The sequence below is a fragment of the Tachyglossus aculeatus genome, chromosome 4 (genome assembly GCF_015852505.1).
Source record: "Tachyglossus aculeatus isolate mTacAcu1 chromosome 4, mTacAcu1.pri, whole genome shotgun sequence".
Lineage (NCBI taxonomy): Eukaryota > Metazoa > Chordata > Mammalia > Monotremata > Tachyglossidae > Tachyglossus > Tachyglossus aculeatus.
In genome coordinates this window covers 82,828,566-82,900,654 of record NC_052069.1, presented here as the reverse complement: position 1 = coordinate 82,900,654, position 72,089 = coordinate 82,828,566, and the positions used below count along the sequence as shown (strand labels likewise).

The 72,089-nt window shown below is 46.2% G+C and overlaps 1 protein-coding gene across 2 annotated transcripts; it reads right to left on the bottom strand.

Moving 5' to 3' along the window:
• Positions 1-16,499: 16,499 nt before the first annotated feature.
• YWHAZ (tyrosine 3-monooxygenase/tryptophan 5-monooxygenase activation protein zeta) lies at positions 16,500-53,561 on the bottom strand. 2 transcript variants are annotated; one of them, XM_038745213.1, is made up of 6 exons: positions 53,421-53,561; positions 48,344-48,648; positions 21,546-21,669; positions 20,482-20,645; positions 20,280-20,375; positions 16,500-16,928 (listed from the first exon to the last, which is right to left on the bottom strand). In XM_038745213.1, the coding sequence occupies exons 2-6, from the start codon at positions 48,635-48,637 to the stop codon at positions 16,869-16,871; spliced, it is 738 nt and encodes a 245-aa protein (XP_038601141.1). In that variant the 5' UTR covers positions 48,638-48,648; positions 53,421-53,561; the 3' UTR covers positions 16,500-16,868. The 2 variants fall into 2 exon arrangements, with proteins under 2 accessions (XP_038601141.1, XP_038601142.1); XM_038745214.1 differs by lacking the exon at positions 53,421-53,561 and adding an exon at positions 53,292-53,311.
• Positions 53,562-72,089: the final 18,528 nt, after the last annotated feature.

Genomic DNA, 72,089 nt, shown 5'->3' with positions numbered 1-72,089 from the left:
CTTTGGAGTCAGAGGTCATGGGTTCAAATCCTGACTCCACCAACTGTCAGTTGTGTGACTTTGGGCCAGTCACTTAACTTCTCTGGGCCTCAGTCACCTCATCTGTAAAATGGGGATTAAAGACTGTGAGCCCCCCATCGGACAACCTGATCACCTTGTAACCTCCCCAGTGCTTAGAACAGTTCTTTGCACATAGTAAGTGCTTAACAAATACTATTATTATCATTATTATTATTATTATTATTCTGACAGTATTGACACCTATCTACTTGTTTTGTTGTCTGTCTCCCCCTTCACGACTGTGAGCCCGTTGTTGGGTAGGGGCCGTCTCTGTATGTTGCCAACTTGTACTTCCCAAGCGCTTAGTACAGTGCTCTGCACACAGTAAGAACTCAATAAATACGATTGAATGAATGAATGATTGAATGAATGAATGAATGAATGAATGAATGAATGAATGAAAGAGGGTGGGGAGAGCAAGGATCTCTTCCCCATTTTGCAGATGAGGAGACTGAGGCCCAGAGCAGTTGCGAGTGGACTGTATCCACTGTTTATTGTTGTATTGTACTTTCCCAAGTGCTTTATAAGTGCTCTGCATATAGTAAGCGCTTAAAAAAATACGATTGAATGAATGAATGAATGAAAGCAGGTCAGTGGCAGAGCTGGGATTAGACCTGTAAGACTGTAAACTCATTGTGGGCAGTAGTGTGTCTGTTCAATGATTATATTGTACTCTCCCAAGTGCTTAGTACAGTGCTCTGCCCACAGAAAGTGCTCAATAAATATGATTGAATGAATCTCCCTACCCCACGGTGTTGTCACTAGGCTCTGCTGAGAGGCTTGAAGGAATCCATTATGGTTTGAGTGGCTAGCACTGTTATTACTATTATTCTCATTACTATTATTATTATGGTATTTGTTAAGCGCCTACTATGTGCCAAGCACTGTTCTAAGTGCCGGGGTAGATACAAGGTAATCAGGTTGTCCCACGTGGGGCTCACACCCTTAATCCCCATTTTACAGATGAGGTCACTGAGGCCCAGAGAAGTGAAGTGGCTTGCCCAAGATCACACAGCTGACAAGTGGCGGAGCTGGGATTAGAACCCACGTCCTCTGATTCCCAAGCCCGGGCTCTTTCCACTGAGCCACGCTGCTTCCCTCTGGCACTCACCTCCTCTCACCCCTGCCAGTTACGTTCCAGAATGTGATGATCCAGTAATCAATCAATCAATCAATCGTATTTATTGAGCGCTTACTGTGTGCAGAGCACTGTACTAAGCTCTTGGGAAGTACAAGTTGGCAACATATAGAGACAGTCCCTACCCAACAGTGGGCTCACAGTCCAGTAGACAGGCAGGGGTGCCACACACTGTGAAATACGTTAATTGGCCCATGTTAGCCTGCTCCAGGCAGAGGCAGAACTAGAACTCAGGTCTCTTGATACCCAAAGCAGCACTCTTTTTTTGGATCAACAAGCAAGACCCACCTCATCTTACCCGCTGCCTTCGCAAGCAATTTTTTTTTTTAGCGGTATTTGTTAAGTGCTTACTATGTGTCAGGCACTGTATCAAGACCTGGGACAGACAAGATAATAATAATAATGGCATTTGATAAGCGCTTACTATGTGCAAAGCACTGTTCTAAGCGCTGGGGAGGATACAAGGTGATCAGGTTGTCCCACGGGGGGCTCACTGTCTTCACCCCCATTTTACAGATGAGGTCACTGAGGCCCAGAGAAGTGAAGTGACTTGCCCAAAGTCACACCGCTGACAAGTGGCGGAGCCGGGATTTGAACCCATGACCTCAGACTCCCAAGCCCGGGCTCTTTCCACCGAGCCACGCTGCTTCTCTATCAGGTTGGACACAGCCCATGTCCCACACAGCGCTCCCAGTCTTAATCCCCATTTTACAGATGAGGTGACTGAGGAACAGAGAAGTGAAGTGACTTGCCCACGGTCACATAATAATAATAATAATTTTGGTATTTGTTAAGCGCTTACTATGTGCAAAGCACTGTTCTAAGCGCTGGGGAGGATATACGGTGATCAGGTTGTCCCATGTGGGACTCACAATCTTAAACCCCATTTTACAGATGAGGTAAAGGAGGCACAGAGAAGTTAAGCGACTTGCCCAGAGTCACCCAGCTGACAAGCGGCAGAGCCGGAATTTGAACCCATGACCTCTGACTCCCAAGCCCGGGCTCTTTCCACTGAGCCACGCCGCTTCTCTAGCAGACGACTGGTGGAGATGGGATTAGAACCCAGGTCCTCCGAGTCCTAAGGCCCGTGCTTTTTTCACTCCGCCACACGGCTTCTCAGTTGGTTTTCTCATTTTTTCCTCTTGCAATTTTAATTATTATATACGCATTAATTCACACCTGCTGCCTCCTCCATTACCCTTCAAGATGCTCCAGGGCAGAGACCAGGTCTTTGATTTCTTAAGGGTTTCTCAAGGCCCTACTGAGAGCTCACCTCCTCCAGGAGGCCTTCCCAGATTGAGCCCCTTCCTTCCTCTTCCCCTCGTCCCCCTCTCCATCCCCCCGTCTTACCTCCTTCCCTTCCCCACAGCACCTGCATACATGTATATATGTTTGTACATATTTATTACTCTATTTATTTATTTATTTTACTTGTACATATCTATTCTATTTATTTTGTTATTTTGTTTATTTTGTTCTCTGTCTCCCCCTTTTAGACTGTGAGCCCACTGTTGGGTAGGGACTGTCTCTATATGTTGCCAACTTGTACTTCCCAAGCGCTTAGTACAGTGCTCTGCACATAGTAAGCGCTCAATAAATACGATTGATGATGATGATGAAGGGTGTTCTTCCCCAAGCATCTAGGCCACTGCTTCTTAACTGTGATATTTGTTGAGCGCTTACTATGTGCCAAGCACCGTCCTAAGTGCTGGGGTAGATTCGACATCATCCGATCCCACGTGAAGCTCACAGTCTAAGCAGGAAGGGGACAGGTACTGTATTCCCCTTTTGCAGATGGGGGAACTGAGGCACAGAGAGGTTAAGGGATTTGCTCAAGCTCAAGGGGAGGAGCAGGGATTAGAAGCAGCGTGGCTCAGTGGAAAGAGTCCGGGCTTGGGAGTCAGAGGTCATGGGTTCGAATCCCGCTCCTCCACTTGTCAGTTGTGTGACCTTGGGCAAGACTGTGAGCCCACTGTTGGGTAGGGACTGTCTCTATAGGTTGCCAATTTGTACTTCCCAAGCGCTTAGTACAGTGCTCTGCACATAGTAAGCGCTCAATAAATACAATTGATGATGATGATGATGAAGTCACTTCACTTCTCTGGGCCTCAGTTCCCTCATCTGGAAAATGGGGATGAAGACTGTGAGCCCCACGTGGGACAACCTGATCACCTTGTTTCCTCCCCAGCGCTTAGAACAGTGCTTTGCACATAGTAAGCGCTTATCAAATGCCATCATCATCATCATCAGCAGGGTTCACATCCCAGCTCAGCCAACTGTCAGCTGTGTGGCTCTGGGCAAGTCACTTCCTCTCCGTGCCTCAGTCCCCTCATCTGTAAAATGGGGATGAAGACTGGGAGCCCCACGTGGGACAACCCGATCAACTTGTAACCTCTCCAGCACTTAGAACGGTGCTTTGCACATAGTAAGCACTTAATAAATGCCGATGTTATCATTATTATTATTATATAGAAACTAATGTCACTGATTTCTGCACAATAGAATGCTTTTTTGGGACTTGAAAAGTGTGATTCTGTTAGCTGAGTACAACTGCATCTCCCTTTCACAGGTGAGTGAAGCGCTTAATAAATGCTATTATTATTATTATTATTATTATATAGAAACTAATGTTACTGATTTCTGCACAATAGAATGCTTTTTTGGGACTTGAAAAGTGTGATTTTGTTAGCTGAGTACAGCTGCATCTCCCTTTCACAGGTGAGTGAAATGCTTAATAAATGCTATTATTATTATTATTATTGTTATTATTGTTATTATTATTATTATTATTATCTTGCTTTTTGCAATCCCCCTCCTTCCGGGGCTCTGGCTGGGAGGGAAGGGAGGAGGTGTCTCACTGGCCTAGATGATGAGTTGGTGGGTTAACCAGGATTATAACTTCCCAAGCGCTTAATACAGTGCTCTGCACACAGTAAGCGCTCAATAAATACGATTGAATGAATGAATGAATGATCTTTTCTCACCACCCCCAGCGCTTAATACAGCGCTTGGCACGTAGTAAGCACTCAACAAATACCACAAAGATGATGGTTATTATAAAGCAGTCAGTGGCTTGCCCATTTCATCAGCTCGGGGGAAGGTCCTATGGCCACACATGTGCCAAGGGAGCGGTGTGGCTCAGTGGAAAGAGCTCGGGCTTTGGAGTCAGAGGTCATGGGTTCAAATCCCGGCTCTGCCACTTCTCATCTGTGTGACTTTGGGCAAGTCACTTCACTTCTCTGGGCCTCAGTTACCTCATCTGTAAAATGGGGGTTAAGACTGTGAGCCCTCCATGGGACAACCTGATTACCCTGTATCCTCCCCAGCGCTTAGAACAGTGCTTTGCACATAGTAAGTGCTTAATAAATGCCGTTATTATTATTATTATTTATTATTCATTCAATTTATTGAGTGCTTACTGTGTGCAGAGCACTGTACTAAGCGCTTGGAAAGTACGATTCAGCAACAGAGACAATCTCTACCCAACAATGGGCTCACAGTCTAGACAACAAAACAAAGCAAGTAAACAGGCATCAATAGCATCAACATAAATAAATAGAATTATATATATATACATCATTAATAAAATAAATAGAATAATAAATATGTACATATATACAAGTGCTGTGGGGCGGAGAAGGGGGTAGAGCAGAGGAAGGGAGTCGGGGTCATCGGTCTGAATCTCTACCCTTAGCGAGTCGAGCGATTAGTACAGCGTGACCTTGGGCAAGTCACTTTACTTCTCTGTGCCTCAGTTACCTCATCTGTAAAATGGGGATTGAGGCTGGGAGCCCCATGTGGGACAGGGACTGTGTCCAACCCAATTTGCTTGTACCCATCCCAGTGTTTAGTACAGTGCCTGGCACATAGTAAGCGCTTAACAAATACTATAAGTATTATTATTATTATTATTACAGTGCTCTGCAAAGAGTAAGCAGTAAAAAGATACGATCGATACCCCGTGGTTTAATCAATGCACTTCCAGATTCTTCTCCTATCTTTAGTCATTCGGTGTCAGTCTCATAGTTGGAGTTGACTGGTTCTGTCAAAAAGTGGTCAGTCAATTAAAGGTATTTATTGAGCGCTTACTGTGTGCAGAGCACTGTATTAAGCACTTGGGAGAGTATAATACAACAAGGATTAGCAGGGATTTTTGGTGCTTAGCCTGGGTCTGAAACGGCAGGAATCTCTTCTGGGTAAGAAGCCTATCACTACAAATGAAATTAAGCGCTTAGTACAGTGCTTAGCACACAGTAAGCGCTCAATAAACACCATTGAATGAATTCACCCTTTCCCCATTGGGTCCTCCCTGACCTGAGAAGGCTGGGAATAATAATTGTGGAAGTTATTAAGCACTTACTCTGAGGCAGCATGGTGTAATGATGGCATTTTATTAAGCGCTTACGATGTGCAAAGCACTGTTCTAAGCGCTGGGGAGGTTAAAAGGTGATCAGGTTGTCCCATGGTGGGGGCTCACAGTCTTAATCCCCATTTTACAGATGAGGGAACTGAGGCCCAGAGAAGTGAAGTGACTTGCCCGAAGTCACCCGGCTGACAATTGGCAGAGCCGGGGTTTGAACCCATGACCTCTGACTCCATCATCATCATCATCATCATCATCAATCGTATTTATCGAGCGCTTACTGTGTGCAGAGCACTGTACTAAGCGCTTGGGAAGTACAAGTTGGACTCCAAAGCCCGGTCTCTTTCCACTGAGCCACGCTGCTTCTCTGGGAGATGCCTGGGACTCAGAAAGTCCTGGATTCTAATCCCAGCTCCACCACTTCCTTGCTGTGTGACCTTGGGCAAGTCACTTTGTCTCTGAGCCTCAGTTACCTCATCTGTAAAATGGGGATTGAGACTGTGAGCCCCACGTGGGACAAGGGACAGTGTCCAACCTGATTTGTTTGTACCCACCCCAGCGCTTAGAACAGTGCCTGGCACATAGTGTTTAACAAATACAATAATAATTATTAAATAATAATAAACAATCTTGGTATTTGTTAAGCCCTTACTATGTGCCAAGCACTGTTCTAAGCGCTGGATAGAGACAAGGTAATCAGGTTGCCCCACATGGGGATCACAGTCTTAATCCCCATTTTACAGATGAGGTCACTGAGGCCCAGAGAAGTTGTGATTTACCCAAAGTCACACAGCTGATAAGTGGCGGAGCCGGGATTAGAACCCATGACCTCTGACTCCCAAGCCCGGGCTCTTTCCACTGAGCCACGCTGCTTCTTCTAGACTGTGAGCCCACTGTTGGGTAGGGGACCGTCTCTATATGTTGCCAACTTGTACTTCCCGAGCGCTTAGTACAGTGTTCTGCACACAGTAAGCGCTCAATAAATATGATTGATTCTCCATAATGCTTGCTTATTATTATTACTACTAAGCATTCGGGTGCACACACGCATACCATGTTGGACACAGTCCCTGTCCCACATGGGGCTCACATTCTCAATCCTCATTTTACAGGTGAGGGAACTCAGACCCAAAGAAGGAAAATGACTTACCCAAGGTCACACAGCAGACAACTATTAGGGCCTGGTCTACCTGTCAGGTTCCCTGTTGTAGTGGACTCACCCAAGTGCTTAGTACAGTACTCTGCATGCAGTAAGCACTCAATAAATACCATTGATTAACTAGTAGAAGCACGAAATTCTGGACCAGTGGAAGGCCAAGACCAGGAGGAACCTGAATTGTCCCATTTCCCCCCAGCTTGAAGCGTAATTCCCTGGGAATTTTTTCCAGCAGGATTCATTTGGGATTTTGCAAAAAAAAAAGTAGAAAATCGTGATCCCTCCACCGAGGAGAGCGGAGCCGTTCTCTGCGTTCCCCCGGCGACGGCCCGGAGAGGATCCACTTCTGAGCTTAAAATTAGATCCGAAAACTAGTTCATCTGAGTTGCCAGTGACTCTTACGAGTGAGATGACCTGAGAAATAATATTCTTAGCCAGACGGTGTTCGCTTACCTGGATCCTAGTGAACAATGCATTAGGTGCCAGAAATGCAAGCTACTTTTAAGGCCCTCTGATTTTGGGTGGGAGAAGGGTTATGGGTGGGATGGGAGGAAGTGGGTTTAAGGAGCCGCATGGATGGGAGGCCTGAGAAAAGCCTTTCCAGGGGTTGGAGAAGCATGGCCTAGTGGGTTGAGCATGGGCCTCAGAGTCAGAAGGACTTGGGTTATAACCACCGTCAATCAATCAATCAATCAATCAATCGTATTTATTGAGCGCTTACTATGTGCAGAGCACTGTACTGAGCGCTTGGGAAGTACAAATTGGCAACACATAGAGACAGTCTCTACCCAACAGTGGGCTCACAGTCTAAAAGGGGGAGACAGAGAACAGAACCAAACATACCAACAAAATAAAATAAATAGGATAGAAATGTACAAGTAAAATAAATAAATAAATAAATAGAGTAATAAATATGTACAACCATATATACATATATACAGGTGCTGTGGGGAAGGGAAGGAGGTAAGATGGGGGGATGGAGAGGGGGACGAGGGGGAGAGGAGGGAAGGGGCTCAGTGTGGGAAGGCCTCCTGGAGGAGGTGAGCTCTCAGCAGGGCCTTGAAGGAAGGAAGAGAGCTAGTTTGGCGGAGGGGCAGAGGGAGGGCATTCCAGGTCCGGGGGATGACGTGGGCCGGGGGTCGACGGCGGGACAGGCAAGAACGAGGCACGGTGAGGAGATTAGCGGCAGAGGAGCGGAGTGTGCGGGCTGGGCTGGAGGAGAGAAGGGAGGTGAGGTAGGAGGGGGCGAGGTGATGGACAGCCTTGAAGCCCAGGGTGAGGAGTCATTTTGCTGCGTGACCTTGGGTAAGTCACTTCACTTTTCTATGCCTCAGTTCGCTCATCTGTAAAATTCATTCAGTCATTCCTTCGATCGTATTCATTGAGCGCTTACCGCGTGCAGAGCACTGCACTAGGTGCTTGGGAAGGACAAATCGGCAACATAAAGAGACGGTCCCTACCCAACAACGGGATCCCAGGCTAGGGTGGGGATTAATAATAATAATGACATTTATTAAGTGCTTACTATGTGCAAAGCACCGTTCTAAGCGCTGGGGAGGATACAAGGTGACCAGGTTGTCCAGCGTGGGGCTCACAGTCAATCCCCATTTTACAGATGAGGTAACTGAGGCACAGAGAAGTTGAGTGACTTGCCCAAAGTCACACAGCTGATAAGTGGCGGAGCCGGGATTTGAACCCACGACCTCGGACTCCAAAGCCCAGGCTCTTTCCACTGAGCCACGCTGCTTCGCTGGGAGCCCCACGTGGGACACACTCTGAGACCAATCTGATTAGCTTGTATCTACTCCAGCGCATGGTACAACGCCTGGCACATAGTAAGTGCTTAACGCTGCAGAAAAGAACTGTAGGAGATGGACTGAGCAAATGGGGAAGCCGGAGGAGTTTGCAGTGATCCTGAGGATAGTGATGCTTTGGGGATGGTTGGGGGCGAGGGGGAGAGGGGGCGTGGATATGGGATGTGACCAGGCGAAGGGATTTGCTGAGCTGCGCAGCACACTCCTGACATTAAGGGAAAAAAAACTCTGGAAATATTGAAGTTGGGCTTCCAGGTTTTCCATGTCAAATTCCTGAATGCTGATAAAGTCTCTCGATTTTGGTAAATCTGGGCAAAATTTCACCTACCACAGTATTTCCAGTTCCCAGGGTAGAAAGGAATTACACATCCAGTTCACAAAATAAAAAGGAAACCTACCCTTTCCTCTCTCGCTCTTCCTGTCCGACTTTCATCCCCACCCGTGCATTCTCCCACCAATAACCCAGGGCCCATAAAAGTAGAACTGGAATGGGCCTCTAGAGATCTCAACTAGTCAAGCCACCTGTCTCTAGGTAGGCAAATAGCTAAGTGACCCCAGAGAGATGATTGTCCATTCTTAAATCATCTCCAGGGTGGCTCCATAACCTTCCTTGGCGTCGACTGAGATGGTCTAGTCCTTCACAGCCAACTGAAATTTCTTCTCGCTTTCACATAAACTCATTTCCTCTAATTGAGTGAAAAACCACTCAGCATTCTCTCCATAACGCTTTATATACATCTAAGGGTTGACGCCCCTGAGCCCAAGTGACCCAATTTCCTCTAGTTTTTCCTCGTACATTCTGCTTTACATCCTGTTAATCCTGTTTGTCACACTTCTCTGGACCCTCGTCAGCTTCCCGACTTCCTTTTTAACCAGTGAGGTGGCCAAAACTCAACCCAATAACGGAATGACAATCTGACATGCAGGATAAAGGAGGCGGACTGCTTCCTGATTCTGAAATGCCCCTTTCCTCGATACAATCCATAATTCTATAGGATTCTCGCTGATCCATACTTAGTACTATCAATCAACTGTATGTTCCCCTTTTCCTCTTTCTCCAGCTTGTATCTGGGCTGGTTTCTCATTCCAGTATGCAGTCCTACACTTGTTGCTGTTGGATTTCATCCAGCTTTGTGGAGAAGTATTTTTCCCTGTTTTTCCAAGTCTCAACCCCACCCAAATAACATCCCTGACTTTCCCTTTAGAAACTTGGCATTTGTGAATTCTTCCAAGCCCTTAGTGACCATATTGGCATTTTCTGTTTTAAAACTCATTTATCAGCGGAAATTGTGCATCTGACTCTCCAATGGATTTTCGTCCTGAACCTATCAATTTGGCCTTGTGAAACTTGAATATCTGCGTCGATCTGTTGCCGAATTGTACTTTCCAAGAGCTTAGTACAGTGCTCTGCACACAGTAAGCACTCAATAAATACGACTAAATGAATGAATAAGTCTGTTCTACCCACATGCATCATGAATCTTGGAAACTTTCCTCATCCCTCCTCACTTTCATGTGAGAAACAGTGTGGCTTAGTGGAAAGAGCATGAGCTTGGGTACTTATTTATTACTCTATTTATTTTACTTGTACATATCTATTCTATTTATTTTATTTTGTTAATATGTTTGGTTTTGTTCTCTGTCTCCCCCTTCTAGACTGTGAGCCCACTGTTGGGTAGGGACCGTCTCTATATGTTGCCAACTTGTACTTCCCAAGCGCTTAGTACAGTGCTCTGCACACAGTAAGTGCTCAATACAATTGATTGATTGATTGAGTCAGAAAGCTCTGAGTTCACTTGCCTGCTCTGTGACCATGGGCACGTCAAACAGTGTGGCTTAGTGGAAAGAGCATGAGCTTGGGTACTTATTTATTACACTTGTACGTATCTATTCTATTTATTTTATTTTGTTAATATGTTTTGTTCTCTGTCTCCCCCTTCTAGACTGTGAGCCCACTGTTGGGTAGGGACCGTCTTTTGTATCTACTGTAGTGCTTAGTACAGCGTTTGGCAAATGGTAAGCACTTATTATTCATTCATTCAATGGTACGTTTTACTATCCACTCAGCCACCGTTTTTCCAAATTGAAATGCAAATCTATCCTCACTCTAGAAGCTTAGGCAACCCCCAATTCAGAGACGGTGCTTGGTTTGGTATTTATTTTTATTTATTTATTATTACTATACAATTATATTTATTTATAATTATTTATATATTTATATATAATTAATATATTATTATTATATTTATTACTCTATTTATTTATTTATTTATTTATTTATTTTACTTGTACATTTCTATCCTACTTATTTTATTTTGTTGGTATGTTTGGTTCTGTTCTCTGTCTCCCCCTTTTAGACTGTGAGCCCACTGTTGGGTAGGGACTGTTTCTATGTGATGCCAATTTGTACTTCCCAAGCGCTTAGTACAGTGCTCTGCACATAGTAAGCGCTCAATAAATACGATTGATTGATTGATTGATTTGGTGACCAGTCAAGTTTAACAAAGGCACTTAATTGTCTAATCACGTATGTTAAAAACACTCTTCACTACTCTCAGCATGCCCTCAACTTAGTCTGCCTGCCTTGGACACATTAGAGAAGCAGTGTGGCTCAGTGGAAAGAGCGCGGGCTTGGGAGTCAGAGGTCAGGGGTTCGAATCCCAGCTCCGCCAATTGTCAGCTGTGTGACTTTGGGCAAGTCACTTCTCTGTGCCTCAGTTACCTCATTTGCAGTTGAGCAAACTGAGGCCCAGACAGTGACCTGACCAAAGTCAGAGTAGTCCAGTGGCCAAAACCAGGAATAGGACACCCCCAGTTCCTCCAACTCCCAGGCTCGTGTCCTTTTATTTTGATGACTTGACACCTATCCAAGTTTTGTCTTGTTGTCTGTCTCCCCCTTCTAGACTGTGAGCCCGTTGTTGGGTAGGGACCGTCTCTATATGTTGCCAGGACTTGTACTTTCCAAGTGCTCAGTACAGTGCTCTGCACACAGTAAGCGCTCAATAAATACGATTGAATGAATGAATGAAGTGGGGATTAAGACTGTGAGTCTCACATGGGACAACCTGATCACCTTGTATCCTCCCCAGTGCTAGAACACTTTGCACATAGTAAGCGCTTAACAAATGCCATCATTATTATTCAGTTAAGCAGTGTGGCTAAGTGGAAAGAGTGTGAGCTTGGGAGTCAGAGGTCATGGGTTCGTATTCTGGCTCAGCCACTTTCATTCATTCAATCGTATTTATTGAGCACTTACTGTGCGCAGAGCACTGTACTAAGCGCTTGGGAAGTACAAGTCGGCAACTTGTAGAGGCGGTCCCTACTCGATAACAGGCTCAGTCTAGAAGGGGGAGACAGACAACAAAACACCGTCGATTGGTGTCAAAATTGTCAGCTGTGTGACCTTGGGTAAACCACTTAACTTCCCTGTGCCTCAGTTACCTCAACTGTAAAATGGGGATTAAGACTGTGAGCCCTACATGGGACAACCTGATCACCTTGCATCCCCCCAGTGCTTAGAACAGTGCTTCGCACATTCATTCAATCGTATTTATTGAGTGCTTACTGTGTGCACAGCACTGTACTAAGTGCTTGGGAAGTACAAGTTGGCAACATAGTAAGTGCTTAACAAATGCCATCGTTATTATCGTCAATTTACCAGCCGTGCGTTCCACTTTCATAAAATTGGAGTAACTTTCATGGAGGGCTACAGGGGGAGGGAGGTGGAGATTGGGCTCCTCTGGTTGCCATGAGGGCCCCACAATCCAGCCCCAGGCCTTTTCCAGGACAGTAGCTACCATTAGGGAGCCACAGTTAAAAGCTGATCTCACCCACCCTGCAGGGTTTGCTCCAGGTAAAAGGATATTTTGGAAAGCATTTCTTTCCTTGAGGTAGAAATGTTTCTGATCCAGATCTGGGTCTACACTGGGCTAAACCATTAACAACAAGCACAGTAACATTAATGAAACACCACCACCGCCCCCCACCCCCCGTCCTCAGACAATATCTTTTAAAAATCCCATCGTTGGGCAGGGATTCTGTTGCCAAATTGTACTTTCCAAGCGCTTAGTACAGCGCTCTTCACACAGTAAGCGCTCAATAAATACGATTGAAATGTTACACGATCCCCATAAATCGGTCGGCTTAATGGGCAGAGAACATTTCAGGCTTTCCCAGTGTCATCTACTTCCCACCCCTGCCCCTCTGGAGTGGCAGGAGGACCCAGGCCGCTGTTGCCAATCGGACGGATCCCAGCCCATTAGGAGAGCTCTCAAATATCCTGGCTGTCCAGGCTGAAACAAATGGCTTGAAGTGATCCTGGAATATTACATTGAGTTCCGTCTTCGGTTGGATTGAAGATTAACCAGGAAACCATTATACTGATCCCGTGTCCGTTCGTGAATTTTACCCTTCATAAGCAAGCTGGGCCGCTTGATTCTGAGCTACACAGCTGTCCTCCTGATCTCAATTGTCTTTGTCTCATCGCTGCCTTTTGGCCCTCACGTCCAACCGACAGTTAAATCTTGGCCGTTCTTCCTACAGAGCACTGACTGAATCTACCCCTCTCCCCATTCCCAACAGCTCCCCTGGTTCCAGTTCCATCGTGGGTTTTTAAGCTACTGAAAAATCAGCCTCTTGCCTCTCCTTCCTTCAGTCCGACTCCACACCGACGCATGAACCATTTTCCTGGCGGAAACCCCTTAATCCTTGGATTCGCCCCTCACCTCAGCACTCTCTATCTTCAAAGCCCTCCCAAAACCCCACCTATTTCAGGAACTTTTCCCTGACTGAATTTACAATTACTCCCTCCTCCCCAAAACCAACTTCAGTTCTTCTCTAATTTATTCCTCCCTTTAGCACTCCTGTACACATGGTTAACAACTTTATTTTCTTAAGGGTATGTTCAATTGTTTCATTCTGACGTCTAACTGCTTCAAGCTTCATCCTTGTTCTCCCTGCTTTCACTATCTGCAAATCATTCTGTTAATCCTCATCCCCCATTAAGTCTGGGAAGGGCATGGAATGTACGTCTCAACTCTTCTACTTTGCCAAGGCCTTAGAAAGGGGCTGAGCGCTCAATAAATGCCACTGTATATTGACTCCATAAAACCAAGAGTCAAGACCTTTCAAAATTGTCTGACAAATAATGAAAAAACCATGGTGCATAACAGAAGCAGTGAGGCCAAATACACATGGCGGGGACTCAGGGCCTGGGTTCTAATCACAGTTCCATCACATGTCTGCTGTGTGACCTTGGGCAAATCACTTACCTTCTCAGGGCCTCAGTTCCCTCATCTGTAAAATGGGGATTAAGAGTGTGAGCCCCATGTGAGACAAGGACTGAGTCCAACCTGATCAACTTGTACCCCTACCTCAGTAATTACAACAGTGCTTGGCACATTCAAAGCGCTTAAAATATACCATAATAATTTATTATTGTTTAGCACATAATTTAATTTTACAGTTGCAAGATCATGTTCTTCAGGGCTGGAGAAAAGGAAGGGCAGTCTCTCTGCTACTTAAGACTGAATTATGTCCACCTTAAGAAAGCCATGATTGATTAATTAATATTTAGCTCCAACTAATCTGAAATTTTTCCTGCTATGGGCTTTCTACTCTAGGCAATGTGGCACAGTTGAAATGACACCAAACTCTTTGAATTACTATTTTTAATGGCATCTAAGTACTTTGTGCCAGTCAATCGTATCTATTGAGCGCTTACTGTGTGCAGAGCACTGTACTAAGCACTTGGGTATATATGAGATAATCAGTTTGGACAGAGTCCGTGTCCCACATGGGGCTGCCAGTCTTAATCCTTATTTTACAGATGAGGTAACTGAGGCACGGACGTGAAGAGACTGGTCCAAGGTCACACAGCAGACAAGTGGCAGAGCTGGGATTAGAACCCAGGCCCTCTGGCTCTTTTTTCCACCAGGCCTCGCTGCTTCTTTAGAGTTGGAAACTTCCCCAATATTTGGGATGAATGAAGCCTATTCAATCGGATCAAGAGTTCTACCCTACCTTAACTTCTCCCTCTCCTGGGTTCGAGGATGAACCAAGCAGATGGGGAATGCAGAGGGAAGACATTCGTTGTTCCACAGAGAAGCCATCTCCGCCAGGGCACCTATTCTGCTTGCACACAAAGTCAGATTAGAATCAACTGGAATAAAAATCGCTCTCAGGAGTTAATTCACTGCTGCCCAAGAAGGGACAGCAACACAGAAGAAAAGCAGCAGCAAGACTTACCCATGCCCGTCACCCATCATAATTAATGTTTATTTGAGCACTTACAGAATACTAGGCGCTACACAACAGAACATTCCAAACACACTGTCCCTGCCCTTGAAGAGCTTACATTCTTTAAAAGAAAAGCAACACATAGCTGGATTATCCTTCCATCTGTGGGTTCTTTCCAACAATAAGGCAAGGGAAACTTGAAAGCAGACAGGGGCACTTGAGAGTTTTAGCTTAGTTCTGTCATCATTTGGTGAAGGCATAGAAGGGAAGAATTCCTAAAAGCAGGCGATGCCAACCGTCGGAGGACGGAGATGAATCTCATTCCTTCTCTCACCGACTCGGATTTCCTCTAAGAAATAGGAGTTAATGGGAGTTGGGAATGAGGAGAGGGTAGTAATTTATTGAAATCGGCGCAGGTGGGATGCTTCTCCAACTCTCAGCAAGTTGAAGCAGGACACATCGGGGAACGGGAGTAGGGAAAGGGGGGGATGGCAGGAAGGGGGCGGTGAAAGATAAGGCAATGGGAGGAATATGGGATCAAAATGTAGGTGGGTGGTACAGAATTATGAATGGCAGTACGGCAATCAAGAGATTGATCTCGGAACCGAATCTGGAAATGCAAGCTACCGGTAGTTAAAATGCTGCCCGGGGCCTTAGGCTGACACGTAGCGGCTTGCTTTAAACGCTCCCCCCGTCCCCCGCCGTCCCCTCCCCAAACAAAACCAAAGAACTAGAAGATACCACATGGCAAAAATGATTCAGGAGTGCTTAACTTTATTCACGGGAGGGGAAAAAATACGGCTGACAGCCTGAATAACCATCTAAATATTAAGCAGACAGGTATTATTTGGAACGATATGGTACTTCTGCTTCTTGGAAAACTTGATTAAAGGTTCATATTAGCCAAGTGGGCATATCTTTTTTTTTTTTTGTAACACGTTTACTTTAGAGAAGATTCAGAACTTACAAGACTGATTTACATGAAAAGCTGTAGAGAAAGTAGTTGAAAAGTCCATTCATAAAACTTTTATTCCACTTACATCAACTTAATACATATGTTCTTAACAATTATGCTTGGATTGTTCATGAAAATTTCCTAAGACATTAAACAAAGCTAGCCATCATCTCAAGTTATTTCCCTGTTAACTATTTTTACAGCACATGCATGTTAGGCAAGTATCAAAAAAAATCACAAAAGCAAAAAACCTAAAAAAAAAAAAGTTAAATACATGGGTTTTTTGTTTTACTGCTGTGCTTGATATACAGGGTGAAGTTATCGATACCAAGCATTTCATTTTTACTGCATTTTTACTTGTACATTTGTTCTTAGGTTGCCTAAAACCATTTAAATACAAATAAAATGAGTGTAGCAAAAATAAGGAAAGCCAACAGCAGGGAACTTTACAAAGAATGGAATGTGAACCGTTTTCTGCCCTTCTCCCGAGTAAATCGACCAGGTTCAAACTCTGCCCGAAGGAACGCTTTCGCAGCCGCGGTTCTAAAGGTGTCCACGCTGAGATTGTATATGCCGCAGATACGCATGGCTTGACTCGTCGCCCCATGAGCCGTACCTGCTTCTACCACAGCCACGACTGCTCCAACCCTAAAGTACCCACAATAACTACACCTGTGGCTGGAACCAATTAATCCCTTCTCCACTTTCTCCCCAAGCCCCCCCTCCCTCCCCCCCCCGCCCCGCCCCCACATCCCCTAGCCCCCCCCCCCCGCCCCCAACCCCACCCAGGCAGACCAATATGTGCGTCGGCAGGTCTCTTTTGCTCAGATATGGAAACTGACACTGGCCTTGTCAAGCCACAATGTACCAAAAGTACTACGCCGCACTTGTAAAACTTGTATAAAAATTCCACATCCCCATATTGGCCACCTCAGATGAAAACAGATAACTCCCCCCAATGTTAACTGGCTCTACTCCCCTAAATATTAAACATAAAACCACATGGGAAATATAGAAATCCAAATAGAAGTAACATAAAACCTGTCATAAAATCGTAAACAAAAACTATTTGTGGGACAGCATGAATGACGAATGGTCTACTGTGTAAATTTTTAGAATGAGGCAGACAAAAGTGGGAAGGCTGGTTAATTCTCCCCTCCTTCTCCTGCTTCGGCTTCATCTCCTTGGGTGTCCGATGTCCACAACTGATGAAGAGAAAAACAGATTTTCGCACGTGTGAAACACGAGAAACCAAAATGGTGCTGGTTGTAACATTCAGGTTTTCTGATCTGGTGCCACGGAGGAAGTGGGGTGGGGAGTGTGTGTGTGTGGGTGACATTTTGCAGTCAACTGCACAAGGGTCACGATTAAAATCTGGTCTGAAGCATTACCAACCCTTACAGCCCAGCTAATGCGTCAAGATTTTGCACGCTAAGTCGGCGGACGGGGTTTGGCCGCCGGAGAAAGGAGAGGGAGGTGGCAGGCTGAGACTTGCTCTAAGAGAGTTTTTATTCGAACGCCTTCCTCGGCCACTGAGATACCTCCCAAACCCCAGGCGAAGAACAACGGAGATTGGTGTCGGCAGATTGTGTCAGCGGGCGGGGAGCGTGAGTAGAGTGACCAGAATACACACTGGAAGTCAGCCTGACGGGTAGGACGAACTAAATGTGGTTTCCACAGAAAGCCAGTGGAAGACGACCTATTCTTCACGACTAAAGGGGACCCTCCGTATCACAGACCACCAGCATGAGAGTCCGATTTTAACCAGGCCCGCTCCCAAAATAGAGCTTTTAGACTGTGAGCCCACTGTTGGGTAGGGACTGTCTCTATATGTTGCCAATTTGTACTTCCCAAGCGCTTAGTACAGTGCTCTGCACACAGTAAGCGCTCAATAAATATGATTGATGATGATGATAGAGCTAACACTGCAGTTCACCTTAGCATAAGCAGACTTCAGGTGTTTTGGGGGAATGTGTACGGAAACGGCAGTGTCATTTCCAAATACGGAGGACAAAAGTTGATCTACAAATTCGGCTTCCAATTGTGGACGCAACAAAATGTTGATTGCTACTCATTAGTGAGTCCTTCCCACTCGCCACCACTCTTGATGTGACGTCTGGTAAGCCAGAGATGATAATAATAATAATGGCATTTATTAAGCGCTTACTATGTGCACCGTTCTAAGCGCTGGGAAGGTAACAAGGTGATGAGGTTGTCCCACGGGGGGTTCACAGTCTTCATCCCCATTTTACAGATGGGGGAACTGAGGTCCAGAGAAGTGAAGTGACTTGCCCAAAGTTACACAGCTGACAAGCGGTGGAGCCGGGATTTGAACCCAAGACATCTGACTCCAAAGCCCGGGCTCTTTCCACTGAGCCACGCTGCTTCTCTAGAGATGAGTACAGAGGCAGCTGGGCTACAGAGCAGCCTCTTGTGTGGGCTGGAGACTAGAGAAATGATTAAAAAGACAAAAAGTTGAGAGGGATTGTGAACGGGGAGCTGGGGAGGGAAGTCAGCCACACCAATTCCAAAGCTGGTGCTCCCAGATTTCCAGCTGTGGGGGTGAACCCACTGCTTTTGAATTCACAGGGCTTTTAGTGGGATCCTTAACTTCACTCACCCCCACCCCCCAGGGCTGAATAAATGTTTGTACATATTTATTACTCTATTTATTTATTTATTTTACTTGTGCATATCTATTCTATTTTGTTAGTATGTTTGGTTTTGTTCTCTGTCTCCCCCTTTTAGACTGTGAGCCCGCTGCTGGGTAAGGACTGTCTCTATATGTTGCCAATTTGTAATTCCTAGGTGCTTAGTACAGTGCTCTGCACATAGTAAGCACTCAATAAATACGATTGATGATGATGAGGGCTGAAGCAGCTCAGCTGAGCTTCGAGAGACCCAGAACCAGAACACCTTCAGAGGCTGCTTGCTGGGTCTTGCATTCTCTGCATCCTTTCCTACCCCTTCCCCAAGCTCTACCACCTCTTTAATTCCCTTTCCTCCACCCTCCCTAGTTGGCCAAACCAAGTTTGGCCTGGTGACCACCTTGGCTTTTTTGAATCACACGTCACTTCTAGCACGTGGGAATCAATGGACTAAATCACCCGCTAACCAATCAAACAAATAAAACTGTCAAAGTGCCATACACAATGTTATGTTCAAAGGAAACCTTGAACATTACTGAATTCAAACCTTTCCATAAATAGGCACGACAGGCCCCCGATCCACTCGTTCCATATTTTGCTTAAAGGGGTACTAGTGGCTAACAGATTGTGTCTGTTTCCTCACCGTCTTGATGAGACCACGGGCTAGAAAACTGAAAAATCTCCCTTTGAATATACAATCAGTGCTGCTCAAATGAGATAGTCCATGCAACATTAATGCAAACTACTTTTAAATAAGGGGGTGAAAAAAGAATCACCCACCATCTCTCTCTCGACCTCTGTAAATAAAGAAAAATTAAGGGCAATGCTTAGTTTTGAGGGAAGTGCCGATCTACTGAAAAAAGTCAGGAACAACACCTGGGCTGAGAAGGCAGAAGTTCTTTTAGTGAGATGTTAAAGGTGCCAGCGACAAAAAATGGGAATTGTTGCATTTCAAATATTGGCGTAGTCCGCTGTGAAATAAGGACCATTAGAAATTGTTCTCTTCTGGGAAAGAAACCATACATTTTAGCACCTCACTAAAACGAAGGCCTCACACATTGGTGTCAAAAAGTCAAAAACCAGGAAACCAATCTGACAAACTAGCTGACTTTGATGGCCAACTAAAGGATCACTTTAAGGGTGTGGGGACTGCAGTAAACCCTGTTCCAAGGATAATTAAAGAGGAATGTCCTCCCGCCCCTCCCCACCCCCAAAACACACACTTTTAAGGCTAAAACTAGAAGGGGTTCATGTAGCATAGTACATTCCAATCAAAACACCTTTATGGGGAAGTGGGCTAACATGCCAGTTTTACACCTAAAAGAGAGCGATTTTAGCTACCATTAACAGCTCAGTCATTCGAGTGGCACTCTTGTTCTTGGGGTAAGAAGAAATTCTTCCACCCTGAAAAAGCCGAAACAATTCTATTCCAAAGGAACAGATAATTTTATACTGTGCCAAGAGATTTTCAAGAGCGTGCATTTATTACCCACGACGGGTACACAGAAACCAATGACAATTTCCTAACTCGTGACAGCACCCCTTTAATCCTATAAATATTGCAGCTTCTATTTGCTGGGTCTTCACATTTCGCAACACGAAGCAAACGGTGGGGTTTCAAAAACTGAAAATGAGGACATTGGGAAAAAATTCACTAGATCACTTGGATAAATTTGGAATCTGAGCGCTAGGTATTCAATAAACTTGCTTCTCTTCATAATTAGATCATAGCTATACCTTCCAAGACTTCGGCTCATCTGGATGAATCACATTAGGGGTAAAACCAAACTACTGCTAGTTAATTGCTCTTATTTATTTTAGTCATAAATCTTGAAGAAGTAAAAGTGCATTTCTTCCCTTTTTTAAATACCTTGATTAATAAAACAAGTTTAATGGTACTGTACTTACTGTCAAGTTGTCTCTCAGTAATTGCATTATTAGTGTGCTGTCTTTGTATGACTCTTCGCTTAATGTATCAAGTTCAGCAATGGCTTCATCAAAAGCCTGTGATTTAAAAAAGATATATATATTTTATGGCTTAAATTGAGAAAAGGTCACACACACATATACACACACAAACACAAAAAAAACCCCCAATAAACCAACTTACAGTCTTTGCAAGGGAGCAAGCTTTCTCTGGGGAGTTCAGAATCTCATAATAGAACACGGAGAAGTTAAGGGCCAGACCCAATCTGATGGGATGTGTTGGTTGCATCTCCTTTTTGCTGATTTCAAAAGCTTCTTGATATGCCTGTTGTGACTGGTCCACTATCCCTGGGGAAAGAATGCAATTTCACAAATATGTATTGCCTCGACTTTCAGAAGGCCCAAAAATAATTTTGGTATACTTGCAAATATTTCAACATTATTCCTCAATCCTATTGTGTAAAGTTTATCAAGTGGCAGAAAATAACTTTTGCCCCCATTGTCGGCGGGTGAGGCTCTCACGTGGGCCCAAGCATCTATAGAAATCTAACATCTGTAAAAGGAGAAGTGGCATTTAATTGACGATTAAAAACACCCCGGGCTTTAAAATATCACTAAGCCCGAAGAGTTAAAAATGACTAAAAGGGAGGTCTTTGGCTTCCGGGAGATTGCACTAAGCTGGTGGTCAGGTTTCCAAGGGAAAAATCAGGCAAGCATCTCCAGTATCTGCTAATTCTGTTTAGACTTGCCGATCTTCAATTTATTCATCTCTGTCCCAACCTGCAGATGTGTGCTGACAAACGTGACCACCAAAAATTCCAGTTAACATTACACATTATTACCGTTTGGCTCTTCCTGCAAATTCCACTGCTTCGTCAGAAGCTGTGATCAGTTAGATTTTAAGCAGGCCATCTACTGAAGAGGACCCAACATGTCAAAATAGACAATGGTAACAAAAGAATCACTAGGAAAAAAGAATCTTTTTACCCCGTGCTCCAAACTCAATGTTAGTTGTCGATGAAAGAAATTACCCTTGAGGTGTAAGTTCACTTCCTTCACCACCAAAATGACTATGTTTTAGAAGATCGCTTTCTATTTTTTCTTTGAACACAAAGACCATAAAAAGTCTTGAGTCCTTGGGTTTCAAAGACCTGACCCAAATCGTTTTTGAACTTTAATAGTTACCGTGGAAGGGGTCATCCTACGTTAGCCGCACCAACCCCCTTAGACCCACTTGCAAAGACATACCTTTCTTGTCATCTCCAGCCGCGACCTCGGCCAAGTAACGGTAGTAGTCGCCTTTCATTTTCAAGTAGAAGACTTTGCTTTCTGCTTGTGAGGCAATGGGAATCAAGAACTTTTCCAATAGAGACTTGGGAAGAAAAGAAGAAGCATGAAAATTAAAATTGAAAAAGAAAATAAAAACCTAAACGTTTCCAAGGAAATCGGTTAGTGTGTAGAAGGCACTTAGCTAAGTAGGAAAATAGAGGATAAGCAGTCAAGGATATCTGCCTCTACTACACCAAACTACTCCGAACAATCCTAACCATCAACTTGTGTGAGATGAATTAGGCTAGTTAACCCATGGAATGCTGCTTCACGGTCAATGAATGAACTGGCATTCATGCAGCCTGTGGGCAAATGAATATGTTTCAATAAGGGTTACAGGACAGCCCCGTAAGTATCTCGATGATTTGGAGCAAATGTCATCCCGAGTTAACCTGTATCCGAGAAGCGTGTTTCATTTACGACCAGCCTTTGCCCTTCAAATCTTAATGAATAATCCTGACCACTCCTTTCTAACTTGTCTCACGACAACCTAATATTTGTTCTCCAAAAGGCGGCCAGATTCAACTTCCCCTTTGCGAATCTTCAGGACTACTCGAGGCATTGACATGGAAGGAAGGACAAATTACCCTTGACATGCTCTGACTTAAATTCTTTGCAGAGCAAAAAGATTAAACATTACTCCAGCCAGGTTTTTCCTTTACAGGCTGCAGCAAGGCTAGGAGAAGTAGCATGGCTCAGTAGAAAGAGCCCGGGCTTGGGAGTCAGAGGATGTGGGTTCTAATCCCGGTTATGCCACTTGTCTGCTGGGTGACCCTGGACAAGCCGCTTCACTTCTCTGTGCCTCAGTTACCTCACCTGTACAATGGGAGTAAGACTGAGCCCCACGTGGGACAACCCGATTACCCTGTATCTACCCCAGGGCTTAGAATAGTACTTGGCACATAGTAAGCGCTTAACAAATACCATTGTTATTATTAAAACTAAAACTGAAGAACTCGCTGCCCTCACCATCTGACTGTATTACACAATTCAGCACAAAATAATCCGGGAGAAAAAAGCTTGCTTATGAATTACAGACGCCTCTTTCCAATTTTCCCAAGGAGATTTCCCTTTCCCCTGCATTCAACAGCCATTTAGCATACCTAACCCTTTCCTCGCTCCTCCCATATACTTTTCTTCACAACTTCTTTTCTCTAAGAACACTAACTCCCAACACCATCTCCTAAGACTCAAGGTAACCTACACACATTTTGGAAAGAAAACTCTTCTCGTAAGGATTCCAAACAATGCCAGTAACGGCCTTTCCATTCCAGAATTAAACACCCGTCCTTCCAAATGACTAATTTAAAACTTCATTATAATGGACTGCTATTTATTAAGAAGCACAACCGGGGTGGTCTCAGAGGACAAAGATTTTTAGACTCAAAAAAGGCAGCAGTGGCATTATAAGGCATTACGGCTACAGCCTGAGCTAGAACAAGACCCGTGAATTAACTTTAGGCTGAGACTCTGGACGCCAAGGGCAGAAGATTGAAAAGTCAAGTCGTAACTGTCAATAATGAACCATTATCAATTCTGGTCAAGGGCTGAACAAATGGAACAAGGGCCCAGGCCGGGACTTTCCCCTTTCCCCCAACCCTGCCCCAATCCTTTCTCAACATTGGGTCACACATGAGAGTCAATAAGGAAGATGGGCTGCAGTAAGTAAACCCTTTCAGCACTTAATAGTGCTGAAATAATAATGATGGTATTTGTTAAGCGCTTACTATGTGCCAGGCACTGCTTTAAGTACTCTCCCACCCTCAGCCCCACAGAATATTTGCTTGTACCCACCCCAGTGTCCAGGACAGTTCCCGGCCCATGGTAAGCACTTAAATACCACAATTACTATTACGTTCATACCCAAATGTAGTCGGTCAATCATATTTATTGAGCGCTTTCTGTCTGCACAGCCCTGTACTAGGTGCTTGGGAAAGTACAATATTAACAGGCACATGCTCTGTCTACACGAGCTTACAGTCTAGAGTCTATTGTTTTAATGTCTGTCTCCCTCTCTAGACTGTAAGCTCCTTGTGGGCAGGAACACGTCTAGCACCTCTGTTGTACTGTACTCTCCCAAGGGCTTAGTACAGTGCACTGCACATAGTAAGCACTCAATAAGAGCACTCAATAAATACCATTGACTGAATTGATCCGTGGAACTCATTCTCCCCAAGCTAAGGCATGCTCATTAGAAACTACCCAAGTCTCACTCCCAAGCCTGCTTTCTTTTCAGGGCTTGAGAAAGAATGCTGTCCCATTATTTCTGAACACTGGTTACACGGGTCCTGTCTCTTTTGGCTACCTGTAGCTAGTGATTATCAGCCCCGGAGACTGCCCCTGGGGCCTGAAGAACGATAGAGGGACGAATGGCAGTACTTTGGTTTGGAAGAGTCTATAACCTGCACAATGGGAACGGATGACATGGTTCCCTTTAAAGTCTATTTCTGAGGGGGGCCGCCTCACTTGTCTAGATGACCGTCCATCCACAAGACCACTATCCTCTTCTCCCACTCCTCTCGATGTCGCCCCGATTTGCTCCCTTTATTCACCCTCCCACCCAGCCCCACAGCACTTATGTACATTGCTATGATTTTACTTATTTATATTAATGTTTCTCTCCCACTCTAGACGGTAAGTTTGCTGTGAAGGAGGGAATGCGGCTGTTTGTTGTATTGTAATAATAATGATGGTATTTATTAAGTGCTTACTATGTGCTTTAAGCACTCTCTCACGCGGTCAGTACAGTGCTCTGCGAACAGTAAGTGCTCAATAAAACTGAATGAATGTGAATGAATGCTTAACCCAAAGGTCTCCTCCCCAGCATATGTGGGCCTCCTCCACAAGACTGATAACTTTCCAGGGGTAGGACAGGCAGTAAGTAAAATAAACTGGCTGCCTTGTACCTTAAAAGTGGATGAGCAAATTTAAGAGATGAATGAATATATCTGTATTTAGGGTGTGCAGAATTCCTGTCTTTACATTCAAGAGTTGACAGAGAAGAAATCTAATACTAAAAGATCTAACCAAGGAAAGGAAATAACTTTTCTACTAAGCACTTGGGAGGGTACAATACAATAGAGTCAGTAGACACATTCCCTGCCCTCAAGGAGCTGACAGTACCGAGAGGGAGAAAGACATGAACATAAATGAATTACAGATATGAACATAAGTGCCGTGCAGGTTCAAGTGCAAAGGTGACGCAGAAGGGAGGGTTGAGGAAGAGAGAAGCAGTGTGGCCGAGTGGAAAGAGCCGGGGCCTAGGTTCTAGTCCCAGGTACTCCACTTGTCTGCTGTGTGACCTTGGAAATTTCACTTACACTTCTCTGTGCCTCAGTTACCTCATCTGTAAAATGGGGATTAAGACTGTGAGAGATATATGGGATGGGGCCAGTATCCACCCTGATTATCCTGTCTCTATCCCAGAGCTTAGTACAGTCCCTGGCACGTAGTAAATGCTCAAACACCAGCTTTTTAACAAAAGAAAAAAACAGGGAGGGCTTAATTGGGGAAGGCTTCTTGGAGGAGATGTGGTTTTAATAAGGCTTTGAAGATGGGGGAGTGGTGATCTGTTGGATATGGTGGGGGAGGAGTCCCACGTCAGACAGGGAGAGGATGTGGCCAGGGGGCTGGCAACGAGACAGACGAAATCGAGACACAGCGAATATGTTGTTGAAGGAGTGAAGCGTGTGAGCTGGGCTATAAATCAGTGAGGAATAGGAAGCAGTGTACTGAATCTTTTTTTTTTTTTTTTTAAGAAAAATCATCTGGGTGGCTGAGTTGAATACATGGACAGGGGTGGGGAGAGAGAGAGGAAGGAGGGAAGTCCGCATGGATGCTGATGCAGAACTTAAGTAGGGACGATAGCGATATTGTAATGGTACAACCGACAGGATTTGGTGACAGACTGCATATGTGGGAAGAATGAGAGATTCATTCATTCAATCATATTTACTGAGCGCTTACTGTGTGCAGAGCACTGTACTAAGCGCCTGGGAAGTACAAGTTGGCAACATACAGAGATGGTCCCCACCCAACAACAGGCTCACAGTCTAGAAGGAGGAGACAGACAACAAAACATGTGGACAGGTGTCAAGTCATCAGAATAAATAGAAGTAAAGCTAGAAGCACATCATTGACAAAATAAATAGAATAGTAATGGTTGGGAGTTTCTGCTTGATGGAGAGGTAATTAGGCAACCATTGGAGGTTTTTGACAAGCAGGGGAGACATGTCCAGAAAGATGTTGTAGAAAATTGGTCCAGGCAGTGGAGTGAAGAGGGGAAAAGGGGACAGACCCTCTCGTGTTCTGCACGAGCCCCACAGTGCCAGTCCGGCGCTGCAGCTGGCTGAGTGCTGCGGCTCTGAGCCCCTCACCCCCTTTCTGGTCCCCTCCCCTGCACGTCCCATCTTGGTCCCTCCTGCTCTCCCTTTCCAGTGCTGCTCCCACAGGCCCCCCTCCACACCCCACCTTGAGCTTCCAGAAACCTGGGCCCCGGGCGAGATCCCAGTTCAGCTCGACGCTCCGCCACTTCCTCAGGCCGGGGCTGAGGTGATTCTGCGGGGTTCGGTGGAATCACCTGCTGCCCCACTTCCTCCCTGCCCTCCCTCCTTCCAGCCTCTCAGCCTCTAACCACACTTTAGCTTACTGAATTGCCTGGCTCACCCTTTGAAAGTGGGGAAAAGGGGTTAATGGCCCAGCAGTTACCGTGTACTCGGGGCTGAAGACCAGTACATGCAAGCCAATTTCAAGACTCTTAAGGCTCTGGAGTCTTCACTTTGGTCTGTCCCTTTCTTTCTGGAAAGCAGGTGCTGTCCAGGGGAAAGAGCCTGCGTCTGGGGGGCAGGGGAACCGAAGTTCGAATCCCTGCTCTGCTACTCGCCTGCTGTGTGATCTTAGGCAAGTCACTTCACTTCGCTAGGTCGGCCTCAATTTCTTCATCCGCACAATGGGGATTGCAGGCCTGTTCTCCCTCCCCTTTAGAATAATAATAATAACGATGGCATTTATTAAGCACTTACTATGTGCAAAGCACTGTTCCATGCACTGGCTACAAGGCGATCAGGTAGAGATGAGTCGAGCCATCCAGACGCCAATCTGCTCATCTCCACCACCCTTAAAAGATCCAGTCATTCAGACCATTTCCTGCTCCCCTTGGCATAACCAGATCCTTTAGTATCAAATGCAAAAATCTACGGTGACTCTTACAGTTTGGTGGTGAGAAAAACTTCAGGTTTTGAACCCCAGTGGATCTAGTTATCATAACCATCAAAGATGAAGAGAAATGGTACATTTCAGGAAATCGGCTAGTTGGAAGAATTGGCTTTTTCCATTTGTCCTCTGAAGCCTGACATCACACTTCGCCTACTCTTCACTGGGGTCTGAAAACGAAATACATACATCCTCTGCCCCCTGCTCTATTCGTATCTTAACCCCTTCCGCTAAGGAGCGGCAGGCATGGGAAGGCCTCTCATTCACGAAACAGGTGGGACTTGTAAAAATGTGACCTTTGAATAGGGACGTGGAGGGAGATGGAAACGCCTTATCACACCATCGATATAAGGCTCAGAATCTGCACCCAAAGTAATTGGAACCCTGTCAAAGGCACATACAGATTCCAATTCAAGGAAGACTCAATCATGGCATTTCCTAAGCACTTACTGTACTAAGCGCTTTGAGAATATAATAATACAGAGCTGACACATATGTTCCTGGCCCACAGTGAGCTTTCGGTCTAGAGGGGAGAGAAGAAAAATTAAGACTGTGAACCATGGACCGTGTTCAACTTGATTAACTTGCATCTATCCCAGGATGGAGTAAAAGTGCCTGGCACATAAGTGCTTAAATTCATTCATTCAATCGTATTTATTGAGCGCTTACTGTGTGCACAGCACTACACTAAGCGCTTGAATACCATTAAACCACCCACCCGCCCCCAGCCCAAAACTACACTAGATGAGAGTTTGAAGTCATTTGGGTAAAAAAAGGAATGTCAGTAAGTTAACTGCATCCCTTTTGGAGTTGTTGTTCAACAAGACCTCACTATGCCTCGGCAAGCCTCGGCATCATTTCAAGATACCAAAATAGCAGCTCAATTCTTGGGGTTCAAAAGTCTTGGATCATTTTTCAAGATCTTTTAGCTGTCATTAAAGGTGACCCTAATGGAGAGAGCTCAAAGGTGTGCAGGTATTCAGAAGGACTTAGGTCTGCTACAAGGTGCTTTAAGCAAAAAGCTGTTGCTCAACCAAGTTGGACAAAAATCAAAGAAAACTGAAAAACCACCGATAAGGTTCACAATCCCTGCCCCACCACTTGCCCGCCTTGAGAAAGTCACTACACTTCCCTGTGCCTCAATTCTCTCATCTGGAAAATGGGGATTCAATATCTATCCTCCTCCTACTTAGACTATGGACCCCATGTGAGACCTGATATCGTGTACCTACCCCAGCACTTTGTACAGTGCCCAACACACAGTAAGCGCTTAAATGCCATCATTATTAAGAAGCAAACCAGGAACCATGAAGTAAGTCGGGAGACTGAATAGCCTCCAACAAAGACTGCCAACACAAGGTCTGAGATCAACTGAGGAGCTCAAACCCGTTAATCCAAATGATGTCTCACGGGTCAGTGTAAAGAATACTGATAATGTAGTTACAATAAGCTTAAAGTTGGTCCTCCAGAATCTCATGGCAGTTTTTTGGGGGGTTGGGAGGGGTGTCACAAAAGTTACTAAGAAGCAGAGATCTCTACTGCTCCTAGGCAACAGCAGCTTCCTTAAGGTTTTGGGTTGTTTTTTTTTTTTTTAATGGTACTTGTTAAGCACTTACTATGTGTCAAATACTGTTTTAAGTGCTGGAGTAGATACAAGTTAGGTTGGACACAGTCACTGTCCCGCATTGGGCTCAAAGTCTATGCAGGAGGGAGAACTAAAGGACAGAAGTGACTTGGCTAAGGTCATACAGCAACCACTTGGCAGGGCTGAACCTAGAATACAGGCTTTTGATTCCCAGGCCTGTGCTCTTTCCACTAGGCCGTGCTGCTTCTCCATTTCAATTCTTTGGGATGTCCTGCTTGAAAACGTGGTACTGTGCAGAACTAATTCTAAACACAGATTCAAACGGGTGTGCCCCAACACCCCAAACACCTTCACAACTCGCTGGCGTACTCAAGGATTTTTAAGCTCCAGCCTAGCTGTCTCGTCCCACCTCCGTAGGTAATTCAGTTCACTCCCCTCGCCCTGGCCTCTTTTTAGCCGTCCTTATGTGCTGAACTTTGCTCTTCCTCTGTGGTAATTCTTTGGTTCTCTCTTAACATCGACCACAACAGCAGCCGTTCCCGCCCCATCTCCACTTCCCATTCACACACTTGCAGCCCTGGCTTCCTGAAAGAGTGGAATGGGATGAAGGGAAGGGAGGAGAGGCAATGGCTTGGGATGGGACTGGTACAACCGGCTTTTGGGGGTGGGGGGGGTGGGCTGCTGTTCAGGTTAGAATTCAAGGTTACAAATCAAGGAGCAGCACAGAGTGGGAGGGGGCCAGGAGGGCCTTTGAGGAAAAGGCTTGGTCAGGCAGCTCAGAGAAAGACACTGAGCAGTTGGGTAATTAATCAGACAGTCCATAAGTCAAATTTGAGCGCTGAGTACTGAACTAAGTGCTTGGGAGGGTAATAATAATAATAACGTGGTATTTGCTAAGTGCTTATTATGGGCCAGGCACTGTACTAAGTGCTGGGGTAACAAAGCAAATCGGGTTGGACACGGTCCCTGGTCCCATATGGGGCTCATAGTCTCATTCCCTATTTTACAGATGAGTTAATTGGGGCACAGAGAAGTGAAGTGACTTGCCCAAGGTCACAGCAGCCAAGCAGCAGAGCCGGGATTCGAATCTGTGACCTTCTGACTCTCTAGCCCGTACCCTATCCACTAGCCCACACTGCTCTATAAGACCTGGTGGACAGATTCCCTGCCCACAATAAGGGAACTGAATCTCTTCTTGTTTTTAGGTGTTAATATCTTCAAAAAAAATTCTTTTCAGTTTAAAATTCTAATGTGAAGAATTAAGTTTTAAACCGTTAAGATTAGACAATCTTAGTGGCGTTTACTATAGAGCATAATGGAATTTCATGCGGTTTTTCGACGCTGTGGAATGGTTCTTGATTTATTACACACAAGCCTTGGGGAAAGTGCATCCCATGCAACAGACAGGTTATTTTTTTTTTCTAATGTGGCCATAGCAACAGGGTGCACTTCTAACAACAGTGATAGTTAAGCACTTACTATTTGCCAAGCACTGTATTAGACCCAAGATCATCTGGAGTCAGAGTCCCTGTCCCACATGAGGCTCACGGGTTTAAAGAACAGGCATTAACTCTTTAATCTACAGATGAGAAAATTGAGGTCTTCCGGAGAAGTTACATGACTTGCCCAAGGTCACAAAGCTGGCAAGTGGCAGAGCCGGTGCTCTTTCCACTGGGCCACATTGTTTTCTTAAAAGCGTTCACAGTATTCTCACGGCATCCCGAAGACGCAGGGAGAGGCAGGCATTCTCACTTCCACTTTATGGATAAGGACACTGAGGCAATGAAAGGTGCAGTGATTTGCCCAACACTGCACAATAGGCCCATAATGGAGCTCAAATTAGAACTCACGATTCCTAACCCCCTTGGGCTCCCTTCCCCTTCCCTGCAACCATCCAGGTGCTCAAGTGGAGGCCCCGCTTCCAGGACAGCGGTGGTTCTCCGGGGAATGCTACTGGGCACTTTGTCAGAGTCCCCCTAGGAAAGAGGCTTCTAAATTTATGCATCCTCAATTATCAATCTAACATTATTTTGCTTGCTTTGTGTTACCCCTCTAGAAAAAAAATAAAAAGCCTGAGGTACAAAGTCACCAACTCAATTCTTTTTCCTGAGTGTTTCTTCTTTGCCTGGCTCATACACTTGTTAACCTAGGAGGCCAGTGGCCACTTCGGTAATTCCCAGAAATATGGTACTAGGTAATGTAGTTTTGACGTTATCAGCCAACTGTAAAACTATTTTTGATTCCGGTACTTAGTTCATTCAGAGGCCACCTTCTTATTGTTGAGAAAACACGGCTGTCCGCCGTGAGGTAGTAACACTAATAGGGAGACTTGGAGACCATTTCCTTCCCAGGGGGCTGGAGAACCATGAAGGGTAGTCAGTCTCTTCTCCTCATCAGGCACAGAAGAAGAGGGGGCAGATTTTAAGTCGGCATGAAAAATACAGTTCCTTGGTTAGGTCTCCACAAAGCACATTTACTGGTCAGTAGCCATAGAGGGGGCAGAGGGCAGGGATAGTCTAACTGGTAGCCAGGTTCAAAGAGCTTTTTCGCTGAGGAAAATGGGTGAGGAAGGGAGGAGTCCGATGCAATGGGTGAGACCCGTCCGGTGTTTTGTTTTCCTGCCATTTCAGTAGACTCATCTTCCCTCTGATTTGCTTCCGAGCACCCTGAGCCATGTCATCCTCCCAGGCAACTCTAGCACTTATCGCTTTATAGGTCCACTTGATTCAACCTCCTTTATAACTATTTTATGGTTATCTCCCCCATTACATGTAAGCAGCATGGCCTTGGTGGAAAGGGTCCAGTCCAGGGTGTCAGAAGACCTGGTTTCCAATCCTGGCTCTGCTACCTGTCTTGATGTGTGCCTTTGGACCAGTCACGTAACTTCTCTGTGATTTAGTTACCTCCTCTGTAAAACGGGGATTAAAGCTGTGAGCCCTTGTGGGACATGGACTGTGCCACCTGATTATCTTCTATCTACCCCAATGCTCAATAGCATCTGGTATATAGTGCTTAAATGCCATTAAAAAAAAAATGTAAGCACCTAATAGGCAGGGAATGTGTCACCTGGTTATTCTATACTTCCCTTTGGCCTAGTGTACCGCACACCAAGTGTGTGCTCAGATAATGCTTTTTGATGACAGTAGACTGTTTATTTCAGTCCACCTGGCCAGAAAAGCATGTGGACGCAGGCCAACAGAACCCTTCACTCCTGCACACGTTTGCATTTATTTAGGTACCTACCCGAAAACGCATACTCCCTTCTTCCTTCACATTTACAAGTGCTGTGCTCCCGGCATCAGGACAAGGCTAGAGCTCCAGATGCACTGCCCTGTATCTATGAAACTGACTTTTTGGCCTCATACACAATATGAGATCATTATTCAAATGAGAACCCATTGCTCCTTCATTATGAGGCAATTTGGTCTCTTCAAAATGCCTGACTTGTGTGTCAAACATTTTTTTCTTTAACATTGCTTCAGCCCATTCTCTCTTGGTTCAATACGGAGGTTTTTGGCTTCTTACTGCCAAGGTATTATTTACACAAGGACTAACTGGAGTTTTCTGTTCTTCATACCGGTCTGTTTAGAACAGCAAGTTGGGCAGGGCTGGGTACCATTTCACCTCCATTCAGAGAATCGACTGTCACTAATCAGCTGTTCCCAGATAATTCCTCAGCCCTTTAAATTACCCTCACCGGTAGCCAGAAGATGACATTTTGGAAATCAGGAGAGATGTTGCGGTTCTCGTGACGAAATGGGTCTAAATAGCGGATCAGAAGGTAAAAAGGGTATTCTTTGTAGTTGGGTCTAGTCATTCCACAAAGTGAAGATGACCGGAATTCTGGTACGTTCCATGGGGTGGGGGTACACAAGACTAATCCTCTACTGCGCCCACCAATCAATCAATCAATCGTATTTATTGAGCGCTTACTGTGTGCAGAGCACTGTACTAAGGCCACCACCTTAGCGGTGGCCGGGACCCTGGCTGTCATCGTCCCTAGCGAAAAATCCCACAGAACATGGCTCTGGCCCAAGTCATCAGAGCAGCAGCAGCATAACAGGAGTAGACTGCATTGCTGCCATCGCCACTGCAGCGACTCTGGGCTTGGGGGAGTGGGCGGAGGAGACTGGAGAAGGTCAAAAGCAGGTGGAATAGGGAGAAGCTTTCTGCAGTCACCTACTTATGTTTGTGTTCGGTTGGGGGAACAGCGATGACAACAATCCTATCTGGCTCCTCCTGCCCTATTTTCCTTCTTTTCTACTGGCTGAGGGGAACTGTGGAATACAGTTAGCTTCACTGCTCTATTAAGAACATCATGTTCTCTGGTCTGAGAGCGTGTCTAGCACGAGGTGGTAACATTGTGTTCTTTCAGGACACAGAGACTGATAAGGGGTTGACATTTTTTCCACCCACAGCGTTCCGTCCAACCTTTCAAAGGTTCAATTTTAGTCTGAGCTGGAGTCCCTGGCCGTCTCCCCTTCCAGACTGTGAGCCCGCTGTTGGGTAGGGACCGTCTCTGTTGCCAACTTGTACTTCCCAAGCGCTTAGTACAGTGCTCTGCACACAGAGAGCACTCAATAAATACGATTGAAGAATGAATGACTCTACCAACTCTTCTTCCTCATTAAAGCTGGGGAATCTCAGGAAACAGCAAGCCTTCTCCAAGTCAGGCTTTTCTACTATACACTAAACACACCCTCTCATCGGGACTGAGTTCTATATTCTGTCATACTAATTAATAATCATCACGGGATTTGTTAAGCACTGTTCTAAATGCTTTATCAGGTCCCACATAGGGCTCACCGTCTAACTAGGAGGGAGATTGGGCATCGAATCCCCACTGTACAGTTCAGGAAACAGGCACAGATAAGTGACTTGTCCAAGGTCACACAGCAAACAAGTGGCAGAGCTGAGACTAGAACCCAGGTCCTCTGAATCGCAGGCCCGTGCTCTTTCTACTAGGCGAGGCCGCTTCCCATCATCGCACCTGTTTAGATATACGGCACAATCAGCTGGTCCCTGAACAGACATTTGTATGCAGAGATTATTTTTTTCATTTGTATGAGAAGCAGCGTGGCTCTGTGGAAACAGCCCGGGCTTTGGAGTCAGAGGTCATGGGTTCAAATCCTGGCTGTGTGACTTTGGGTAAGTCACTTCACTTCTCTGTGCCTCCGTTACCTCACTTGTAAAATGGGGATTAAGACTGGGAGCACCCCATGGGACAACCTGATCACCTTGTAACCTCCCCAGAGCTTAGAACAGTGCTCCGCACATAGTAAGCGCTTAATAAATGCCGTTATTATTATTTGTAGTTTTGAGGACATTGGGGCGAGGGCTTCCCATCACTACTATGGTTTAACAGAGTTGTCTACTGCAGTAGGAAAAGCATATTGCACAAACAATTTGAAGAACTACATGCAGCAGAAGTAAATTTACCTTCAACTACTCCACGGGTACAGAACTTATTTACTATTCTATTTCTTTTGTTGATATATTTTGTTTTGTTGTCTGTCTCCCCCTTTTAGACTGCGAGCCCACTGTTGGGTAGGGACCGTCTCTACATGTTGCCAACTTGGACTTCAAGCGCTTAGTACAGTGCTCTGCACACAGTAACTGCTCAATAAATATGATTGAATGAATGAACTTGCATGCCTTGCAGATTGGAGACTTTCTCCAATTTAAACCTGTGATAAAACCTTGATTGATAAATGAAGGAATGAACTTGCATGCCTTGCGGATGGGAGACTTTCTCCAATTTAAACCAGTGATAAAGCCTTGATTGGTTGACAGCATTTACCAACTCAGCCGAAGTGAGGCTATCGTCAGGCTATCATCATTCCACTTCTCTCAGACAGGAGAAGTTGTTCCCACCTCCGGTCTCCAGGAATAGTATATGAGCAAATGGTTGGCAGAGTGCCGCGGAGACTTGCAAGGGCCAAAATCCTAAGCAGTGGCAAAGACACTCCCCAACGTCTGAACTAAGCCTTAAGTGTGTGAGCACTAAAGACCAGGTGGCACCCATTCCCACCTCGAGAAAGAGCAGGCTTTTGCGGGAGGGGAGGAGGGCACCCTTCTGTTCTCAGAGTGGCACGGCTGCAAGTTTCTAGGAAGGAAGGGAGGCTGGAATCGGGGCACACACTAGCCTGAGCCCACCCCAATGCCATTCTATGTCTTGGCTTTATTCACTCATTCAATCGTATTTACCGAGCGCTTACTGTGTGCAAGGCACTGTACTAAGCGCTTGGGGACAGTACAGTATAACAATAGACATTCCTGCCCCCAATGAGCTCACAGTCTAGAGGGGGGCAGACGGACTTTAATATAAATATATTATAGATAATAATAATACTTTTGGTATTTGTTCTAAGCGCTGGGGTAGATACAAGGTAATCAGGTTGTCCCATGTGGGGCTCACAGTCTTCATCCCCATTATACAAATGAGGTACCTGAGGCGCGGGGAAGTGAAGTGACTTGCCCAAAGTCACACAGCTGACAAGCGGCGGAGCCGGGATTGGAACCCATGACCTCTGACTCCCAAGCCCGGGCTCTTTCCACTGAAACACGCTGCTTCTCACATGGGATGGGAGGGAGGATGAAAGAAGCAGCAGCAAGCGTGGCGCAGAAGGGAGTGGGAGAAGAGGAGAGGAAGGCTTAGTCAGGAAAGACTTCTTGGAGGAGATGTGGCTTCAATATGGCTTTGAAGACGGGGAGGGCGATTATCTGTCTGATCCGAGGAGAGAGGGCATTCCAGGCCAGAGGTAGGATGTGGGCGAGAGTGCGTGGGCTGAAGCTAGCCATCCCGTCACCAAGGGTAGGAAAGAGAATAGCGACAGGAGAAAAGGGGTTCAAACGGCAACTGATTTCTGAGGCTTAAAGGGGATGGAGAGCTTTCACAGTCTTGAAATGATCTCTCTTCCATTCAAGGAGGCTAGATTACTGTTGTTCTTATGTTAGTTAACTTTGAAGAGAGATTAAAAAAAAAAAAAAAAGCAAGCAGCCACAAGAATCTTAGTCATGCTCCAGAATTCACCAGCCCACAAAGTGTTCATTATCCCCACCCAGAAGCCACCATTTCCTACTGCCACCCGTAATACTGTTTGTTGCAAAAACTCAGAAGTCTCATGACCAAAGAAAAAAAAAAAGAGGAAAAAAAAAAGAGGGTGCACATCAGCCTGCTTGATCTCCAAATTTTCCTTCCCATCCTTCAAACTTAGAGCGCAACAGGTTGAAAGGGCGCAACACACTCAAGAGGTTTGTTTAGAACTGATCGCCTTCAAACAGACGGAACCACTTTTTCAGTCAGCGGTGATAGGCATACATGTGTTTTCGTCTTCCCAAGCTTCTTGTGGTTCATCAGTGTAGATCAATTCATGGATTGTTCCAAAGGAGATGTCCAAAGAAGAGTTAGGAATGTTAACTGGTCAGTTTGTCAAGGATGAATGATGACCAATATAACCGTTCCTCCAGATACCCTTTGGTGCCAGTGGTCAGGCAGGATACAGGGCTGGATGGACAACAGAGCTGACCTAGCACGACAACTCTAAAGACTTGTTCCCAATCTCCCACCCTCCCAGCTCTTACCCCACCCTCCAATGTTTAGGTCTTCTGGCTTTTGAAGGAACCCCAAAACCATCCTCTGGGGAAGAAAAATTCTTAGTATCTAAGTTTTAGGACAATGAGTTAAGAGACCGAACAGCAGCTTCTCACCATTAATCTAGTGAAATGTGCAAGCGCGCACACACATACCCACCAAAAAAAATAAAAATCACATGGAGTCATTGTTTGCCTAGATTCATATTGTCTGAATTATACATGCACTGGTATGGAACTCAAAGAGCTCTCCTTTTGCACCCAACCTCCAAGGGTTTAATTTGAGTTCAGACATCTGCTTTCCCCTCCCGATGAGCCAGTTTCTATTTTCAGTCCCTCGGCCCAGAAACTGGGGCTGCCGAGGAATGGAGGGGGAGCCTAGCCCCCTTCTCTGACTGAACCTGCTGGATGCTCAAAGGGGGTGCCACTGTGGAAAGCGTTCCTAGGTATGCCTCTGATGGGAGGGAACCACAAGCACAAACTACCTAACAGCAGGAGACCTACCTAGAGTATCGATCAACCCAGTTCTCGTCTCCAAGAAGGAGGTAATCTAAAATCCCCTCCTTCCTCCACCAGCTGACCTCTGCCCAGCCTGAAGGGGCCCAGGAAACGACTGGGACTTGTCTCCAGTTTAGGGTAGAATCACGGAGCTCAACTAGGTCAGTCAGCATTTAGCTTTCCTTTGTGGGAGTCATTTGAACAGGGGCCACCTTCCATATATGAGGATGAGGTCGGGAGAAAACAACTGGGCCTGAGGTCCATCCTTGGAGGATGGAGATTAGAGAGGGAGAATCACAGAAACAAGAGGAAGGAAAGATGCTAATAATGTGAGCAGCAGGGAACAAGTACAGGGGAGAAACTCATGGAAGGAGTCATTTGGGGGGAGACAAGGAAAGGGAAAAGCACACGAAAAGGAGAGTTGGATGGGAAGAGGGAAAGAGCAGCACCAAGGACATGATAAAAGGGGAGAAGCTGTTTATAAATTGGGATTGGGATGACAGTGGAAGTCATGAGGAATTTTCAGGTGAATCTTGGTCATTGGAAATTCACACAAACCACATGGAAGGCACAGATTCACAATGTGAATGTTCTAATTAAAGGAGTCCATCAAAGGAAATCGGGCCTGTTTAGGACAAGAAACCATTTTCCACTGGGAAAGTGCTTTGAAGAGGTCAGCTGACTTTTCAAAGACGGTGCACGCTGTCCAACGCAAGTTCCAAAATTGAGATGGTTCTAAAGCCACCGATATTTCAATGAAGCAACCTTGGTTGGAGATTTTTAGTACTTCCAGCTGACAGACAAGGATACCGGAAACCAACGGGAGAACTGACAGCATTTTACCTCAGTCGACTGTATTTATTTACTGAATGAGTGACTGCTACTCTGGAAAAGTATTGGCCAGGGCCGTGCGACTAACAAATGAATCTTCTCTCCAATCCCCCAGTTACTCTGGCTCCACCCCACACTAAGGGTGACGGGGCAGTCACTCTACAGTAGAATATACACTCTACCTGTATATATATTTGTAAATATTTATTACTCTATTTATTTATTTTACTTTTACATATCTATTCTATTTATTTTATTTTGTTAGTATGTTTAGTTTTGTTCTCTGTCTCCCCCTTTTAGACTGTGAGCCCACTGTTGGGTAGGGACTGTCTCTATATGCTGCCAACTTGTACTTCCCAAGCCCTTAGTACAGTGCTCTGCACACAGTAAGCGCTCAATAAATACGATTGATTGATTGATTGATTGATAGAAGCTAGAGACCTGCTCAAAGTACAGGGCACTCAAACACGGTCTCCCTGAGAGAAAACACAAAGACTCCTTATTTGGCCCCACCCGAGGGTAGAGGGAGCAAAGCTGTGGGCGGGACAAGGAGTCCAACTTCTTGGAAGGATGATCCAAGCACATATTTCCAGCCATGACTGCCACATTGGCCTCCTGTCTCTTCCCATTCCACACTCCGCTCTGCTGGGATCGTTTTTCTGAAAAGCCGTTTAGGCCGTATCGCCCTACTCAAAAACCTCCTCCCGTTGCCCATAAACCTCCACACCAAACTCCTTGCAGTCGACTCTCCCTCGCTACAACTGATCTACTACGGTCCAATCCACACAATCTTCTAACCCCAACCTACTCTCGGTACCTCCACCTCATCTATCCCACCACTCATCGATCCCTTCCCCACATCCTTCCTCCCTCCTTCATCACAGCTGACGATCCACCGCTCTCCCCGCCTTCAAAACCTTCCTAACAATCACATCTCTTCTAAGAGGCCTTAAGTCCTCATTTCCCCACTTGTCTTCCGCTCTGCTTCACCTACAATATTGGCTGCATACTTCCCCCACCCTTAAGCACTCTGATACTCACTTCAGCCCCACAGCACTTACAATCTATATAAAATGTCTCCTATCCTTACGTTAACTTGATGTCTGTCTCCTCCTGTGGCCGGAGATTGTGTCTACCAACCCCACTGCATCATACCTTCCCAGGCACTTAGTATAATACTCTGCACATATTATGCCTTCAGTAAATACCACTGCCTTTTCTTTCCCCCACCCCAGGTGTGGGCACTGAATATAGTATCTGTGCAGGGACTCTAAGTGCAATCAAGCAATGGTATTTGAATGCTATGTGCAGAACACTGTACTAAGCCCATGGGAGACTATAATGCAATAGAATTGGTCATCTTGACCACCGAGGGGGAAGTAGACATTTAAATGTTTCAGACAGGAAAGAGGGCAGAACATAAGGATATGTACCTAAGTACTCTGGGGTTGGGGAAGTGCTTATAAGGGGTAAGCTCAAAGGTGACTGAAGAGGGGGTGAATAGGCTGGGGAAATGAGATGTTATTCAAAGAAGGCCTCTCGGACCTAAACGCCCCTTCGGTTAAGGACCAGATACCATGTCAAAAGAATAACTTTAAATTCTATTTCTGAAGAATAAGTTGTTGGTCAACTGCTAAAAGTTTCACTCCTGAAATGTTAAATTTGTTTAGAAAACCAGTAAAGGCAGGTACATTAGGGTTTAAAAAAGAACAAAAAAAACCCCCCAAAACATTTGTCAACTGTTTTTCTTATGTGCCATGGCAGTCTCCATTTTTCAGTATCCAAACCGTGTGACTAAATTCATTACAGGCAGGGAAAGTGTCTGCTCATTGTTGTTCTGTATTCTCCCAAGCGCTTAGTCCAGTGCTAAGCACATAGTAAGAGCCCAATAAATGATTGATTGATGCCCCAAGACAAATTCGGCTAAAGTAGAACAGATTACGAAAATTCTGTTCTGGGGAGGACTTTAAAATTGGGTTAAGTCCCTGGCAGGGGCGGTGTTTATTCCTGGGCCTCCACAAATGAGTACGTATTTATATCCATTTTAAAATGGAATCAGTTAAGTTGGAGGGATTTTTAAAAAGCTACTTTCTTGGTGAGAAAGGCTTCTTCATGTGGAAACTGGAAGAGAACATGCTGCGGGTCTGCTCGCTCTGCTCCGAACACTGGAGGCCCAACTAAAACATCTGGCCTTCCAACAGTTCCTAGGTTATTCTTGGGCTACCCAGGTACCCTACACTGGCATTTTAAAAATAGTTAAGACCTTTGAATTGGATCCTGGTTTGGACTGGCAACCAACCAAAATGTAGAAGCAGAATATTCAGGAATGACAGCAGTCCCCATTCACACTCTCCCCACCCCAAATAATTTACTCTGCCAGATAGTTTTACAAGCAGCCCATAACTCACTTGAGAATTAGTATGCCATTTTAGCTAAATGGCTCTGGAAAAATCCTTCATGGAAGGAAGTGGGGCCAGGGGGAGAAGAGGTGAAGAACAGGGGTGGAAATGATTTTTAGCACAGTGCTCTGCACATAGTAAGCGCTCAATAAATACGATTGAATGAATGAATGAATATTTAGTGGAAAGAGCATGAAGACCTGCCTGCTCTACAACCTTGGGCAAGTCACTTAACTTCCTTCTGTGCCAATTTCATCTCCAAACTGGGGATTCAAAACCTCTTCTTCTTCCTCACACTATGAGCTCCATGTGGGATCCGACTGTCTTGCATTTATCTCAGCGCTTAGTACAGTGCTTGACAAAGTATTTATAGACCACAAGACCACTTTTAGTCTATACTGAGTTTCAAATGCTCATCTTTTCAAAACTCTCCTCTTTTTCAGTTAAATGCTTTTAAGTCCTAGCCTACGGTTTTGATTTCTTTCCCCCTCAGTAAAGCCCCTTCTGAAAAAATAAGTTACAAATGAACGGTTCATAATGGATTATTCAAATGCTTTAAAGATATAGATAAAAAAACAGGCCAACACATTTATTAAGACCGGTTTCAGTAAACACACTTTCAATTTTAGTTAATGGGTGCAACCTTCTTCATCAAGTAGTGTACCAAAACAAAAACAAAAAATAACTTCTTTGTAGACTCATTGGCTTCTGATCCCAGCTAACAGAATGCCCAACTTTAACTCAAGCCTCCATAGATGTAAATTGGTGATCCTTATGTCTTCTTGTTCTATGAACCACAGTTCTCAAAATATGAATGGTACACTTCAGCGCAATTTCATCTTTACAACTTTTAATCCTTTGTACTTGCTCAAAATAGCCAATTTTACTAACTAAATGAACTGAAGACAGGGAAAGCAAGATGAAGTGGAACCTTCAACCAGAACATAGCAAACACTTCTGTTTTCTCAACTGCAAGTCGGCTAAGGCTACAAAAAGCGGTGAACATCTGGAAACGTGCTTTACTAAAAATTAGGTTAAATGCTGAATAAGGTGTACAAGGAGGTTTTTAGGCTCAGAATCTTGGGTGGGTGGGGGGGGGACGAATGAATGATACTCCATGGATTAAGACTGTGAGCCCCACGTGGGACAACCTGATCACCTTGTATCCCCCCAGCGCTTAGAACAGTGCTTTGCACATAGTAAGCGCTTAATACCATTATTATTATTATTATTATTATTACAGCTTGGATGGGGGAGGGGAGATGACGACTCAACATGCAACCATCCTTCCTTCCTCGACAGCAGTGCCCATTTTGTGAACTCTACCTTGATTTCTTCAAGGTCTGTTATGGAGTCCCTATGGCATGTGGTAGGTAACATATCATAATGACTGATTTGACCAAGTATTCTGATCTTTCCTTTGATCCTTTTATAAATTACAGGATTGAAAGGGATTTTGCCGAGTCATCTAGTCTGCTCTTTGTGGACCGTGCTACTTGGCTGAGCTAAATACTATGGGCATGATAGCCTTCAGAAACCTTCCCCAGAAAATTCTAAATCTGTATTAAAAACATTTAATAACGTTAAGATGGTTTTAATACTAGACTCGAGTCTTCGCACCCAAGTCTTCAAGCGCTTAGACGGGGCTTTGTACAACATGGGCGCTCAATAAATACGACTAAATGAACACGCAAATGCTCAGATAATTGAGGCTTGAAAACATTTCGATGACCCGAATGATCTACCTTGGTAGTATAAAAACCAATTGTACCTTTTAAACCTTGTGCGCATTACATCGTACTAAGTACTTGGAGGAGTTAAGAGTAGGTCGACAGGATGCACAAACCAGCCGAACGCAGTCTTCCGTAGCCTTCTCCGCATGCCCAATGCTGTGGGTATCTACCTGTTAGTAAGGTATGCTCTTTGGGAGAGTGATGAATGTACAATACCTGGCACCATCTGTCAAATCCAAGCTGGGTCACCTACACCTTGCTCTCTGACAGATCATTCCGCATAGGATTACCAATACTGAGCTGTATGTTGTTCAGAACAGGAAAAAAAGAAAACCTGCCAACTCCCTCGTTGTCTGGGTTAGAGCAAGAAGTAGTCAAGGCTTTAGCAGGATGGACCGACACGAAGTTGGCGGTGGCCCAGGTGGCGGTTCCAGGGATATCCCAACAATTCAAGTGTTGCTGCCAGGCAGCTGCAATAATAATGCCTCTTCAAGTATTCAGCCCAGGTTCACTTCTGGTCCATTAGTATTATGGGGCTCGTTTAAGCCCTTTAAGACACAAGTCTACCCCCTGTCCCACACAGGCTCCGTCTAAGGAGGAGGGAGAAAGGTCTTGAGTCCCCACTTTATAGCTGAGGAAACCAGGGGGGAGCCAGGCCCATACGCCCCACCCCACCACTAGGCCACACTGCTTCCTGTGGTCCATCTTGGACATTAGTCTGAGGCTCCAATTCAGTGGAGATGATTTGAACACAGGGTTTCAAGCTCAGACAGGTGTCTGGATGGGCGCCTTGCCACTTCAAACCTTTCTTCGCTCCCACCTCCCATCCTAGTTCATATGAATGAAGCCGTCCTGCTACACCAGCCTCACTTTTTTTTTAATGGCATTTGTTATGCGCTTACTAAGTGCCAAGATGTTTTACATTTGGGAGTGGATTCAAGTTAACAGGTAGGACACAGTCCCTGTCCCCCAACTGGGGCTCACCACCTCGCTTCTCTCTCTACCCTCAAACTGCTCTGCTGATCTGGGCTAGACTAGCAGTGGGACAGTTCCTTTCTCTCCCCCTCATCTCCCTCTCCATCCCCCCACATCTTACCTCCTTCCCTTCCCCACAGCACCTGTATATACGTATATATGTTTGTACATATTTGTTACTCTATTTATTTATTTTACTTGTACATATCTATTCTATTTATTTTATTTTGTTAGTATGTTTGGTTTTGTTCTCTGTCTCCCCCTTTTAGCCTGTGAGCCCACTGTTGGGTAGGGACTGTCTCTATATGTTGCCAACTTGTACTTCCCAAGCGCTTAGTACAGTGCTCTGCACACAGTAAGCGCTCAATAAATACGATTGATGATGATGATGATGATGATGATGGTAGATGAGAAACCCGAGTCGGAAGATAAGGGCCAGCGTGACAGATGGGCACGGATGGTCTTTTAATATTAGTCATATCGATAATCCTTTCTGTAGCGTGGATCATTGAGACCCCACTGTCCGGATGCAGCATTTGGTTTTTAGAAGCCAGCATCCTAAATCCCGCAGCATCAGTAGAGCTAGTGCAACTAAATATTTTCAGGACCTCTAGATGACCTCTCCCCCCGAGGAAACCTTCAACTTGCGGGATATGACAGACTAGTTCAGAAACGGCAGAAATTCCTCTCTAAGCGAAGAGATCAGAAACTGACCGAGGTCCACTGTCAGGTCAGGACACTTTCTAATGAAGCAGGTGGGGACCGATTCCCCAACTGGTTACCATTCAGGGCTTCCACAGGCAAACCATTTGATTTTCATCTGAGTGATTCATACCACGTCAAGTCTTACAAACCACCACCAGTCTCTCGGTTCTGCACTATCTTCTGGCACTAGGCCAAAATTGGGTAGCAAAGATTTACCCCTCCATCAGTAGAGTTAAGCATTTTTACAATGGAGAGACTCTTTCGACAGGCGGGTGCCAAAAAAAACACTGCATAACACGAGCTGAAGAAGTAGCGGCTTGTCGGGCTGTCCATTCTTTTGGGAAAGGTAAAAGCTTGGTTCTCTTAAAATTTCAGTGTAGAACAAGTTAGCCCATGAGAAGTAACCTCAATAAATCAAAGGCTATAAAAACTAGGTAACTAATTGTAACTGCTAGAAAATGGTGCTTGTCAAGTTGGAACTGTGCATTCCATGAGACGAACTGAAGATTTGTAACATCGTTCTTGAGTCCAAACCCCAGAAAACCTGTCTCGGTCCATCAGGATAGCGATCCTGCACTACCTTGGCTACAAGGCCGCCCGGCCACCCTCGGCTCTCTCCAGAAATGTCCGGAGATCAGGTGCCTTTTATCCACACGCCTCCCCTCTTAAACCCCAAAGTGCCTGGAGTTTCAAGAGCAGGCTGGTCGGGATACCTTTACATTGCCCGGCAGGCCGGAGTGCTTCACTGGTTTATACCCAGGCCAAGAAGTGTCCTCCCTAAAGAAATCTTTGTTTGTTGCCTCGTCTAGAGGGAAGCATGCAAGTTAACAGCTTTAATTGCTTGGCAACAAAGAGGAAAATTAAGCCTTGTACTTCATCATTATGAACGCTCACTGCCGTCACCGGTTCCTCGAATATTTTGAAAATAATATGTCTGCTTCCAAGAGTAGCGCCAATTATCCTTTCCTAGCATCCAAATCCAAAAAGGATTATCAGTGCATATTTAGGTGTCCTCTGCCAGTTCTTCCCCAGCTCTTGGGAGTAACCCTAATCTCATTGTGATTACAAACCCCAAACCAACAAAAAGGCATTGGGTCAAGATATTTACATCCTGCCTATTTTCAAAACTTTCTGAAGTCACTCTTAGTAGCTCCACAATTGAATCGGCCAACTGTCCTTCTGGAATAACATTTTTCAAGACTCCAAAAACTAAGCTCAATGAAAAAAAAAAAAAAACAACATACCGAACACGCCCCGCCCCACCAGCAAACAAAAAAAATCGGCTTGAAAGAAAAGAACAAGTGTCATAAGTTCTAGCATTTTCTCATTATTGTAAAAGCTGCTAACCTACATGCCAAGAAGTCCGTTAATTTAGAACTCCTCTCCAGGCTAACCACCGCCAGCATCATATGCCATAACTGTTAGTTATCAAAGAAAGGGAAAAGAGCGGCCCTTCTTAGAAGGGCAGCGGGGTCTGTGTGTTCAGTACCGGCCAGGTGCGGCAGGTCAGTGTACCCTGTAATGGCAACTTATTTTGAGACTAATTTCAGGCCTAGCAGAAGAAAGACAAAGAAAGACAGTGCAATTACCACTTGCTTTAGGCCACACTAAAGAAGCTATTAGGTATTTAGGCTGGGGGGCGCAAGGAAGAAGGCAGGATGGAAGAGTTGTGAAAAAAGAAGCTTGCTTGCACATGCTAAGACATCAAATCGAAGAGCCCTAGGGCTCTTCGGTCAGGGTACCAGCGAATCCTGAGCCAAAATCCCCAGGTCGTACTGCTCTCCTACTCTCCCCTAGAGCCGCTGCCAGACAGGGATGGGCTACGAGTCCAGAGCGCTCATTCTGCCAAGCTGACAAGAACAGGGACCACCTTTCTCAGAGGCACACTTCCATTCATCAGCTGACATTCATTAATTCATTCAATTGTATTTATTGAGCACTTACTGTGTGCAGAGCACCGTACTAAGCGCTTGGGAAGTACAAGCTGGTAACATACAGAGACGGTCCCTACCCAACAACGGGCCCCGGACCCCAGCTTTCTACCCATCCGGAGACTCCTGTGTTGAAAACCGGGAGCTAAGGCTTTCGGTGGCAAACGTCCGCGCTTGACGTATGTGAGAATCAGAGCTCAACCTCACTCCCAGGACAGCGGAGCTCAAATATCCCATGTCTGAGATAGAAGTGGCTGTTATGATGCTGTTGGGCTGGAAATCTACACCTATCCAAAGAGATGGGGGGGGGGGGGGGAAATAATCTGTAATCATAATAAAAGACAATACTGCAGAGGCAAGTGCCATGAAAAGCTTGCCTTTGCTTTACGTAAAGCTTCAGCAAAGAGCTCGACAGATGAAATGCATAACACTTGGGCAAAAAGTAGTCAAAATAATACCTAATTAAAAATACTTTCAGACTTAAGCATAGTAGAAAGGGTAAGACAATTTTGGTAAATTACCTTTTTGTCATTACAAGTGGAAAAGCATAAAGAGAGACAGTGGCAAGAGAATGCCCGTCAAGTCCTGTCAAGGCCTTCCCACATATTCTCCTTATAAAAAGGCAAGAGGGAAAGCTTCACCCGCTGCACAATCACATCTAGAATTCCAGAAAATGGAATTCAGGGAATGGCTTGGCAGCTGCCCCAAATCCTTCGCATTCAATTCCTCCCTTCCGCCCCCTCCCTCCCCTCCACTCCAGAGTAACTGAGGAACTGGGAAGCTCCTTCCTAGCTGTCCTTTGGCAATACAGTTACTGGCCTAGAAATATCCCTATGTTAATACCCAAAGGGGAAGGAAAGTTCAAGTCCCAGACCTTTCACATATTCCAAAAGGTCAAGAAGTCTCCTCTCCAAAATTTCACCAACTGAGTCCAATTCTCCCAGTGCCTCTATGTCTTCTCTCCAGTAGTAAACCAGTCCAGGAAAGGAGCATTAACTCTTTCAGATCACTAGGGGCCATTTAGTACCTGTCCTTTAAACACTTGCCCCATGAACGCCCAAAATCCTAAACAATTCCCTTGGTGGGCGGGAAGTTCCCGCCCCTTGTCCCTTTCAAAGTTTATTTCTCACAACCAGGGTAGAGCCTGAAGCCCTGGGAGAGCTTAACTCACTAGCAGTTACCCTTATCCTGTTCGAGAAATGACCAGGTGACCTATCTGAAAACACGGAATGCCGTGCTCCCTTAAAGAAAAAAAACGAAACCCGTGAAAATTTCCCTATGATTCTTTCCAACTCAGTTTAACCCGGTAACAATGCAGTCGAGAGTGGCAAGAACAAATTCCGTGAATACGTTGGAAGAGTCTTACCTAGTAATTACAACCACTGAAGAGAGAGTAGTTGGGAAACACCCAACTGAAGGCTGGGGTATATGAAGTCAATTCAATAAGGTGCACAGTAAATACAATACTAGCTGGTAGATGCTATAGCTGAAATGCAACCTTTACAGATAGGATCTTAAAACGTAACTATTTACTGCCATATTAAAACGTTTCAAGTATCCCCAATGCACGAGAACTGCATTTTGTTCAAAAACCTCAAGTTCATGTATAACGAGAATAAGCAGGGTTAGCTTCCCCTGCTTAGACTTTAAAGTGTCAATTCTCAAAATGAAGGTAGGCGTATGATTTAAATGGAGAGGGGGAAAGGAGAGAGGGAGAGGGAGAGGGAGAGGGAGAGGGAGAGGGAGAGGGAGAGGGAGAGGGAGAGGGAGAGGGAGAGTGAGAGGGAGAGAGATAGAGAGAGAAATCCAGCACTTTTTGGTGCTGTTGCAGCACATTATAATCACTTTGGTTAAAAAGATCAATAAGAAAACAATTTGAGAAAATATTTCAAAGCCATCTATGATTAATAAAAAAAACCAAGATAGAAATCTGAGGCTTAAAAATCGTGGGGGTAAAAAAAAAAACAAAAAAACAACACACCCAACAAGCCTTGCTTACTCATGCCTCTCATCTTCCATGATTTAGACAAACAGCCCCATTCCATCATACAAAGCAATTCTACAGGAAAGCATATCAGTGCTCTCTCTGCACGCATAAGTGCTCAGTTAAGTACCGGACTGATTACTGGGGGGTGGCCACCACTTCCCCCACCCGCGTGCATCGGAGAGGTGTTAAGAACAGATACAGGAGGATTCCCTTGTAAAGTTTAAAATCCCAGAGAGCCAGTAGGGAGCTGGATTCCTGGGAAATGAAACAGCCTTACTATGTTTTGGTTCCTCACCCTCCAGTCTATTCTTAGAAAAAGAGATTCGAGTTTGGAAATTCTTCTGGCTGAGCTGTTCCATAACCTTGATCACGGCCGTCAGCGACCCAAGTTCCACCACTCAAAGGCGGGCGGCACACGGAGAAGCCAGTGCCTCTTCCTGCAGACAGTTTTCTGCCTGGCTGACTCATTACATTAACATTACATCAGCTAATCCAGGGAGGGGTATGGTGGCCATAAGACTCATGTTACAAGGCTTTTACATAAAGCACAATACAAAATGAAGATTCCAGTACACTCAAAAAAAAAAAAAAAATTGAGTCTATAGCCCGTTGCTGAGGTTCAATTATGAATTATGACTAATGCAGTTGCAAGCAATTTAGTTTCCAGGCTATTATCAGGCTTAACTTCAGGTTCAAACTGTTGGACACGAAATGTATTTTCTTTTAAAAAGAACATCTGCACCCAAAAAAAGAAAGCCAGCCAACCTATTTTAGTCAAGGAGCAGTTCTCTCTTCTACGACGCTCTTTCCTGCCCACCCTCCAAAATTATTTACAAAATTAAGGTACGAAGATACATCACCTAATACTATCAGACTTTAAAAAAAAAAATAGCATTTGTTAAGCATTTACCCTGTGCCAGGCACTATACTGAATGCTTGGGGGCACCTTCGAGATGGTCAAGTGGGACAAGTTCCCCGTCCCACAAGGAGCTCAGTCTCCAAACCCCGTTTTACAGATGAGATAAGGCACCGGGAAATTAAGCGACTGGTCCAAGGTCACCCAACAGGCATCGACAACTCAGGCCCGTGCTCTTTCCCCGAGACCACGCTGCAACTTCTCGACTTGAATTTGCACGGTTATCGGGTTTTTTTCTCACGTGAGAGCAGAAAAAGGTTAGTTTAGAAGCTGACAACCCTTAAGGGGACCCCCCCCCCCCCCCCCCATTCAGTGAAGCTGGATCGAAATATACACGATTTATTGAGTCTCACCAGTACATCATTGCAGATATCTCTTAGCTCGGTCTCAATCTTCTCCCTGTATTCTCGAGCCATCTGCTGTTTTTTCTCAGCACCTTCCGTCTTCTGCTCAATACTTGAGACGACCCTCCAAGATGACCTACGGGCTCCTACGACATTTTTGTAAGCGACGGAGAGAAGATTCCTCTCCTCGTTGGACAATTCAGCTCCTTGCTCGGTCACAGACTTCATGCAGCCTGCCATATCATCGTATCTCTCAGCTTGCTCGGCCAGCTTGGCCTTCTGCACCAGCTCATTTTTATCCATGGCTGAGTTTTCTGAAGAGGAAAAAGACAAAAAACAAAAAACAAAAAACAAAAAAACAGAAAACAAACATCACACACATTTCTATTACAAAACTCCAGGAATGAACCCAACATTGAGGGCATCATTTAAGGTTCAGCGATTCCCAAGAAAATTAACGCGACAAGTGGGGGGGGGGGGGGGGGAGTCATCTTACCCGTAATCGACACTATTTATCTGTTCGATCTAGAAAAAAACCCCACGCAAGCATAAACTGGCCGTGTAGATTTCTCATTTCAGAGCTGAAATGTTTTCTTACCGACTTTCTCCAAACTCTGAATTCCAGTTTTAACAGACCGGTGAACCAAAAGGCCGGAGCTCCGCCACCACCACTCCCAAAAACTAAGGGGAGTGACCGCTCCGGTACTCGGGATGACCCGCGAGCCATTTCTGACTACCTTTTCCTCCGCTAACGCTCCTGTCACATGTTCTTCTTTTTTTTAAATCTCCCACTCGAATTCAAGCCACCTTCCCGTTTTTAGGCTCCTTTCGGTTTGATTTCCCCCGGAGCTTTCACGGCCATTAGGTTTTGGCAACGGTCGAGGCCGTTGGATGACCGGCCGGCCCGGTCACCCAGGGGCCCGGGCCCTGGATTCGAGTCCGTTCTCGCCACGCGCTCGCCCAAGCCCCTGTCGTTTGGCCTTCCTGCGGGAGCCTGGGCACTAGGCCCCCCGGCCTGACCCGCCTTCCAGTGTGAGGAGGGCTGTGGCTGTCCCCGGAGAAGCGATGGGCCGGTGTCACCTGTGCCCTTGGGCAGCGCTGGGCCCAAATCTGAGTCTGTGCCCAAATCTGCGTCTGTGCCCGTCATTTGGGGGGCACTGGGGCAACACGACAAGGCACTGTGGACTGCCCATTTTGGCCCCATCTCTGCAGGTGCCCACGCCCCTCTGCCCTCTCCCCCTTCTAGACTGTGAGCATCTCCCCCTCCCCCTTCCTTACCTCCTTCCCCTCCCCACCGCACCTGTATATATATGTTTGTTTGTATTTATTACTCTATTTACTTATTTTGCTTGTACATATTTACTACTCTATTTTATTTTGTTAATATGTTTTGTTGCCTGTCTCCCCCTTCTAGACTGTGAGCCCGCTGTTGGGTAGGGACCGGCTCTAGATGTTGCCAACTTGTCCTTCCCAAGCGCTTAGTCCAGTGCGCTCTGCACACAGTAAGCGCTCAATAAATATGACTGAATGAATGAAACGTTGTCAACTTGTCCTTCCCAAGCGCTTAGTCCAGTGCTCCGCACACAGTAAGCGCTCAATAAATACGATTGAATGAATGAAATGTTGTCAACTTTTCCTTCCCAGGCACTTAGTCCAGTGCTCTGCACACAGTAAGCGCTCAATAAATACGATTGAACGAATGAAATGTTGCCAACTTGTCCTTCCCAGGCGCCTAGTGCACACAGTAAGTGCTCAATAAATACGACTGAATGAATGAAACGTTGTCAACTTGTCCTTCCCAAGCGCTTAGTCCAGTGCTCCGCACACAGTAAGCGCTCAATAAATACGACTGAATGAATGAAATGTTGCCAACTTGTCCTTCCCAGGCACTTAGTCCAGTGCTCTGCACACAGTAAGTGCTCAATAAATACGACTGAATGAATGAAATGTTGCCAACTTGTCCTTCCCAGGCGCCTAGTGCACACAGTAAGTGCTCAATAAATATGATTGAATGAATGAAACGTTGCCAACTTGCCCTTCCCAAGCGCTTAGTCCAGTGCTCCGCACACAGTAAGCGCTCAATAAATACGACTGAACGAATGAAACGTTGCCAACTTGTCCTTTCCAGGCGCCTAGTCCGGTGCTCTGCACACAGTAAGCGCTCAATAAATACGACTGAATGAAACGTTGCCAACTTGCCCTTCCTAAGCGCTTAGTCCGGTGCTCCCCACACAGTAAGCTTTCAATAATGAATGAAAGGTTGCCACCTTGTCCTTCTCGAGCGCCTAGTCCGGTGCTCCGCACACCGTAGGCGCTCAATAAATAGGACTGGATGAATGAAACGTTGCCAACTTGCCCTTCCCCAGCGCTTAGTCCAGTGCTCCGCACACAGTAAGCGCTCCATAAATACGACTGAATGAATAAAGCGTTGCCAACTTGCCCTTCCTAAGCGCTTAGTCCAGTGCGCTCTGCACACAGTAAGCGCTCAATAAATACGACTGAACGAATGAAACGTTGCCAACTTGTCCTTCCCAGGCGCCTAGTCCGGTGCTCCGCACACAGTAAGCGCTCAATAAATACGATTGAATGAATGAAACGTTGCCAACTTGTCCTTCCCAAGCGCTTAGTCCGCTGCTCCGCACACAGTAAGCGCTCCATAAATAGGACTGAATGAATGAAAGGTTGCCACCTTGTCCTTCTCGAGCGCCTAGTCCGGTGCTCCGCACACCGTAGGCGCTCCATAAATAGGACTGGATGAATGAAACGTTGCCAACTGGCCCTTCCCCAGCGCTTAGTCCAGTGCGCTCTGCACACCGTAAGCGCTCAATAAATAACGACTGAACGACTGAAACGCTGCCAACTTGTCCTCCCCCGGCGCCGTGCGGGCGGTAAGCGCTCAATAAGTAGGCCTGACTGAACGAAGGTCCCCGCTCCCTCCCTGAGGCCTCCATTTTGTGGGGTCCGGGCCCGGCCCCACCTCCCCCAAGGCCGCGGCCATCGACCCACTCGGGGCCTAGTGCTTGACGAGGCCCCCGCGCGCCACGCGCCGAGGCCTTTCCTCGCAACAGGACGGGGGGGGGGGTTTATTTAAAATGTCGCCTTTATTTAAAACCAAAAGAAAAAAAGACGAAAAAAACGAAAAAAAACGAAAAAAGAGGGGGTGGGCGGTGGGTCTGTGAGGGGTGAGGCGAGGTGGGCCCGACGGGAAGCGGGGGCGGGTAAAATGGGGCTGCGGGCGGGGGCGGGCGGGGGGGGGGGGGAGGAGGAGGAGGAAGGAGGAGGAGGAAGGGGAGGAGGAGGAGGAAGGGGAGGAGGAGGAAGAGGGCGGCGAAGAGGTCTGTCTGTCATGGCGGCCGTGGGTCACCGGGCCCCGCCCGTGTCGTCCCCCCCCCCCCCCCCAACAGGCCCGGGAAGGGCGCCCCCCGCAGGACGCACGCGGACCCGCCCCGGCGCGGCCTGGAGAGCGCGCCCCCTGCAGGGCGCACGCGGACCCGCCCCGGCCCCCGCCCGCGCCTACTTTATTTTGTTAGCATGTTCGGTTTTGTTCTCCGCCTCCCCCTTTTAGACGGTGAGCCCGCTGTTGGGTACGGACCGCCTCTATAGGTTGCCAATTTGGACTTCCCAAGCGCTTAGTACAGTGCTCTGCACATAGTAAGCGCTCAATAAATACGATTGATTGATTGATTGATTGACTGTCTCGATAGGTTGCCACTTTGGACTTCCCAAGCGCTTAGCGCAGTGCTCCGCGCATAGTGAGCGCTCGATAAATATGATTGATGATGATGGTGATGAACGGGCGGGAGGGCGCCCCCCGCAGGGCGGACGCGGACCCGCCCCGGCCCCACCCACGCTGAGCGGGCGGGAGGGCGCCCCCCGCAGGGCGGACGCGGCCCCAGCCCACGCCCAGCGGGCGGCCTGGAGAGAGCGCCCCCTGCAGGGCGGACGCGGACCCGCCCCGGCCCACGCTGAACGAGCGGGAGGGCGCCCCCCGCAGGGCGGACGCGGACCCAGCCCACGCCTAGCGGGCGGCCCGGAGAGAGCGCCCCCTGCAGGGCGGACGCGGACCCGCCCCGGCCCACGCTGCACGGGCGGGAGGGCGCCCCCCGCAGGGCGGACGCGGCCCCAGCCCACGCCTAGCGGGCGGCCTGGAGAGAGCGCCCCCTGCAGGGCGGACCAGGCCCCAGCCCACGCTGAACGGGCGGGAGGGCGCCCCCCGCAGGGCGGACGCGGACCCGCCCAGGCCCCAGCCCACGCTTAACGGACGGCCTGGGGGGGGCGCCCCCCTCGTCAATCAATCAATCCTATTTATGGAGCGCTTACTATACGCAGAGCACTGTACTAAGCGCTTGGGAAGGACAAGTTGGTAACATCTAGATACGGGCCCGACCCAACGGCGGGCTCACAGAAGGGAGGGACGCGGTTAGCTGGCGGCCTAGAGAGAGCGCCCCCCGCAGGGCGGACGCGGACCCGCCCAGGCCCCAGCCCACGCTGAACGGGCGGGAGGGCGCCCCCTGCAGGGCGGACGCGGACCCGCCCAGGCCCCACCCCACGCCTAACGGGCGGGCGGGCCCGGGGAGAGCGCCCCCCGCAGGGCGGACGCGGATCGGGCCCCCGCCCGGGCCTAACGGGAGTTCCGGAGAGGGCGCCCCCCGCAGGGCGGACCCGCTCCGACCGCAGCCCGGGCCTAACGGGCGGGCGGGCCCGGGGAGAGCGCCCCCCAAAGGACAGACGCGGACCCACCCCTCCTACCTGCGCTCCCCGCCCCGCCCCTCTTCCCCCGCAGCCCACCGGGGCGGGGGGCAGCATTCACAGCCCGAGCCACCGCCCGCCGAGCCCCACCCTCCTCCTCCTCCTCCCGCGCCGCATGACCGCGCGGCCGGGCGGAGGCCCCCCCACCGCCGCCGCCAACCGGGCGGGGAGGAGGACGGACGGAGAAAAAGAGGGGAGGGGGACCCACCTGCGCGGCGGAATAATCCGGTCCGGCGAGGGCGGGGGACCCGCGGGGTATTTTCGCTCCTTTTGCGGAAAGGAGAGGGGCTGGAGGGCCGAACCGGTCCCGAAATGAGAGGGTGGGCTTCCCCCTTACCTTACGGACGGAGGGCCGGCCGGACGAAAGGAAGGACGAGAGGCCGGGGAGCGGGCGTCGGCGCCGGGGCTGAACCTCTCTGTCGGTGGCTCTGTCCGCTCACAGGCTCCAGCCGCTCCGCAGGCACGGGGTTTCCTCCAATCACCAGCCCCGGCAGCAGGGGCACCACACGCGCGGTGACGTCAAACGCTGCTATGGCAACCGCTGATTGGTGCCCAGCGCAACGGCCGCGGCGGGGCGCGTGCGCGAGAGCGCGCGCGCCCCCCCCCCCACCCTCCCCCCGGAACGGCCGCCTTTCCCCCAGGCCCGCTCTGCGCCTGCGCGGCCCGCACCACCCGATGTCGTCACTCCCCCCCCCCGTCGTGCGCCTGCGCGCACTGTTCCCACTGGAAGACGGACGGATTTTAGCGATATCCGGGTTCTTTTTTCATTCATTCATTCGTTCCCTCGTATTTATTGAGCGCCTACTGCGTGCGGAGCACTGGACTAAGCGCTTGGGAAGGACAAGTTGGCAACATACAGAGACGGTCCCTCCCCAACATTCATTCATCCATTCAATCGTATTGATGGAGCGCTTACTGCGTGCAGAGCACTGTACTAAGCGCTTGGGAAGTACAGGTTAGCAACATAGAGACAGTCCCTACCCAACAGCGGGCCCATTCATTCATTCAATCGTATTTATTGAGCGCTTACAGCGTGCAGAGCACTGTACTAAGCGCTTGGGAAGTACAGGTTAGCAACATAGAGACGGTCCCTACCCAACAGCGGGCCCATTCATTCATTCAATCGTATTTATTGAGCGCTTACTGTGTGCAGAGCACTGGACTAAGCGCTTGGGAAGTACAAGTTGGCAACATCTAGAGCCGGTCCCTACCCAACAGCGGGCTCACAGTCTAGAAGGGGGAGACAGAACAAAACAAAACATAATAAAATAAAATAATCAGTCGTATTTATTGAGCGATTACTGCGTGCAGAGCACTGGACTAAGTGCTTGGGAAGTACAGGTTGGCAACATATAGGGATGGTCCCTACCCAACAGCGGACTCACAGTCTAGAAGAGGGAGACAGAGAACAAAACAACATATTAACGAAATAAAATAATCAATCAATCGTATTTATTGAGCGCTTACTGCGTGCAGAGCACTGGACTAAGCGCTTGGAAAGTACGGGTTGGCAACATCTAGAGACGGGCCCTACCCAACAGCGGGCTCACAGTCTAGAAGGGGGAGACAGAGAACAAAACAAAACATTAACAAAATAAAATAATCAATCAATCGTATTTATTTAGCGCTTACTGTGTGCACAGCATTGGACTAAGTGCTTGGGAAGGACAAGCTGGCAACATGTAGAGACAGTCTCTACCCAACAGCGCGCTCACAGTCTAGAAGCGGGAGACAGAGGACAAAACAAACCATATTAACAAAGTAAAATAAGTAGAATAAATATGTACAAATAAAATAGAGTAATAAATCTGTACAAACATATATACATATATACAGGTGCTGTGGGGAAGGGAAGGAGGTAAGGCGGGAGGGATGGAGAGGCCGAGGACACAATCCTTCTCCTTTCGTTGCTGTTAATACTATTCTCCTGCCTTCCTTCACTGCTGTTAATAATTCATTCGATCGTATTTATTGAGCACTTATTCATTCATTCAATCGTATTTGAGCGCTTACTCATTCAATCAATCGTATTTATTGAGCGCTTACTGCGTGCAGAGCACTGTACTAAGCACTTGGGAAGTACAAGTTGGCAACATACAGAGACGGTCCGTACCCAACAGTGGGCTCACAGGCTAGAAGGGGCTCACAGTCTAGAAGAATTCAATCGTATTTATTGAGCGCTTACTCATTCATTCATTCGTATTTATTGAGCGCTTACTGTGTGCAGAGCGCTGGACTAAGCGCTTGTCGGCAACGTCTAGAGACGGTCCCTACCCAACAGAGGGCTCCCAGTCTAGAAGGGGGAGACAGACCACAAAACATATTAACAAAATAAAATAAATGGAATAAATAGGTACAAGTAAAATAAATAAATAGAGTAATAAATAAGTACAAGCATGTCTACGTATAGAGACGGTCCCTACCCAACAGTGGGCTCACAGTCTAGAAGGGGGAGACGGACCACAAAGCAAAACATATTAACAAAATAAAATAGAATAAATATGTACAAGTAAAATAGAGTAATAAATATGTACAAACATGTATACATAAACCCTTTAGGATTCGTTGTGCGTCTGTAATAATTATTATTATGGAATTTGTTAAGCGCTAACTATGTGCCAAGTACTGTTCTAAGCGCTGAGGGAAGATACAAGGTGATCGTGGCTCAGTGGAAAGAGCCCGGGCTTTGGAGTCAGAGGTCATGGGTTCAAATCCCGGCTCCACCACTTGTCAGCTGTGTGACTCTGGGCAAGTCACTTAACTTCTCTGGGCCTCGGGGAACTCATCTGTAAAATGGGGATTAAAACTGTGAGACCCCCGGGGGACAACCTGATCACCCTGTAACCTCCCCAGCGCTTACACCAGTGCTTTGCACATAGTAAGCGCTTAACAAATACCAACATCATTATTATTATTATTATGTGCCAAGCACTGTTCTAAGCACTGGGGGAAGATACAAGGTGATCATGGCTCAGTGGAAAGAGCCCTGGCTATGAAGTCAGAGGTCATGGGTTCAAATAACTCTCAGCTGTGTGACTTTGGGCAAGTCACAACTTCTCTGGGCCTCAGGGACCTCATCTGTAAAACGGGGATTAAAACTGTGAGGCCCCCCCCCCCCGTGGGACAACCTGATCACCTTGTAACCTCCCCAGCGCTTAGAACAGTGCTTTGCACATAGTAAGCGCTTAACAATTACCATCATTATTGTTATCAGGTTGTCCCCCTTGGGGCTCACAGTCTTCAAACCCATTTAAAAAAAATAAATAAATGTTGGTATTTGTTCATTCATTCAATCGTATTTATTGAGCACTTACTGTGTGCTGAGCACTGTACTAAGCGCTTGGGAAGTGGAAGCAGCGTGGCTCGGTGGAAAGAGCCTGGGCTTTGGAGTCAGAGTTCATGGGTTCGAATCCCCACTCTGCCAATTGTCAGCTGTGTGACTTTGGGCAAGTCACAACTTCTCTGGGCCTCAGTTGCCTCATCTGTAAAATGGGGATTAAGACTGTGAGCCCCATGTGGGACAATCTGATCACCTTGTAACCTCCCCAGTGCTTAGAACAGTGCTTTGCACATAGTAAGTGCTTAATAAATGTCATCATCATCATTATTATTATTATTACCGGGGAGCGGGAGTGGGTGAGGGGAGGATGACGAGTGGAATCGAAGGGGAAGGGGCATCTACTTATTCTCTGTCGTGGTCTGTCTCCCCTTTCCAGGCTCACAGGCTAGAGGGACCATCTCTGGTGCCGATTTGTGCTTCCCAAGCGCTTAGTCCATAGGAAACGCTCAATAAATACCATTGAATGAATGAATTGGTACTTCCCAAGCGCATAGCCCACGGTAAGCGCTCACTAAATACGACTGACTGAATGAACTGGTACTTCCCAAGCACTTAGCCCACAGTAAGCGTGGCTCAGTGGAAAAAGCCCGGGCTTTGGAGTCAGAGTTCAAGGGTTCGAATCCCGACTCTGCCAACTGTCAGCTGTGTGACTTTGGGCAAGTCACTTCACTTCTCTGTGCCTCAGTTACCTCATCTGTAAAATGGGGATGAAGATTGTGAGCCCCACGGGGGACAACCTGATCACCTCGTAACCTCCCCAGTGCTTAGAACAGTGCTTTGCACATAGTAAGCGCTTAATAAATGCCATTAAAAAAAAAAAAGTAAGCTCTCATTAAATATGACTGACTGAATGAATTGGTACTTCCCAAGCGCTTAGTCCATAGTAAGCGCTCACTAAATACGACTGAATGAATGGATTGGTACTTCCCAAGCGCTTAGCCCACAGTAAGCTCTCATTAAATACGACTGACTGAATGAATTGGTACTTTCCAAGCGCTTAGCCCACAGTGAGCACTCACTAAATCCAATTTGTACTTCCCAAGCGCTTAGTACAGTGCTCTGCACATAGTAAGCGCTCAATAAATACGATTGATTGATTGATTGAATGAATGGATTGGTACTTCCCAAGCGCTTAGCCCACAGGAAGTGTTCATTAAATACGAGTGACTGAATGATTTGGTACTTCCTAAGCGCTTAGCCCACAGTAAGTGTTCACTAAATACAGCTGAATGAATGGATTGGTACTTCCCAAGCTCTTAGCCCACAGTGAGCACTCACTAAATACGACTGAATGAATGGATTGGTACTTCCTAAGTGCTTAACCCACAGTAAGCGCTCACTAAAGACGGCTGAATGAATCGGCACTTCCCAAGCGCTTAGCCCACAGTAAGCGCTCACTAAATACGGCTGAATGAATGGATTGGTACTTCCCAAGCGCTTAACTCACAGTAAGCGCTCACTAAAGATGGCTGAATGAATCGGCACTTCCCAAGCGCTTAGCCCACAGTAAGTGCTCACTAAATACGGCTGAATGAATGAATTGGTACTTCCCAAGCGCTTAGCCCACGGTAAGCGCTCACTAAATATGACTGAATGAATGAATTGGTACTTCCCAAGCACTTACTCCACAGTAAGCGCTCACTAAATACAACTGAATGAATTGGTACTACCCAAGCGCTTACTCCACAGTAAGCGCTCACTAAATACAACTGAATGAATTGGTACTACCCAAGCACTTAGCCCACAGTAAGCACTCACTAAATACGGCTGAATGAATGAATTGGTACTACCCAAGCACTTAGCCCACAGTAAGCACTCACTAAATACAGCTGAATGAATTGGTACTTTCCAAGCGCTTAGCCCACAGTAAGCTCTCATTAAATACAACTGACTGAATGAATTGGTACTTCCCAAGCACTTACTCCACAGTAAGCGCTCACTAAATACGACTGAATGAATGAATTGGTATTTCTCAAGCGCTTAGCCCACAGTAAGCACTCACTAAATACGACTGAATGAATGAATTGGTACTTCCCAAGCGCTTAGCCAACAGTAAGTGTTCACTACATACAACCGAATGAATGGATTGGTACTTCCCAAGCACTTAGCCCACAGTATGCTCTCATTAAATACAACTGAATGAATTGGTACTTCCCAAGCGCTTAGCCCACAGTGAGCCCTCACTAAATATGACTGAATGAATGAATTGGTACTTCCCAAGCGCATAGCCCACAGTGAGCCCTCACTAAGTACAGCTGAATGAATGAATTGGTACTTCCCAAGCGCTTAGCCCACAGTGAGCACTCACTAAATACGACTGACTGAATGAATGGGTACTTCCCAAGCGCTTAGCCCACAGTACTGAGGGCTAGAAAGCTGCCCTCTGGTCGCCCATCTTGGGCAGGGCCTAACTTCCGGTTCCCCGCCCGCCCTCGCGCTTACCTGCTCAGCCGGGGGAAAGCCGCCTTCCTGCCCTTTTAAGGCTCGGAAAGGAGCAGGCCGGGGGGGGAGGGGCGCCGAGGGGGTTTGATTGACAGGCAGACGGCCCAATGGGGAGGCCGGATCGGGACGGAGGGCGGGCCCGGGCCTCAGGGCTCTGAGGCGATGGAGCCCGCGGCCCGGCGGGGAGGGGAAGGGCGAGAGGGGTTTTAACGGGAAAGGAGCCAAACTTTGGCGGAAAAACGGTGGCGAGCAACACTTTAGAAAGAGGATTCATTCGGGGAATCAAGCAATCAATCGTATTTACTGAGCGCTTACTGTGTGCAGAGCACTGGACTAAGCGCTTGGGAAGGACAAATTGGCGACATATAGAGACAGTCCCTACCCAACAGTGGGCTCACAGTCTGAAAGGGGGAGACAAAACCAAACATACTAACAAAATAAAATAAATAGAATAGATATATACAAGCAAAATAAATAAATAAATAGAGTAATAAATATGTACAAACACATATACATAACAAACATATATATATATATATATATATATATATATATATGTCCCTACCCAACAGCGGGCTCACAGTCTAGAAAGACAGACACTCAAATCAATTATGGATACGGACATAAGAGCTGCGGGGCTGAGGGTGGAGGGACTCCATCCCTCATCTAATCACCTCACATTTAATAATAATAATAATGATGGTATTTGTTAAGCGCTTACTATGCACAAAGCACTGTTCTAAGCGCTGGGGAGCTTACAAGGTGATCAAGGTTGTCCCTCGGGGGGCTCACAGTTTTAATCCCCATTTTACAGATGAGGTAACTGAGGCACAGAGAAGTGAAGTTCATTCATTCAATCATTTATTGAGCGCCTACTGTCTGCAGAGCACTGTGCTAAATGCTTAGAAAGTACAATTCAGCAATAGAGACAGTCCCTGCCCACAACGGGCTTACAGTCTGGGGGGGGGGAGACACATCAAAGCAAGTAAACACGCAGCAATATAAATCAATCAATCAATCAATCATATTTGTTGAGCGCTTACTGTGTGCAGAACACTGTACTAAGCACTTGGGAAGTACAATTCAGCAATAGAGACAATCCCTGCCCAGAACGGGCTTACAGTCTAGAAGGGGGGGAGACAGACATCAAAGCAAGTAAACATGCATCAATATAAATCAATCAATCAATCAATCATATTTATTGAGCACTTACTGTGTGCAGAGCACTGTACTATGACTTGCCCAAAGTCACACAGCTGACAGTTGGCGGAGCCGGGATTTAGAACCCATGACCTCCGACTCCAAAGCCCAGGCTCTTTCCACTGAGCCACACTGCTTCTCAATTTTTATTTTAATTTAATTTAATTTTAATTCTCAATTTAATGGGGGAAGCAGCATGGCCTAGTCCTGGGAATCAGAGGACCTGGGTTCTAATCCCAGCTCTGCCACCCGCCTGCTGTGTGGTCTTGGGCAAATCGCTTCTCGGTGCCTCAGTTTCCTCAACTGTGAAATAAGAACTCAATATATAATAATAATGACATTTATTATCTCTTGTCCCTCCTACTTAGACAATGAGCCCCATGTAGGACACGGATCGTATCCGACCTAATTAACTCTTATCAACTCCAGTGTTTAGAAAAGTGCTTGATACACAGCAAGCACGTAACACTATTAAAAAACCCCAAAAAATTACCAACTTTTTATTTTTAAGCCCTCATTTTTTTAAAAAAAATGTGCTTGGGCTTTTAAGTTGAACGTAGCCGATTTCAGGATACCACATCTTAAGATTCATTCATTCAATCGTATTTATTGAGTGCTGCCGGTGTGCAGAGCACTGTAGTAAGCGCTTGGGAAGTCCAAGTTGGCAATATATAAAGACAGTTCCTCCCCAACAATAATCTAGAAGGGGGAAACAGACCACAAAACATGTGAACAGGTGTCAAGTCATCAGAATAAAGGAAACCAGATGGGCGAGGCCGATGAATGGCCCCGAGAGCCATGGGAGGGGCGTGATGTCAATAAATCTGAGGAGAAAAAATCTGAGGCGAAATAATCTGAGGCGAAAAAAGCGGCGTTACGGCATCTCTGTTTTAATAATAATAATGATGGCATTTATTAAGCGCTTACTATGTGCAAAGCACTCTTCTAAGCACTGGGAAGGTTACAACGTGATCTGGTTGTCCCACAGGGGGCTCACAGTCTTAATCCCCATTTTACAGTTGAGGTAACAGGCCCAAAGAAGTTAATAATAATAATAATGGCATTTATTAAGCGCTTACTATGTGCAAAGCACCGTTCTAAGTGCTGGGGAGGTTACAATCAATCAATCAATCGTATTTATTGAGCGCTTACTGTGTGCAGAGCACTGTACTAAGCGCTTGGGAAGTACAAGCTGGCAACATATAGAGACGGTCCCTACCCAACAGTGGGCTCACAGTCTAGAAGGGGGAGGCGGAGAACAGAACCAAACATACTAACAAAATAAAATAAATAGAATAGATATGTACAAGTAAAATAAATAAATGAATAAATAAATAGAGTAATAAATATGTACAAACATATATACAGGTGCTGTGGGGAAGGGAAGGAGGTAAGATGGGGGGATGGAGAGGGGGACGAGGGGGAGAGGACTTGCCCAAGTGACTTGCCCTGGTACAAGCTTGGTACAAGGCCTGTACAAGCCTGGTACAAGGTCACACAGCTGACAGTTGCAGGAGCCAGGATTTGAACCCATGACCCCTGACTCCAAAGCCCGGGCTCTTTCCACTGAGCCACACTGCTTCTCTTTTCAGAACGTAACTTTTTTTTTGGGGGGGTAGTAGAAATAGCCCTTTGGGAAGGGCTAAAACTTGAGGGTTTTATGATTTAGAACAAGAGGATAATGAAATTCATTCATTCAATCGTATTTATTGAGCACTTACTTTGTGCAGAGCACTGTACTAAGCGCTTGGGAAGTACAAGTTGGCAACATATAGAGACGGTCCCTACCCAACAGCGGGCTCACAGTCTAGGAGAGTGGGCTCACAGTCTGGGGAAATGGGGAAGCAGCGTGGCTCAGTGGAAAGAGCCTGGGCTTTGGAGTCAGAGGTCATGGGTTCAAATCCTACCTCTGCCACTTAATAATAATAATTGCATTTGTTAAGCGCTTACCATTTGCCAGCACTGTTCTAAGCACTGGGGTAGACACAGGGTGATCAGGTTGTCCCACATTGGGCTCCCAGTCTTATCCCCATTTTACAGATGAGGTAACAGACCCATTGTCCCACACTGGGCTCCCAGTCTTATCCCCGTAACAGGCTCAGAGAAGTGAAGTGACTTACCCAAAGTCACACAGATGACAAGTGGTGGAGCCGGGATTAAAACCCACGATTGTCAGCTGTGTGACTTTGGGCAAGTCACTTCGCTTCTCTGGGCCTCAGTGACCTCATCTGTAAAATGGGGATGAAGACTGTGAGCCCCCCCGTGGGACATCCTGATCACCTTGTAACCTCCCCAGCTTAGAACAGTGCTTTGTACAGAGTAAGCGCTTAATAAATGCCAGCATTATTATTATTATTATTCTTATTAAATGAGTTGCAAAACGGAAACAAACCACACCACCCTGGGGCTGAAGGCCTTAATAATGGTGGCATTATTGTGGCGTTAGGCGCGCATTAGGTGCCCAGCACTGGAGTCGATGCTGGGGTTGAATCCGGTCAGAGACAGTCCCTGTTTCACTGCTCCACCTCAATATACTGGCCCTGCCTTGATTAATAATAATAATTGAACGATTACTGTGTGCAAAGCCCTATACTGAGCGCTTGGAAGGCTATAAGATAACATATAAGAAGTAGGCCAGCAGTTGATAGTGATAAAACTATACAGAAAGCTGGATACACTTACAGTGCCAAACGCTTAGCATAGTGCTCTGCACACAGCGCTCAATAAGTATGATTGAATGGTAAATACGAGCCTTTTCTGATCGTATTTATTGAGCACTTGCTCTGTGCAGAGCACCGTACTATGCACTTGAAGCTTCCATAATCATAGTCGGAGATGAATGGCGGTATTTGTTAAGCGCTTTCTAGGTGCCAAGACTGTAGTAAGCATGGGGATAGGTGCGGTGCAACCAGATCAGACAGAGTCTCTAGCCCACATCATCATCATCATCATCAATCGTATTTATTGAGCGCTTACTATGTGCAGAGCACTGTACTAAGCGCTTGGGAAGTACAAATTGGCAACATATAGAGACAGTCCCTACCCAACATTGGGCTCACAGTCTAGAAGGGGGAGACAGAGAACAAAACCAAACATACTAACAAAATAAAATAAATAGAATAGATATGTACAAGTAAAATAAATAAATAAATAAATAGAGTAATAAATATGTACAAACATATATCCATATATACAGGTGCCGTGGGGAAGGGAAGGAGGTAAGATGGGGGGGATGGAGAGGGGGTGGGGCTCACAGTCTAAGGGGAAGAGAGAACAGCTATTTAAACCCCTTTTACAGGTGAGGAAATTAAAACATGGCAAAGTTAGATGACTTTGCCAAGGTCATTCAGCAGACAAGTAGGGCACATGGGATTAGGACGCAGACTTCTGGTCTCCTAATTATGGGCACTTTTCACTAGCCCATGCCACTTCCCAGAATCTTTAATTCCCCAGCATCCAGGGCTAGGAATTGCCAGCATCGGACTTAAAGAGCCAGGGAAAAAGGTAGAGGATGGGAGAGAAAAAAGTAATAAAGGGTGTGGAAAGTGAAAAAGAGGAACACAGGGCTGCCTATTAGCTACTTTGGTGCCGAGAGAGCGTTAGACTGAAGATCTAAAGGTCCCTGGTTCGATCCCGGGTTTTGGCACGTGTCTTGGGGAAGCAGCGTGGCTCCCTGGAAAGAGCCCGGGCTTTGGAGTCAGAGGTCGTGAGTTCAAATCCCGGCTCTGCCAACTGTCAGCTGTGTGACTTTGGGCAAGTCACTTAACTTCTCTGGGCCTCAGTTGCCTCATCTGTAAAATGGGGATTAAGACTGTGAGCCCTCTGTGGGACAACCTGATCACCTTGTAACCTCCCCAGTGCTTAGAACAGTGCTTTGCACATAGCAAGCGCTTAATAAATGCCATCATCATCATTATTATTATTATTATAAACTTTCTCTAAGCTATGCGAAACTAAAATTAGATCTTCCACCAGATTCCAAGATCCAAAAACTGGATAGGGGCGGGCAGGTGGGAAATTTAGCATTAGATGGTCCACCCCTCGTTTTCACATACATTTAGTTAGAGTAAGTGGAATCCAGAAATGTTGAACCGGGAGCACAAGGATAGGTAGCCACGGTAACGTAGTTTTAGAGACATTCACCGGGGCACGGATGCGAAAACTGTCTCGGATCAGAATGAGAAATTTCCAGGCTTCCTTCCCTCCTTCCCCATCATCGGGTAACACCTCAGCCTCAAGTAGAGCTATAGGGTTTGGGGTTTTTTGCCGAGGCTTGGCTCTTGAGTGGCAAAAATGCTGATTTGGGCCTCTGGTGCCAACTGGCTCTGTAACGTGGCTTTCCAACAGAACAGACATATCGGAAAGTGCAAACTGTTCCTGCTCCGGAATTGTAACTGACATCCCGGTGGAAACAGTAGTAGCCACTGGACTTTAGATCAGACTAAATTTATCGTTTCTCCTTTTCCCTGGGGGCTAGGGTTCGGCTTGTGCGATATTAACAATCGCTTCACCCGGACTACTAAACGTATTTCTGTTTCAGAGTGATTCATGTGAGAGGTGACTAAGGGTGAAACCAAGATTAAATGATCTCTTTAAGAATTAGCCTTAAGGCTCTGCCACTTGTCTGCTGTGTGACCTTGGGCAAGTCACTTCACTTCTCTGTGCCTCAGTTACCTCATCTGTAAAATGGGGATTGAGACTGTGAGTCCCACTTGGGACAACCTGATTACCTTGTATCTACTCCAGTGCTTAGAATAGTGCTTCGTACATAGTAAGCGCTTAAAAAATACCACCATCGTCATCATCATCATCATATTTGGAGTAAAGTCCTTTAATGGAAAGTGAATCCACAATCAATCAGTCGTATTAATTGAGCGCTTACTGGGTGCAGAGCACTGTACTAAGCACTTGGGAAGTACAAGTTGGCAACATGTAAAGACAGTCCCTACCCAACAGTGGGCTCACAGTCTAAAAGGGGGAGACAGAGAACAAAACTATACTAACAAAATAAAATAAATAGAATAGATATGTACAAGTAAAATAGAGTAATAAATATGTACAAACATATATACAGGTGCTGTGGGGAAGGGAAGGAGGTAAGATGAGGGGGATGGAGAGGGGGACGAGGGGGAGAGGATCCACAGAGAGCAGATAGCCAAAACCGCGAATTTAACATGGCCTAGTGACAAGAGCACCGGCTTGGAAGTCAGAAGACGTGGGTTCTAATCCCGGCTCCACCACTCGTCTGCTGTGTGACCTTGGCCAAGTCACTTCACTTCTCTGGGCCTCAGTTCCCTCATCTGGAAAATGGGGATTAAGACTGTGAGCCCCACATGGGACAACCTGATTACCTTGTATCTACCCCAGCACTTAGAACAGTGCATGACACGTAGTAAGCGCTCAGCAGATACTATTATTATTATTATTATTATTAACAAATGTTGCTAGGGGAAATAAACTTCAGACAAGTATACCATTTGAGATTGAAATAGAAATGTCGGCCTTCACAAAAATTGGGGAGAGAAGGAACTCAAAATAATTCTCACGTAGGTGATAATCAAATCAATGGTTACCCATTACATGTATTTATAAATTCTGCTATATGCAATTTTTTCTGCTCTTCCAAAGTTCACAGTATACCTTTCCCCCTGACCCGGCTTCCAAGTAGGCAGAGGCTAAAAATAAAGCTCACCTCCGGCTCAGAGAACTTCAGCTTGAGCTGTACAGGTGAGGGAGGTGGTCCCACATGGAGGTAGCAGTGTGTCCTGGTGGAAGGAGAATGGGACCTGTAAATCAGAGGGTCTGGGTTCTAATCCTGTCTCTGCCGCTTGCCTGCTGGCGTATCACAGCGTGGCTCAGTGGCTACAGCACGGGCTTGGGAGTCAGAAGGACTTGGGCTCTACTCCCGGCTCCCCCACTTGTCTGCTGTGTGACCTTGGGCGAGTCACTTCACTGCTCTGAGCCTCAGTTACCTCGTCTGTAAAATGGGGATTTAAGAGTGTGAGCCTCATGTGGGACAGGGACTGTGCCCAACCTGATTACCTTGTATCTACCCTGCCAGCTTGTACTTCCCAAGCGCTTAGTACAGTGCTCTGCACACAGTAAGCGCTCAATAAATATGATTGATTAATTGATTGATTGACTTAGAACAGTGCTTGGCCCAGAGTAAGCACTTAACAGGTACCATAATTATTATTATTCTTTGTGCCTCAGTTTCCTCAACTGTAAAATGGGCATTCGATAACTGTTTTTCCTCCTACTTAGATTGTGTCAGCCCCACGTGGGGCAGAGATTGTGTCTGACCTGATTATCTGATTATCTGATTATCTTTTAGACTGTAAGCCCACTGTTGGGTAGGGACTGTCTCTATATGTTGCCAACTTGTACTTCCCAAGTGCTTAGTACAGTGCTCTGCACACAGTAAGCACTCAATAAATGAGATTGATTGATTGATTGATTGATTGATCTGGCACCTACTCCAGCACTTAATACAGTGCTCAACACATAGTAAATACTTAGCAAATACTGCAATTATTATTATTGTTATTATTATCACTGAATTTAAGCTTGCGTGGAAACAAGGCCTCACAATTAGAATAAGAGAGTGAAGTTTAAGTTTTCTAACTTTTGTTTCTAGAACCCCTATTAGCTTTTTACCAGACTCTGGATAATGCTATCCACATCGTTATAGACCATTCCCATGGTCTATAAAAATAGATACACCACATAGAAAGTAGTATCTGCCACCAGAACCAGTTGGATGCTGGTGATAGTTGTGCTACTGCCAGTTGGGAATAATAGTAATACTAATAATGATAATTATGGTACTTGTTAAGGGCTTACTATGGGCCAAGTTATTACTCTATTTATTTATTCATTTTAGTTGTACATATCTATTCTATTTATTTTATTTTGTTACCATGTTTTGTTTTGTTGTCTGTCTCCCCCTTCTAGACTGTGAGCCCACTGTTGGGTAGGGACTGCCTCTGTATGTTGCCAACTTGTACTTCCCAAGCGCTTAGTATAGTGCTCTGCACACAGTAAGCGCTCAATAAAAACGATTGATTGATTGATTGATTGATTGCTCTAAGCACTGGGGTAATAATAATAATGGCATTTGTTAAGCGCTTACTATGTGCCAAGCACTGTTCTAAGCGCTGGGGCGCATACAAGGTGATCAGGTTGCCCCACGTGGGGCTCACAGTCTTAATCCTCATTTTACAGATGAGGTCACTGAGGCCCAGAGAAGTGAAGTGACTCGCCCAAAGTCACCCAGCTGACAAGCGGCGGAGCCGGGATTAGAACCCATGACCTCTGACTCCCATGCCTGGGCTCTTTCCACAGAGCCACGCTGGGTAGATACAAATTAATCAGGTTGGACACAGTCCCTGTCCCACATGGGGCTCACACTCTTGATCCCATTTTACAGACGAGGCAACTGAAGCCCACAGGAGTTAAATGACTTGCCCAAGATCATACAGCAGATATGTGATGGAGCTCGGTCCTTCTGACTCTCAGGCCCTTATTTTATCCACTAAGCCACGCTGGATAATGGGCCATCCCTGCTCCAAGGAGTCATCCTGGGCCTTGTGGAAGCAGGCAGCATCATCATCATCATCATTCGTATTTATTGAGCGCTTACTATGTGCAGAGCACTGTACTAAGCGCTTGGGAAGTACAAATTGGCAATACATAGAGACAGTCCCTACCCAACAGAGGGATCACAGTCTAAAAGGGGGAGACAGAGAACAAAACCAAACATACCAACAAAATAAAATAAATATTTTCCTCTTCTCCCACTCCCTTCTGCGTCTCAGTGGTCAACCCTTGGCCCAGGACCAGTGGGGACTTAGGTGGGGGCGTGGGGAGGGCATATTCCTGTCGGTCCGATGGCTCTTCATGCCCCTTCAGATAATAATAATAATAATAATGGCATTTATTAAGCGCTTACTATGTGCAAAGCATTGTTGTAAGCCCCGGGGAGGTTACAAGGAGAAGCAGCGTGGCTCATTGGAAAGAGCATGGGCTTTGGAGTCAGAGGTCATGGGTTCGAATCCCGGCTCCGCCACATGTCTGCTGTGTGACCTTGGGCAAGTCACTTAACTTCTCTGAGCCTCAGTTCCCTCATCTGTAAAATGGGGATTAAGACTGTGAGCCCCACGTGGGACAACTTGATCACCTTGTATCCCCCCCAGCGCTTAGAACAGTGCTCTGCACATAGTAAGCGCTTAACAAATGCCATCATTATTATTATTATTACAAGGTGATCAGGTTGTCCCACGGGGGGCTCACAGTCTTCATCCCCATTTTACAGATGAAGTAACACAGAGAAGTTAAGTGACTCGCCCGAAGTCACCCAGCTAACAAGTGGCGGAGCCGGGATTTTGAACCCATGACCTCTGACTCCAAAGCCCGGGCTCTTTCCACTGAGCCACGCTGCTTCCCTGGATCGCTCCGGCCCCTGTCGGGGGCTCCTCGGCCGCCTTTTCTCCTAGCAGGAATTTCAGCCCAGGCGGGGAGGCGCCTCGTCCTTTTTCAGGCCTTAGTCTGCGGTTTAGGGAGTTAACTAGTCCCTGCCAACCTTCCCCTGGATCCCGCCTCTCTTCTTTCCCCCCCTTCTCCTCTGCCCTGCCTGTCTGCCAACTACCTCTCAGTGATTTGAAAATTCAGGAGTGAAAATTTTGAGGCACTCCCCTTCCCCCGCCACCGCCCCGACTCCCCGGGGCACTTAGGAAAGTATCTTTATACTCTATTATTCTCTCCTATCAATCAATCAATCGTATTTATTGAGCGCTTACTCTGCGCAGACCACCGTACTAAGTGCATGTTCCCTGCCCTTCCTGAATTTGCGGTCTAGCAGGGGAGACAGATATTAATAGACTAAAATAGAGATATTTTAGACTGTGAGCCCACTGTTGGGTAGGGACTGTCTCTATATGTTGCCAATTTGTACTTCCCAAGTGCTTAATACAGTGCTCCGCCCATAGTAAGCGCTCAGTAAATACCATTGATTGATTGATGGATAAGTGGTTAGACTGTGAGCCCACTGTTGGGTAGGGACTGTCTCTATATGTTGCCAATTTGTACTTCCCAAGCGCTTAGTACAGTGCTCTGCACACAGTAAGCGCTCAATAAATACGACTGATGATGATAATAGGAATAGGTACGTAATTTACAATATATAATTTAAAGATACGGACGTAAGTGCTTCGGGGTGGGGAGAATGCCAAGTGTCCAAAGGTCACGGATTGAGGTGGATACATGGCACGGAAGGGAGAGTGAGGCGGGGGGAAAAGAGGGCTTAATCTGGGAAGGCCTCTTGGAGGAGATGTGGCCTTTAGTTAGTCTTGGAAGGGGGGCTGGCGTCTATATGGAGGAGGAGGGAGTTTCAGGATGGGGGGAGGATGTGGGAAGGGGGTCGGCGGCGAAATGGATGAGATGGGGGTGCAACGAGTTAAACTGGTGTTGGAAAAGCAGAGTGTAAGGGCTGGGCTGGAGCAGGAGATAAGCAAATACAATACAAATTATTGTATTTGTTAAGCGCTTACTTTGTACTTTTAGACTGTGAGCCCACTGTTGGGTAGGGACTGTCTCTATGTGTTGCCAATTTGTACTTCCCAAGCGCTTAGTACAGTGCTCTGCACATAGTAAGCGCTCAATAAATACGATTGATTGATTGATTGATTGAGGGGAGGTGAGGTAGGGTGGGGTTAGCTGATTGAGTGTTTTAAAGTCAACGATGAGGAGTTTTCTGGTTAATACAGAGCTGGATGGGCAGCCAGTAGAAGTTCTCGGGGAGTGGAGACATGAACTAAACGTATATGTTTAATGGATTTTAACATTTGCCTCTCCCGCTAGATGATAAGCTCCTCGAAGGCAGGAATCATATCTATGAACTCTCTATTGCTCTCCCAAACACTTGGCACGGCATAGTACGTTTTAATAAATACTTTTCATTGAACCAATTGACTTAGAGTGAGCCCACTGTTGGGTAGGGACCGTCTCTATATGTTGCCAACTTGGACTTCCCAAGCTCTTAGCACAGTGCTCTGCACACAGGAAGCGCTCGATAAATACGATTGATGGATTGATTGATTGATTGATTGGACCGTCCGGAAAATTAGTCATGTGCTCAGTACGGTACCCTGCACGTAGCTGGCGCTCAAGAAGTAGTTTTATGCTTTGCAATTAAAATGTCATTTGAGAATAGTTGTAGAGGAAAAGAGCAGTACAGTGCCTGGCAATCAATCAATCAATCAATTGCATTTATTGAGCTCTTACTGTGTGCAGAGCACTGTACTAAGCGCTTGGGAAGTACAAGTTGGCAACATATAGAGACAGTCCCTACCCAACAGTGGGCTCACAGTCTAAAAGTACAAAGTAAGCGCTTAACAAATACAATAATAATTATCATTATTACTATCCTTGTGAATAGATGGTCTTCAACTGAATATCTGGTCTTAGTACAGTTAGAAATATTGTTTTGGAATTATCATTATGAGATACAACTTTTCAACAAGAAGATATATATCCTAATGTTACGTTTCGTTTTGTTGTCTGTCTCCCTCTTCTAGACTATGAGCCCATTGTAGGGTAGGGACCGTCTCTACATGTTGCCAACCTGTACTTCCCAAGCGCTTAGTACAGTGCTCTGCACACAGTAAGTGCTCAATAAATACGATTGAATGAAATCCTTATTATTGTAGACGGAATTTCCAACTGTGAGTCTGAGTGTATCTAGATATTGTATATTACTTTTCACCTGAATTCATCTTTGTTTTCCTTATGTACATAACTATGAATTAAGAATTAGAAATGATGAATATTAATATCTGTCTCCCCCTCTGGACTGTAAGCCCATTGTAGGGTAGGGACCGTCTCTACATGTTGCCAACTTGTACTTCCCAAGTGCTTAGTACAGTGCTCCGCACACAGTAAGTGCTCAATAAATACGATTGAATGAAATCCTTAGTATTGTAGATGGAATTTCTAACTGTGAATCCGAGTGTATCTAGCTATTGTATATTACTTTTTACCCCGAATTCAATAAATACGATTGAATTAAATCCTTAGTATTGTAGATGGAATTTCTAACTGTGAATCTGAGTGTATCTAGATATTGTCTATTACTTTTCACCCTGAATTCATCTTTGTTTTCCTTATGTACGTAACTATGAATTAAGAATTAGAAATGATGAATATTAATATCCATTTCCCCCTCTGGACCGTGAGCCCATTGTAGGGTAGGGACCGTCTCTACATGTTGCCAACTTGTACTTCCCAAGTGCTTAGTACAGTGCTCCGCACACAGTAAGTGCTTAATAAATACGATTGAATGAAATCCTTAGTATTGTAGATGGAATTTCTAACTGTGAATCTGAGTGTATCTAGCTATTGTATATTACTTTTCACCCTGAATTCATCTTTGTTTTCCTTATGTACGTAACTACGAATTAAGAATTATAAATGGTGAATATTAATATCCGTCTCCCCCTCTGGACTGTAAGCTCACTATGGGCAGGGAATGTTGGGGTGGGGAGAATACCAAGCAGGAATTGGTAGGGAATGTGTCGACCAACTCTGTCACATTGTACTCTCCTAAGCACTTAGGACAGTGCTCTGCACTCAGTAAGGCTCGGTGAATACCATCAATGAAGATGATGATGATGTTGACCGCCAAACAGTTGTCACCGCAGTTTGCAAGTCCAGTCATTATTGTCACCTCTGCTTCTCTGTCCTTTGGCCACGTGTCGTACTTAAAACCAAGTGCCAGCAAATCCATATCACCATTTTCTTTTCTGGGTGGTAGCCAAGTATGTAGAGCACAAACGTGAACAATCTGACCCTTCTCTTTACACATAGCTCAATCACCCTAGGACTCTTGTAAATCACACACTCACTACAAACCGCACATTCAGGAGAGGAATAAATAAAGCTTCTGGGTCAACATTCACGGGCGTTAGGTTCATAATGAGCCACTGGAGTAAAATATCCTTGAAGAGTTTTGATAGTTTCACGGATAAT

Excerpts from the sequence above, each read along its gene's own strand:
- YWHAZ (XM_038745213.1), bottom strand. The coding sequence starts at position 48,637 with ATGGATAAAAATGAGCTGGTGCAGAAGGCCAAGCTGGCCGAGCAAGCT. Across the intron at positions 21,670-48,343 it reads ATATCTGCAATGATGTACTG|TCTCTATTGGAAAAGTTCTT; the intron begins GTGAGACTCAAT and ends TTTCTTCCCAAG. Across the intron at positions 16,929-20,279 it reads TACTGAGAGACAACTTGACA|TTGTGGACATCGGACACCCA; the intron begins GTAAGTACAGTA and ends TCTCTTCATCAG.